The 70,950-nt window shown below is 37.0% G+C and overlaps 5 protein-coding genes, 1 long non-coding RNA gene and 1 other non-coding gene across 13 annotated transcripts in view; 3 read left to right on the forward strand and 4 right to left on the reverse strand.

The window, feature by feature from the left end:
* Positions 1-4,230: 4,230 nt before the first annotated feature.
* LOC130986870 (probable leucine-rich repeat receptor-like serine/threonine-protein kinase At3g14840) lies at positions 4,231-13,270 on the reverse strand. 2 transcript variants are annotated; one of them, XM_057910397.1, is made up of 24 exons: positions 13,033-13,270; positions 12,760-12,934; positions 9,885-9,956; positions 9,543-9,611; positions 9,378-9,449; positions 9,216-9,287; positions 9,052-9,123; positions 8,909-8,980; positions 8,753-8,824; positions 8,608-8,679; positions 8,458-8,529; positions 8,143-8,214; positions 7,863-7,928; positions 7,680-7,742; positions 7,565-7,597; positions 7,442-7,479; positions 6,959-7,338; positions 6,634-6,829; positions 6,189-6,335; positions 5,941-6,059; positions 5,629-5,839; positions 5,277-5,514; positions 4,929-5,079; positions 4,231-4,814 (listed from the first exon to the last, which is right to left on the reverse strand). In XM_057910397.1, exons 1-24 carry the CDS (start codon positions 13,166-13,168, stop codon positions 4,461-4,463), a joined length of 3,024 nt encoding a protein of 1,007 aa, XP_057766380.1. In that variant the 5' UTR covers positions 13,169-13,270; the 3' UTR covers positions 4,231-4,460. The 2 variants fall into 2 exon arrangements, with proteins under 2 accessions (XP_057766380.1, XP_057766381.1); XM_057910398.1 differs by lacking the exons at positions 12,760-12,934; positions 13,033-13,270 and adding an exon at positions 10,267-10,465.
* A 2,923-nt stretch (positions 13,271-16,193) lies between these two features.
* Positions 16,194-18,048, reverse strand: LOC130986871 (uncharacterized). The gene is made up of 3 exons (XR_009089463.1): positions 17,910-18,048; positions 16,778-16,906; positions 16,194-16,684 (listed from the first exon to the last, which is right to left on the reverse strand). It is a non-coding gene; the product is annotated as an uncharacterized LOC130986871 (long non-coding RNA).
* Positions 18,049-27,760: 9,712 nt separating this feature from the next.
* LOC130987317 (small nucleolar RNA R71) lies at positions 27,761-27,867 on the forward strand. The gene has a single exon (XR_009089705.1). It is a non-coding gene; the product is annotated as a small nucleolar RNA R71 (small nucleolar RNA).
* An 8,922-nt stretch (positions 27,868-36,789) lies between these two features.
* LOC131025813 (uncharacterized) lies at positions 36,790-38,055 on the reverse strand. The gene has a single exon (XM_057955601.1). The coding sequence runs from the start codon at positions 38,053-38,055 to the stop codon at positions 36,790-36,792; it is 1,266 nt and encodes a 421-aa protein (XP_057811584.1).
* Positions 38,056-40,099: 2,044 nt separating this feature from the next.
* LOC130986872 (probable LRR receptor-like serine/threonine-protein kinase At1g53440) lies at positions 40,100-49,116 on the forward strand. The gene is made up of 24 exons (XM_057910399.1): positions 40,100-40,303; positions 40,835-41,006; positions 41,414-41,485; positions 41,926-41,994; positions 42,114-42,185; positions 42,261-42,332; positions 43,431-43,502; positions 43,741-43,812; positions 43,914-43,985; positions 44,129-44,200; positions 44,291-44,362; positions 45,033-45,104; positions 45,565-45,630; positions 46,045-46,107; positions 46,177-46,215; positions 46,306-46,355; positions 46,432-46,796; positions 46,888-47,083; positions 47,161-47,298; positions 47,376-47,494; positions 47,614-47,824; positions 47,902-48,139; positions 48,367-48,517; positions 48,604-49,116. The coding sequence occupies exons 1-24, from the start codon at positions 40,213-40,215 to the stop codon at positions 48,985-48,987; spliced, it is 3,000 nt and encodes a 999-aa protein (XP_057766382.1). The 5' UTR covers positions 40,100-40,212; the 3' UTR covers positions 48,988-49,116.
* Positions 49,117-49,122: 6 nt separating this feature from the next.
* Positions 49,123-55,723, reverse strand: LOC130986873 (nuclear pore complex protein NUP98B-like). Of its 5 annotated transcripts, none has more exons than XM_057910400.1 (10): positions 55,505-55,723; positions 54,496-54,690; positions 53,964-54,404; positions 53,667-53,855; positions 52,794-53,564; positions 52,645-52,702; positions 51,805-51,928; positions 51,125-51,241; positions 50,911-51,028; positions 49,123-49,891 (listed from the first exon to the last, which is right to left on the reverse strand). In XM_057910400.1, exons 1-10 carry the CDS (start codon positions 55,524-55,526, stop codon positions 49,338-49,340), a joined length of 2,589 nt encoding a protein of 862 aa, XP_057766383.1. In that variant the 5' UTR covers positions 55,527-55,723; the 3' UTR covers positions 49,123-49,337. The 5 variants fall into 5 exon arrangements, with proteins under 5 accessions (XP_057766383.1, XP_057766386.1, XP_057766385.1 ...); XM_057910403.1 differs by having other exon boundaries at positions 54,018-54,404; positions 55,505-55,636; XM_057910402.1 differs by having other exon boundaries at positions 51,805-51,913; positions 55,505-55,636.
* Positions 55,724-68,597: 12,874 nt separating this feature from the next.
* Positions 68,598-70,950, forward strand: part of LOC130986875 (probable LRR receptor-like serine/threonine-protein kinase At1g53440) — a 10,174-nt gene continuing 7,821 nt past the window's right edge. The window contains exons 1-3 of one of the 2 annotated variants that reach the window (XM_057910405.1): positions 68,598-68,955; positions 69,966-70,137; positions 70,759-70,830. In XM_057910405.1, the coding sequence (XP_057766388.1) occupies positions 68,844-68,955; positions 69,966-70,137; positions 70,759-70,830 (356 nt within the window). In that variant the 5' untranslated portion in view covers positions 68,598-68,843. The remainder of the gene's footprint in view (positions 68,956-69,965; positions 70,138-70,758; positions 70,831-70,950) is intronic. The other variant, XM_057910406.1, reaches the window with a different exon arrangement.

A 70,950-nucleotide genomic window follows, 5' to 3' on the forward strand; every position in this document is an offset into this window, starting at 1 on the left:
TGTAACAAAAACCATAACAAGTCAGCAGAATTTGCTGTAACAAAAATCATAACAAAGCATTTCACTCGTTCATGTGTAGAATAAGGTACTATAAGTCAGCATAATTCACATTGTTGTAACAAAAACCATAACAAAACATTTCACTTGTTTATGTGTAGAAGAGGATAACTCAACAAGAACCATACATAATCATTTCATCTTCTCCACATTAAACATTGTCAACATGGGATACACCATTGTTAGCAGCAGCAGCAACATTCACTGGTTTTTCAACATGGGCTCCACCACTGTAGCAGAACAATTCACTAGTTTTTTGCTAAACAAAAGTTGGTATACCTTAACAAAGTCATTACTGATTAGCTGCACAAAAAATAATTTTCATAACATAAATAAAGCTCATAAATAACTAAGTATAAAAATCTAAAAAAAATTGTGCTTACCAAACTTTGCAATATAGTTGCGGTAGCTTTTGGAATATCTTTTACCCGAATATCTTTTACCCAATCCTTCAACACGGGCTCCACCAGTGTAGCAGAATCATTCACTAGTCCACTTGTTGAAGGATTGGGTAAAAGATCTTCCAAAAGCTACCGCAACTATATTGCAGAGTTTGGTAAACACAAATATTTTTAGATTTTTATACTTGGTTATTTATGAGCTTTATTTATATTATGAAAATTATTTTTTGTGCACCTAATCAGTAAAATGGCTTGGTTAAGGTTTACCAACTTTTGTTTAGCAAAAAACCAATGAATGATTCTGCTACACTGGTGGAGCCTATGTTGAAAAACCAGTGAATGTTGCTGCTAACAATGGTCTATTCCATGTTGACAATGTTTATGTGTATAATCCTATTATACACATAAACAATGTTTATGTCTATAATGTGGAGAAGATGAAATGATTATGTATGGTTCTTGTTGAGTTACCATATTCTACACATAAACAAGTGAAATGTTTTGTTATGGTTTTTGTTACAGCAATGTGAATTCTACTGACTTGTAGTACCTTATTCTACACATGAACGAGTGAAATACTTTGTTATGGTTTTTGTTACAACAATGTGAATTTTGCTGATTTGTTATGTGATTTTTGCTACAGCAATGTGAATTCTGCTGACTTGTTGAATTATTGGGTGAAATGATTTGCTTTCATATATCCATATGTTTAGTAAATTTTGTTTAATTTGCATATTTATGTTGAAATATGAATGATTTACTGTGATATCACATTCATCATATAAAATTATTAAAGCTAGTTGAACATATATACATGAAATAATTTCAGAGGAAATTATTTGCACATAAAGGATTAAGAACGTACCACGTCTATGACCAATCTTCATAATTGCTAGTGATAGTTGAGAATTTGACCCTCAATAATCATCATCACCTCCAACTGCACAATTTGGTAAGCAATTTGAGTATTATCAACCTGCTAATTAATTATCTGTCACACCCTAATTCTTAAAGGAATAAACTATAATCGAGGTGCGACTAAAATCATAGAAATGAACAAGGAAAGAACCTTATGAAATTCAAATAATAGGATAAAAAGTCGGGCAACGCCCCTTGAGTGAAGAAAGATAGAAATCAAATGATACTAATCAATCAACAACATTCTAAACCTTAGGATCACAAATTTGATTTCATGCTTCCGATAACCAACGTTAAATAACATAGAGCTAGAAGTTGAGAGTTTAAGCTCGATAAGAAACATAATTCAGAATTTAACATTAAAGTCTTAAGTTAGAGAAACATAAGACAAATAAGAGCTAGTGCAACAGCGGAAGACAAAACACGGAGTTGAACTAGGCTAGCATTTTCCTAAACATTTCATAATTCTTAAGAGCTAGCATTTTCCTAAACATTTCATAATTCATAAGAACAGTTTATCCAATTATACTTGACATTAGTTAAAAGGTTTTAAAGTGAAATAACTTCTAAGCATGTTAAAATATTTTATTATATTGCACGCAATTGTCACACGACCTTTTAGCCACCGACGAATCTATTACTTCTGCTTACTTGAATTGAGAGCGTAACCCAACCAAGTTCCCATTTGGGACCCAATGCTCCGGAACACATCCCGTCGAGCACCCTTATAACGCCTCATATATAATTAGTGCCCGAATGGAGATTAACACACCTAATCAGCTAATAGGTGTACACAATTTTCAAATAACTTAAATTTTAATTAAGTCAAAAGTTCCAATTGGAGAAACATATGCATTCATCCATTTATTTCAGACCAAGCATAACATTATCACACTGAGCCAATACAAGAAAAGAAAAGGATCTTTATAAAAGAAGAGTTTTGAAGCCTGTTGATAAAAATGGAGTCTTGATCTTGTTTTAGCTTGCCTTCGAGTCTGAGGTGTCGAGTTTGTTGGTCGTCTTGCTGATGAGTTGCGTCAGGGGAGAGTGGGTTGACGGCGGCGGCCACGGCTGTCCCCTGGTCGCCGGAATTCGAGAGAGAGAACAGGGGTTGGGGCGGTGGCTGGTCTGGGCTGGGTTTTGTCGGGGTCAGGACGGCGGCAGCCATGGGTTGCTGTCGCCGAGAGAGAGGCCGAGGGAGGCGGCGGCGTTTCGTCGTCGCCAAGGAGGAGAGAGAGCAGGGGGAGTGACAGGGGGGGTTCGAGGGAGAAGTGGCCGGAGCGGCGCTCGTTGCCGGGCACGATGGAGTAGCAGCGGCGGTGGTGTCTGGCGGAACCAAGAAGGGGAGAAAGTTCCGAGGGAGATAAGAGACGGCGGCGGCTGTCGTTGCAGTCGCCGAAAAAGGGAGAAAGGAGAAGGGAGGTGGAGCCTGTCGCCGCTTGCTCCGGCGAGCTCCGACGGCGGCGAAATTTCGAGAGGAGAGAGGGACGAGTAGATCTTGGTGAGGAGGGAGAGAGATCCGATTGAGAGAGGGAGGAAACTGAAGTGTGTGTGTGCGCGCGCGTGACTGATAGGGAGGGGGGAAGAAAAGGGGGGGATAGGGGGGGTGTTGGGCTAGGGTTGAAGTTGGGCTGTTGGGCCATTGTTTTAATTTTCAGTATGGGCCGATGTTATGTGTTGGGCCCTTATTTTATTCAAGGACTTTGGACTGCCTCTTATTTTTAATTAATTGAACTATTAATTAGTTTAATTAATTTATTTAAAGGATAATTTGTATAATAATATTATATTATTATTATGTGCATATTTTGAGTAATCACTTACTATATGTTAAGCATGACATGAAATTGCATTATGTTTTGCAATAAGAGTATTTATGATTTAATTGGTTTTATTTATAATTCCAATTATTAAAGAAAATCGAGTAAGGATATTGTTGGTGTCCTTAACTCAAGAATTTTAGTTTTCAATTATTTATTCATTAAATTTTGAAAACCCGGCTAAGTGAATCATAGAATGTTAAGCAGTTTACCGTGACTTGTGTTTAGATTTAAGAGACCTATTAAGAATAGATTTCTTGTAGGCCTTGAATATCAGGAGGATTAGCACTGCTATTCCGATTCAGAGATAAGGTTAAACGATAGGCTTTGCCTAAACAGGTGGGCTTATTTTTCAAATGTATGATTGAGCTATTGAGCTTAAATGTTTCATGAAATACAAACTGTTTATCCAATAAATATTTTTGTGCACTCTAAATGTAAATACTATGGCAAAAACTTGGGTGAGATTGAGTGTATGCGTGAGACGGATCGGGGCAGGGCTAGGGCGTGGATCGGGGCGGTTCGGGTCGAAAAACACAAATAATTAAAATAATTATTACTGTGATGAAAAATAATAATCAATATGAAGAAATGCATTTTCTTGTGAAACATTACTTTTTTTCACGACAATTGTTATTTTTACTCACGAGAACTTGTACTTTTCATTTATTTGATCAAGGAATTATTGTCGTAAAAAAAATCATTGATATGACGAAAGATAATGTTTTAATAGATATCATAATACTAAAAAAAGCAAAAAAATATTTCCTCTCGAAATTAAACCATTGCCTGAGAAATGATATATGGAGTGTACCACTGAGCTAGCACTATGTTTGTAGAGTTACGAATACTTCTTATTTATAGGTGAGAACCAGTCTCATACATGAGACCTGTCTCAGCAGTTTCATGGGAGACCAACTCAAATACTATTTGTTACAGTGTATATAACATTTTCTTCATCTTTCTCCAAACTGAAAAACGATATACCAAATAAAATGGAATTTATAATACAACATTTTTACTTGATCGTCAACTTCAACTTCAAATCACGTTTCTTTGCAAGATACCCTCAAGTTCACAAAAGAAAGTTAATAAATTAAATGTGTAACAACTTGCTGTATCATTTTTCTTTCACTGTATTGTGACGAGCATGCAAATGTGTGATTGCACATGAGCAACAAGTATATGCTTTCTCTTCTCTTTCATTGTAGCACTCACAATGGAGGGGGGAAATATACAAAGTTGAGAAGAAACAAACAAATAGTTAGAGATCTCTCTTCTCCCAGTACTCAGTGTCCACAGTGACTGGATAGAGATCAGCGGTGGCAGTTGAGGAGCCTGTCCATGGCACATCCATGGATATGCTCTGCCCCTCTGTCTCCTCACCCCTCATCTTCGCAACCGAGACATCTGCCACGTCTAAGGCCAAGTGTTGAATGCCAGCTCTCCCCTCCAGCATGCTCACCACTGCTGACATGCTTGGCCTCTCCGCGGCCACTGCATTCGTGCAGTGTAGCCCCACGTTGATGGCCGTCAAGGCTTCTTCTCTGTTGAACTCTGATCCTAATCTCGAGTCCACTAGCTCAATCAAATTCCCTCTCCCCTTCAAAGTATTAGCCTGAGGGAAAAGGAAACCAATCAACTCATTCAGCATTTATGCAGTATGTAGCGAGTGATTCAAATCAAAACTTATTAACAAGAAGAGATATGGCGAGGTAAATATGTATATTACCCAATCAAGAAGATAAAAGCAATCATCCTTAGTCTTCATGCTAGTGTTGCTCCTTCCACTGACGACTTCCAAGAGAACTACTCCGAAGCTGTATACATCTGCTTTGTCTGTCAGATAGCCTCGCATCGCATATTCAGGGGCCATGTATCCACTGCCATAACCAATTAATGTCTCTACTTAGTTTTTCTAGCTAACCATATTTAAGTTTATAGCACAAGTCAAAATTGCATCTTTGCTACTACAAACACTCCATGTTGGTATATGGGAAGTTGGAAGTCTTAACATAGAAGGTTTGATTATGGATATATGTATGAGTAGAAGCAGAGACAAGTGTGAATAGACACTCACAAAGTTCCAGCAACACGGGTGCTTATATGAGTATTATCCTCTTCATCGAGCTTGGCAAGTCCAAAATCAGATATCTTAGGTATTAGGTTCTTATCGAGGAGCACATTCGTGGCCTTGATGTCACGATGAACAATTTTCAGCCTCGATTCCTCATGGAGATAAGCCAAACCTCTTGCTATACCAATGCAGATCTTGTGCCTTGTAGGCCAGTCTAATTTCAATTGGTGCTCTTCTGGACCTGTAAACATATAGCTTTTATACATGTGTTTGAAGCTAGAAAAACACAGATTCTGTAGAAAACATGATGCTCATCTCCTTTAATCTTCTTGGTGTAAAAGCAATGAAAGCTTACCAAATAATGCACGAGCAAGGCTGTTATTTTCCAGATACTCGTACACGAGCAACAACTGGTTGCTTTCAATGCAGCATCCGTACAGCTTCACGAGATGAGGGTGTTGTAAAGCAGAAATCATGCCTATTTCATTTATGAATTCGCGGTTCCCTTGCTTTGATTTGGAAGAAAGCTGCTTTACAGCAATGACTGTGCCGTCTAATAAAACACCCTTTAAAAGAGACAGCACATTAAACCAAGATCAGAATTGAAGAGTAAGGCTAATGATAAAGGATATTTTTGTTCACTAGCAATATTTGTAGTTTATGTTACCTTGAATACAGGACCAAAGCCACCTTCACCGATCTTATTAGCAGGATCGAAGTTGTTTGTGGCAGCTTTGATTTGCCTTAGGGTGAATGATCCGGTGTGAAGGTCTAAACCCTTCAAATCTGAGAAAAGAATCAAATAAGTCAGGTACAAACTCTTTCTAATTTGCTGAGTTCACTCTTATGATCAGAATATATAAACTACATGAAGAACTCATTAATGCAAGATTTGCACACATGTAGAGTGATTACCGTTGTGCATTGAGTCTTTACGTCTAAAACAGCCCTTCCACCAGAGAACACCCAAAAGCAAAATGACTGCGAAAAGAACTCCTATCACTATACCAGCAACAACACCTCCAGAAATGCTGCTTCCACCTTCTGACGGGGGCGTAAAGTCTGAACAGATATGGGATATGGAGAGCTCAGATGAAGTGAAAACATATTCTGTATATAATACACAAGGCTAAAAGCTCAAAAACAGAATTTGTTCCACACCAGAATTCATGTTTGGAAACTTCTGTTTTAGAGTTGGAAGATTAGCATAAGAGCTGAAGTCATACTATGTAAAACTCCAAGTGACACTAAAAGGTTTTGAGATTAGCAAGAATGTTTGAATTTTTTGCCACACAATCTACTAGTATCAATGAAAGATGAAGCAACAATTTGTCGAGCGAATCCACTACTGGAGACTTACTAGGATCGACGGATATGGCTGAAATGAGAGGACCATAGACTCCCCTAAGAGGAATGCCATTTGTACCCTTTCCAGCCCACTGGAAGCGGATGTCCAACGTATTATCAGTAACAACCGCAGTGAAGTTTTTCGTGAGTGGCTTGTTCACTCCTCCTGCTTCTAGTTGAATGTTGAAATCCTTCAGCTCCAGCTTCCCCTGAAATAATTTGATTTCAGAAATATCAGATATTTGATAGTAACTTTTCGAAAACCAAATACTAGAATCAAAAAATCCACATTCTTTCTGGACATTTGCTCATAGAGAGAGCCTCTAGCATATAAGTACCTGAATGTAGACGTCAAATATACGCCTTCCGAGGCTACTGTATGTTCTGTCATCAGTAAACATGATCTCCGCAAAGTGAAGGTTTACTGTGTAGTTTCCATTTATCATACAATATCCATAATAAGTCAACGAGATGGGAGAAAGGCGTGCATCCGTGTAGAGCTTCTGGTTCTGTCCGGAAATGCTTGAGGCGTTTTGCCAGGTGAAGGAGTCTCGGGGACGATCATCATCCAAGAAGTGACCAGTGCTGCTAAATCCCCAATTAGTCCTACTCCTGAAGAAATTCGAAGCCCCACCAGAATTTGTATCATCATCGTAGCTAGATCCCCCATCATCCACTTCTTGTCTTCCTCCACAGTTTATGCGGAGAAAGGAATACTCTGAGAAAAGCAAGAGATGAATTCTCAACATTTGCTCTAACAAGAAAGTATTATACCAACTCTCTGCAGTGTCTTTTAAATACATGATATCATTATCACTTACTTCGATCACAATTGCTTCTTAAGCAGGAAACAGCACCACTGCCAAGATAATATTCATAAACAAGTTAGATTAATCATATGCAAAAAACAGAAGGCTGTTGAAGTAAAAAAGTATGTAACTAACTTGGTGTTTCCACTTGAGCTGGCAAACAAGTTTCTGGAAAGAATACATGATGTTGAAGTAAGATTAGCAATCCAATATACAGTTTCCACGTAAAGTTAAGTGGTAGAAATCTCACAGGCTACGCGGCTGACACTCCGATGGTAAACTTCCAGATGTGAGGTTGTTGTAAGATAAGTCACTGCAACATTCAAATTGAGACTTTTCAAACAACATTGTTTTGCAGTATTTAGTTACTATGAGTAGGTCCAACAAAAACCAATATCTGGGAACACTCGTTTGTTAAAAGAGAAGCACGTACATGCTGTCCCCGTCTTTCAGCATCCAAGCGGGCAGCGGCCCATTTAGGGAATTCCCAGTTAAATAGCTGCAACATGAGCATCTTGAATGAGCAATCGGTAGTATTTTTGTTGCCATGTCGTTATAGTTGAAGTGGCAGTATTTATATCAATCTTATGATATCACACTATTATCATGAAGATTCAAAGTCCATCCACTTCATCCCAACTGGTTAGCTAGGAAAAAGCTCAACGTTTATTTAGAGTAAACAGTAATGGCTGTAATTAAGTCAAAACTCTTACATGTAGTCCGTGTTTGATAGACCAATAAAGCTCTCGGGAATTGGTCCTGTTAATTTGTTGAAACTTAGATCTCTGCACAATGCAAAAACAGCAAATTAGCCTTACAGAAGAGTGCTAATGCTGCTGTAACTGATGCAAGATCTTAGGCAGTAAGAACTCAGAAATTTTAATGACATGAAAATCATTACATAATTACGAAAACAAAGACAGTATGGAAATTTGATAAGACCTAATTCAAAGAGTATGTATGGTTTGCAGATTAGAATAGGTAAGAAGAACAAAATTAAGCAGACTGAAAATGTTAATTGTACTAACAAGACTTTAAGTGTAGTCATTTCTCCGATATACTCTGGCAACGTCCCAACAATATTGCAACTTCTCAATATCCTGCAATACAATATCCATCGAGTCATATAGAAGCAATGGAATACTCTATGACATAACAATGACAAACATCACACTCACAGTGTCTTTAGCTTTTTCAATGTACTAAGAGATGGTAAACTTGAATCGTTTCCATTCAAGTCGCTGATTCTCCTGCACATTTAGAATCATATGAGTTCTTCTCAATGTCAGAATTTTATGTCAAAGAGCCAGATAGTATACTTACAGGTCAGTCAATTTGGTTAAGGAAGCAATACCAGAAGGGATTGGGCCAGCTAGACCACTAGCCTGAATCACGCTGAAACGGAAAACACAGTATATCAAGAGTTGATCAGTAAAGGGATTATCTAAAACATAAATGCAAATGTTGATCAAGCCTTACAGTTTTTCCATATTTGTCCAGTTCTGGACAAAATTTGGTATGCTTCCTCTGAAGCTGTTATCACTAACACGACTGCACCGAAATGACATTTAGATATGTGAAAGATTGAACAAGTGGTAGAATAAAAATGAGAAGAAACTTACAAGTCAGTCAGAGTGGTCAACTTTGCTAGATTTGCGGGCAACTCTCCAGTTAGATTGTTGGAGGTAAATAGTCTAGAAATTAGAGAAAAACAACAACCATAAATGGGTAAATGAATGATAAAGCATTTTAAGTGAGAAGTGAAAAGAAATTGCAGAGGGCTTACAATCTTTGTATTTGAGGAAGATTCCCTAACTCGGGAGGTATAGCTCCAGACAACTGATTGTACTCCAAAACCCTTCAAATAATGAAGAGCATCAGCCATCAGCAAACACTCTATATGTTAGTATCAAATAAATCACAAAATTGGCAGAGGATGAAATGTTACAGTTGTTCAAGTGTAGTGATGTTGGCGAGCTCTTTTGGTATTGAACCAGTTATACGGTTTCCAAGCAGGGAACTGCACAACACAACACAACACAACACAACACAACACTCGTTAATTAATCATTACCAAGAGAGAGAGAGAGAGAGAGAGAGAGAGAGGGCGTACATATTTACAAGTTTCATGGAAGCCCATTCTAGAGGGATGGTGCCGTTGAGGTAGTTCCGAGTAAGGTCACTGTGGAAGACCGTTAAATTAGTTAGTCTCAGGCAGACTATTTCTATTTTAAATATTACCGGTTTGGATCCAAATATACTCCTCACTACTTCCTTCATATGATAAGACGGCGTTCAATATTTTTTTTGTTAATTGAAATATGATTTTAAACAGATAGATGCTTGTTAGTGAAGGGGTAACGTTGAATTAGAATTAATAAAGCCTAATTAAAAATGAACAAATTTTAATCCCATACGTCATTACATAAGACAACCTCGACTTATCATTACTTACATCTCTTGAAGGAATGGGAGTCTGACGAGCTCGCGTGGGACTGATCCTTTAAGACTCTGAGCCTTCAGAATTCTGCATTTTGTTTGCCAACAAAATACAATTAATATACTACTTAAATAACAAAGTTTTAACATAATCGAAATGATAATAGTACATTTTATTCCATTCCTCAGAATTAAAAAAAAAAAAAAGTGCTCATCCTTTATAACAAAAAAAGTGATAATACCCAATCCACTCACAAAATAAAGACATTTTATCCTTAATGAATAAATGAAACAAAATAAAACTACACATCATCTTTCCCACTCTCTCATCTTCCTCACTCACACAGAAAAAAAATGCCATCTCCCACGCAAACTCAAAGAATGATTCAATGGCGAACCTTCACTTTAACCGCTTTTTCCTTAATCGGATCCAAATTCGGTTTTGACCCTTTCCCCAACATTTGCCTGCTCAGAAACGCCGACCGATCTCTCCAAAATCTCTACAAAGCAATGGAATCTCGCGTCTTCTGCGGCCGCCACCTTTTCTCTCATTCGAACTGCCGCAGCACTTTCTCTTCTCCGACACGCTACGGAAACACCGCGTTCGGTTTCAACATGGTGTTCACGATGGTTAATCTCCAAGCTTGCTCCAAGGATAGCAGGATCGACTTACCCTTCGTCAATTATGTTCGTGCAGATTGTATTTATCTTTACACACTTGATCGTGCGAGTGTGTAAACGTGTATTATATTACACGAAACACGATTAATACATGCTTAGGTCATGCGAGTGTTTAAGCATGTACTCCCTCCGTCCTTCAAAATTCATCTCTTTCTATTTTGGTTCGTCCCCAAAACATCTTCCTTACCTACTTTTGGAAATAATTCCACTCACTATTAGCCTTACAATCTTCACTTTTTGTGGAACTTATTCTCCACTCATCAAATACTTAACTAATTTTTATTAAAACTCGTGTCACCCTCCATTAGGAAGATGTTCGAGGGACGGAGGGAGTATTAACTAAAATTGATCTATAGCACGCTTACACGTAAAATCATGCGTCGCGTGAGTGTATAAACGTGCATTAACTAAAAAGCTTAATGCATGCCTAGACGCTGAAGGGTAAAATGGAAAGAGTGGATATTTTTACTACTATGTTTTTATAAATTATAAGTGTGGGTATTACTATTTGTTTTCGCTGTTCGAAAATGGGTATTGTTCATTTTGTATCTATATATATATATATATATATTAATGAAATATATTAGATGAAAAATATTATTTGTTCAATAGACAAGTTTCTATTTTCTCCTGTATCCGGTCCCTCGTTTTGCCAAACTGCCTTCTTTTGATAAATATGTTAGTAATATTTACAAGGGCTAATTCATAAAATCCTTTGCCCCATCAAATAGTTTTAAATGAGGAAATTCATAATATGTGACAATCTTAATTTAGAGAAAATAACATCCTTCTATATAATAGAAGCAAATAAAATATTACGAATAGTTAGATGAATTTCAAACTCAGAGCATCGTACTTAATACATTTGATGGGTTCTTTAACTGTTCCACAATTTATTGTGTCCTACTATTTAATCTTAATATTTTATAACTATTTATTATAACAATAAAAAAATCATATTAATTAAACCTAATTAATATTTATCACTAAAATTAAAATTTTAAAAAATTATTTACCCTTAATTTGAATTAATATAATAACCCTAATACTATTAATTTAAAAATAGAAAATAAATATAAAAAATAATTACTAATTATATTAATAAAATTGAGTTAATTATCTTAAATGATACCAAAATATAATTCATTCACATTAAAAAAATAAAAATAAAAATAAGAAACTAAAAATAGTACCCATGTGCCAAATGAAGTGTACTCTAGCATGATAACAGGCAGTCATTGGGCCACCGAAGGATATTTTAATCAATTATTATGATAAGGAAATGAATTCGATATATGGTGTTGACATCTAAAATTCTTGAATTTTATTAGAAGGGTAAAGTAGAAATGATGGTATGCATTTATTGACCTAATAAGAAAAGGGAAGTAATCATATTTTAGGTCAAATGGGCCGGTATGACAGCAGAGAAATGATCTTTCACATAACTAGAAAAGGGAAGTAATCATATTTTAGGCCAAATGGGCACAGCAGATACAACTTCTGTTTTTCAAGGAGCACATAAAGTTTTTATTCTTTTTCTTATGTAATACGACTTCAAGAATTACCTCCTACAAGCTAAAATTTCTAATATATATAGAAAAACAAATTTTCACCAGCTAATCACCACATCTGGATTTAGGAAATATTATTTTATCAATTAATTCTCAGTCCAATAATTGCAAAAAAAAAAAAATCAGACAACTAAAAATAAAATACAGCTGTAAATATTAAAAAAGGCAGAAAGAAATAAGCTGTGGCAAAGCTTGTGATATTATTTCTACAATAACAATTCATTCTGGGTAAGTCTATTTATGAAAAGAATGAATAACACTAAGGAATTTTTCCCCATTAATTCCACATTGGCCGACAAATTATTAGGTGTATTTACTCTCTTTTTTCTGCATTCACCTGCCCCCAAATCTTTAATGCGGCACAATTTACCCACGCTTCGGCATTACCTTATGATGCTTGAGCTCTTTTTTTTTTTTTGTGGAAAAAGTACATTTGGAAATATATTGAAGACATTACAACAGAGTCCAAAAAAATTTAGGAATTTTTCACCAAAGGAAAGCATGGGAATAAGTTGAGAAGCTAGGTCATCACTAAAATTATGGTTATGCATGCATAATTGATCCGAATGTAATTTAGTAGTATATGAAAAAGCTAAGATTATTTAGAAAAATAAGCAGAGGTGAAAGAAAATAACTGACATGCTGGTGACGTGGCAGGTGGAATTATTGTCAAATGTGCAGTTGCAAGTTAGTGCATTTTCGTTGCCTTTAACCGGATTCTGGATCGCCCAACCCGACGACCCGCTGCATGGATCCACGCTGAAATCCCAATCCTCCTTCCCTAACCTCCTCGCTATTACCCTCAGTGATTCCACTACCAAACACACAATAATCAACAAATTTAACCATAAACATTTATTCAGACTTCTATAATAGTATTCAAATACAATGCTATCTATGATATATATGAACCTTCATCAGGAGGCAAAACAGCTGCACCACAAACCAACCCCACAACCCAAATCAACGCAATAAACCTCCAAAATAGCATTGTGAAGAAGAAACTAGAATGAAGATTGATTAATTCATTTCTAAGAAATGATATCATCTTTTTTGCATATTTCTCAAGAGTCAAGACCCAGACTTAGATTTGAGAGAGAGAGAGAGATGGGTGTGAAGAAGATAAGCGAGTGAGGATAAAAGTGTAGTTGGCCAGTTGCAATATTTATGATAAGAAAATATATAAATACGCGTTTACTATCTGAAAATTCAATAAATTAAGCAGAAAAGGATGGGAAATAAGAAGAAGTAGTAAGTTTGTCAATCAAGTTGGTAGGTACCACGTAGTTGTTTTGTTTGAGCTCAAACATCTAGACAAAATATTCAATGAAGACAAAAAAAATTAAAATTATTTTTAATTATAAATCTCAAGTATGACCGAGGCGATATACGATGGGAAAGAGTAAGGTTTGACTGTACGGTGAAGTAGGGAAAACTCTGGCTCGACAACTTGTTCGCACTCACATGCTCTCATAAATTTCCAGCTTAAATATTCGAACACAAACGTTGACTCAAATGAAAAAGACAAAACATTGACTCATCTCTGCTCTATTTGTTTGCCGGTAAATTCTATGCTCATCGGGGATTTACTGCATTTCCGCCTTTGGATCGTGCTGCGTACGTGTCACCAAGCTTTTTCAAAATTATTTTTTATTTTTTGCAATAAGGAGTTAACGCTTTCGTCAATGTGTTTATTAGTTTTCGGGAACTGTTGTATTATGGCATATATTATATAGTGAAGTGTATTCACTGGCCCAACATCTAAACTAAAATGAAAGAATAAAAAGAGAGCTCCAAAGATAATGGAAAGAGGAAAATATGGAGAGTAGTATTTAAAAAGAAAAATTGCACCAAAATACACGAACTTTGTCGAAAATTCATATCTGACGCGAAGTTGGGATTTATATTTTAATACATCAATTTAATAAGTTGTTCAATTTTAACACAATTTTCATTTTCGGCGACCGGAAATTCTTACGTGGCGCTTACGTTCTCAACTTATCCAGCGTGGATTGGAAATGACACCGTTTTACTTGTGTGTAATTACACGGCATCGTTTTGTTTACTGAAATAAAAATAGGGTTTTCTGATTTTAATCAATCAATACGGTGTCGTTTCTTTTGCGAGTGGTTACTAATTCCAAAGAAATCCAGTCAATTGAGGAATATTGGAGTTCGGATGACTTGTCAAAACTGCTTACAAGTAGGGCATAATTCCAGGGGCTGCAAAAATGAGAAAGTTACTAAGCTAGAAAATGAGCAAGTACATTATTATGCTTATTCAATCATCATTTTAGTTTGCTATCAAATATAACCAATGTCATTGTTGTATAGAGCACGAGGGGGCCGGAGGCCTCGGAAAACATGAGCTGGAACAAGTGATGGGAATCAAGGTGTGCTACATGATGGTTCAAGGAAGAGAGCAAGAAGATGATCAAAAGGAGGAGGAAATGATGCAGGCCAACAACCAAGCTCACAAGTTGGACAGGATGCAAGCAAACAACCAAGCTCCCAAGGCAAAATTCTAACCCAACATAGTCAAGTGACTGGAAGCTTATGTTGGATAAGCTTATGTTGGATTGTAATTTTAGTGGAAGTACATAGGGGATTACTTCTGCTTTTTTTGAAACGAAATTGCTATCATGTTGGCAAACGTTTGAAAGCCAAGCACCTTTTTACTTCTGTTTTGAATATCATGACCAACTGATTCAGCTTTGATTAATCAATGAAATTTTCGAAGGCCATTTCAGGTTGCCATCATATAATACTTCTTCTTCATTGAACATGAACTAAAGTGTTGGATTCAGAAAGAGGTGCATCAAAATAGGTTATTCATTTCATATCATGATCAAAGTCATAAGGCTTACAAAATGTTGGCACCTAACACTAGACCTAACAAGATTACAATAGTAATATCATGATCAAAGTCATAAGGATTACAATCACCCAACGCATGCAAAATAACTTCTTCCCACAAGAAATCTTCATATCCTCCAACTCTTTGATCTTCTGTTCCAATTCACAAAATTTTCCTTCAAGCTCTGTCACTCTAGTTAAACAATTCTCAACAAATTCATCAAAATGGAAATTCGAAACTACATTAATCAATTGCTTTTGTGCCGTGTCCACCCAGAGGAAGAAATTACACTGACAATGAAGCAAAGTAAAGAATATCAGATGGAAAATTTTCAAATTAAAAGAGAGAAATTGAAAATTTCATGGTGAAATCGAATTGAAGGGGATTCTTACGTCTCCATACTGACAACAATAAAACTTTCGACCGGGATTTTTTGAAGTTCTAGAGGTCTCCACCTTCGCTGGTCTTTTGTACCGGCATGTAATCGCAGCATCCTTTGAACTACTTGAAAACGACGAAGAGGGTGACATGATGATCCCACTCCAGTTCTTCAATTCAAAGCCTCAAACAACCGTGCTTGAAGAGGGAGAAACGTAGGGTTCCTGTTTTGAAATTGGAAGAGAAATTAAAATTAGGTTTTAGTTGATTGAGATTAAATAATGAAGAGTGTAAAACGACACTGTTTTATTTAACAACAAACGACGTTGTTATGTGTTTAGTACGGCGAACGGAATGGCGTGTGTCAGTGAGTCACGTAGGAGCAACGTCATTTTTTAATTTGGGGGAAATGAAAAATTTTGTTAAAATTGAACAACTTATTAAATTGGTGTATTAAAATGTAAAATCCTAACTTCGCGTCAAATATGGATTTTCGACAAAGTTCGTGTATTTTGGTGTAATTTTCCCTGTTTAAAATTAAAAAATGGAGAGCTCTATTTTCTGATACACTTCTTGATAGCATACATAGAGGTATTTAAACTACCAATGGAAGGATTTAGACTACAATTTAAAAAGAATTCTAGACTACAAAGACAAATTAATGAAGGTTGGGAAAAACTAAGAGACTAGACAAAGGAACAACCGCATTAACTAAAAGTTGTTGGTTCAAAAAAGTAGCTTTAATCTCAACACCCTTAAAGCGATTCTTTGAATGTCAGTCCGAGTGTAGCTCTCAACTTCTCAAACGACCTTTTCAAAAGTGATTTCGTAAATATGTGCAAATATTACCCCATAAGAACCTTTTCACGTATGAAGTGATGCTCGAGTTCAATATGCTTTGTTCTTGCGTGAAAAACGGGATTCGATGCAAGCTTTATAGCACTCTGATTGTCTCCATATAGTGTCGTGGGTTTAAGAATCTGCGTGTGAACATCACTGAAGAGTCTTCACAACCAAACACATTTTTGAGCTGCTAGAGAAGATGCCTTATATTCAAGTTCTGTAGTTGAGAGTGAAATTGAATTTTGCTCTTGCTGCACCAGGAGATACATGTAGGACCACAAAAGAAAGCATAACCTGATGTAGACCTTCGATCATCCAAATCTCCTCCGAAATCAGCATCCGTATAACCAAATAATGACATATATATATATGCACCTTTTTCCATATAACAGACCAAGATCTGTGGTATTGCTAATATACTTCAGAATTCTCTTGGTCGCGTGAAGGTGTGGTTTCATTGGTGATTGCTTACACCTGCTCACAAGACCTACAACAAAAGATATATTCAACCTCGTAATAGTTAAATAAATAAGACTTCCAACTAAGGCACGATATGGCCGAGGATCTTCTAAGAAAGAACCTTCGCCAGTAGATCACCCCCAATCACTTTTAGTCGCTCCTCTACTCGAGTCAAGTACATGGTTTTGTAGTACGTACTGATCTGGGACTTTACATCGATTGTGTCGGGCCTCCTATAAGGGATAATCTCCTATTTCATAACAATAAATCACAACAAGAACAGTTAAAAATCTATTACTTACAATTAAATATTAAAAACAGTTAGCAATGAAATATAAAATCAAATGAAACATAATTAATAATTTAAAAAAGCTCAAAAAACTAACTAGTTGTCGAAAATTATTTTTAAAGAGCACTAGCCGTCTAGTTTCCATCTAAGGCGACTAGTGCCCTAAAAACATCAATGTTCGGCGGCTAGTGAGTTCGTTAGCGTAGTATAAACCTCGTTATTTTTAATACACACTTAACCATTTTTTTTGTAATTCAAACATGCTCACACATTGCACAACCCCTCTGTAATTACTATAAACTATTCAAACCACAATAAATTAAATATTAAATCACCCGAAACATAATTAAAAAATTAAACAAGCATAAATAACCAACTAGCCACCGAGAACTATTTTTTTTAGCACTAGCCGTCGGGTTTCCATCGTGGACAGCTAGTGCCCTAAAGGAATAATGTTCGGCGGCTAGTTGGTTAATTATGCTTGTATCACTCTTTTAATTCAAAATACACACTTAATGAATTTTTGAAACTTCAAACATGCTGATGAATAGTATTAGCAATCTTCAATCTCAATAAAATATTGGTAACTCAAGCAATTAAATACCAACCAAAATCAAGCATAATAAAATAATTATTTAAGCCTAAAAAATAATTAGCCTAGTGATGTTTTTCGATTTCTATAGATGCTTAAAACTAACAACCTACGAATTCGTATAGCATAACTATAAAAATATGCATAAAATCAACCAACCTATAAATTCATAAATTCTTTTCCAACTCAATGTATTCGAATTTAACTTGCATAAAATACAAAAAAAAATATGCTCAAATACAAATCCATAAGATACTAATGAAGAAGCCGTGAATTGGTCTCTCTTAAATTCATAACATACAAGTTCAACCAAGCTAGAAATTCATAAGATACTAATGAAGAATTCAAGATGTTAAAGGGTTGGATTCTTACTTGGTTTGAAGAAAAAGCCATGGAGTGCAATTATCGGTCAGCTACTCTTGCAAGAATGAGCCGTGGATTGTTCTCTCTCTCTCTCAACAAACAATAGCCGTGAATTGTTCTATCTCTCTCAACAAACAATAGCCGTGAAATGTTTTTGACTGTGTGGGACGGTTGAAGTCAAACTTCATCCTTATTTAACCTAAAATCTAATTAATACCCCATTTACCTCTTATCTATGTCCGTGAGTTTTGGTAAAAAAAAGCATAGGATTGAGATTCCCCCAAGTATTAATATTAGGCGTGACTTTTGCTGCAAAGGCGTGAGATTCCCACCCTTGAAAATTGTGAATAGTCGTTGCCTTTGTCCAAGTATTAATATTAGGCATGATTTTTTATGCCAAGACTACCCGTGAATACACTCTTGTAAGTCGCATGAGATTCTTCATCAAAAGGCGTGATATTGACTCATGCATTAGTGTGATATAATTAAAGCAAAATCCAAAAAAAATATAGAAAGAAAAATGCGGAAAAAAAAGGAACAACAAAAAAGAACAACAAAAATGCCGACATCTTAATTAAATCAAAAAGTAATAATTAAATTCAAAATGTAATACATTCCAATGTTTTCTGTCCTCAAATGATTGGAAGTACATTTTTTAAGTCAAATGTAAGATGTGCAAGAAAGATGCTGGAAAAGTGCAAACATGATAGTGACATTAAGGGTATCTGTTGGGTCCATGAGGGTTACGAAACTGGTGTATGAGGGGGGGAGGATACACTAGAAGGCTAATTTTGATTTTTAAAACATTTAAAGCTTCTTTGAAAATCTCACTCTCATAAACTGAAAGTAGTCTTGACTGATAATATGGATAAGACGACACTAAATTTCAGTCAAGGTATTTCAAGTTCGAGAGCAAGCACTAGACTGGGATTGAAGAAGGTTCAGTTCAAGACACAGATCAACACACATTTGATCTTGTTTTAGACTTCAGTCTAGTATGAGTTAAAGCAGAAAAGTGTTACGGATCTCACAAACAAATCAAAGATTCGTTTGTTCAATCAATAACACGCTCAACGAAAAAACGGTCTTTTACAAAATAACCTTTTTGAAGGTTGGGTTGTCATTTTACAGAATTCTCTCTTTTACTTAAACCAGTTTCAGTTGAAATAACAATTGAGCACAAAAGTAAATGTGACAACTGAAAGCAATAAAGAACACAGAGAATTTTACGTTGTTCGGATAAACATCCTACATCCATGGTCAGTTGGTTAGACTGACAATCACTAGGCTTGTGCTTACGGATGCATAGCAAACCTTACAACTGAAATAACCGTTTCAATGCCAACACATTGGGTTGGACTTCTCGTCTCTTTTCTCAATCTCACAAGTTTGCTAAGACTTCACTAGTCTTGCTTGCAGGGACTGAGACCTGTTGAGTTTAGATAACCGTCTAAAACTCCAACTCGCAAACACTATTTTCGCTTGATTGAAAATGGAGTTTGTACTACCAACTAGATTATAGAGAACATGCTCTCTGTAACATCTATATAGGCTTGGGATTTACAAAGAAAATGCCTAGAGGTTTTAAGAGAATATATGTAATCAGATAACTAATCTTTTGGCTTTGTGTATTCTCTTCTTCGATTCAAACTAGGAATATGCATGAGTGGGCTGACTTGAAAGTTTGGCAGAGGTTCAGCAAGGTATGTTGAATCAGTGAAGATTGAACTTGGACGTTGAACCTATTTATAGGCAGAGTCTTGAATAGATCTGTTGGTGGAGATTGTCTTTAGGATTTTGCCGTTGTGAGATAACATTTAATTTGGGCTCAAGTCTTCAATCTTCTGATCTCCTTGAGTCTGAAAGAAGTAAAGTCTTCTTTCTTGGAGATGGTGTTTGCAGGCCGATGTGACACAGAAGGTGAGGCTTCGTGTCAGGAAGGACGATCTCCTATCTTCGGCATTTAATGTTTTTGTCCATAGCATTAATTGCATCAAGTACAGTGGTTGACTCATTTAGCTTCTTGAGGAATGGACTGATGCTTGTCCAAAGTATCAGTCAGAGTATATGGGGCGACAGGCTGGGGACGATCGTGGGCGAGGGGAAGGGACGATCGTGGGCACGACGGCGAGGGAGGGAGGGCACGATCGAGCCCATGACGGCGCCCACGATCGGCCCATCGTGAGCTGCCATCGTGGGCTTGACGTGCCCTCGTCGTCGGCTCACGTCGTGCCTCCCATCGTGGGCTCGATGAAGTCGTCTTCCTCACCTCCATCGAGCCCTTAAGAACTCAAGCTACACATCCCAACCGACAATGTCCAAACCCAACCAACAACAATGTCGAAAATTTTGAAAAAAAAATAAACCTTCCATCTCCAAAAAATCTCAACAAACTCAAGCTATATATCAACTAAACATGATTCTCAAAGCATTATAACACATATACATGCATTTAACTAAGAATTTAAGCTTCAATTTTGTAAAAAAAATGAAAGGGGCAAAAATTAGGGCTCACCGGAGGAATAAGATGTGTGATACCCTCCTCGTCGGAGCTTGTCGCCGACACCGACGCCGAATCGTCGCCGTTCCTGATTTATGCTTAATTTACTCTATTTTTAAGGGTTTGAATGTGCGTGTTTTAAGATAATCTTCTGGAAATTGGTGCGTTTTATGGTGTATTTTATGCTTGGCAGGAGATTTAGGCTTTCGAGATGGAAGAATGCAGTTTTGGAGAATTTTGGATGAATTAGGCGTTTTCTAGGTGTTCTGGTCTCCAGAGCAGAGGAACCGACATCTCCAGAGCAGAGAAATCACCATTCCTCTGGCGTCAGAGAAATCAACTCACCAGAGGAATCGAAGCGCCAGAGAAATCACCATTCCTCTGGAGTCAGAGAAGTCAAAGTCCAGAGCAGAAAAGCGCCAACGTTAGAAAAGCGAAGTGCCAGTACAGCGAAATCAAGTCTCCAGTGCAGCGGAATCAATCGCCAGATAAATCACCATTTCTCTGGAGTCAGAGAAATCACCATTTCTCTGGAGTCAGCGAAATCTAGAAGCCAGTGTAGCAAAGTCATCACCAGAGGAGTCAATAGTCAGAGCAGTCAAGTGAGAGTCAGAGCAGCGGAATCGCAAAAGTCCATTACAGCGGAATCGAGAAGCCAGAGAAATCACCATTTCTCTGGCGATGGCAGAGAAATCATCATTCCGCTGGCGAGGCCAGAGAAATCACCCATTCCGCTGGCAACCCATTCCTCTGGCGATAGCAGAGAAATCGTCATTTCTCTGGCGCGACCCGTTTCACGGGTGACATCCGTTCCTCTGGCGAGAGCTGAGAATTCAGCAAGAGTGGGAGTATTTTCCGGAGCGCGCATCGAGCTGGAGAGTTGCCTTATTTCACACGATTCTATTACCTTTAGAATTCTACTTTGCATGGCAACCTCCATAGTGATCCGAAGGAAATCTGAAAACTATAAATAGGTCATCTTTTGACCTATTCAGCAATCCCCCGAACCCTAGCATTCATATTTTCAGTTTTTTAGCTTTAGAATTTTATTGCTTTTCAGTTTTTAAGGCTTGGATCAAGATTGAAGATTCAAGTCGCTACAATCGTTTTCATTCAGTTTTTATTTAATTCAGTTTTTACAATTGCGTTCAATTTAATTATGTTTATGTTTGATTTTATTATGTCTGGCTAGTTTCTTTTAGCTGATTCTAGGGTTTGTAAATAGTTGATTGAATTTATGTGATTTATTTGTTAATACTTTTGTGCCTTCCAGTTTATGATTCATAATTCCTGGTGCTTAATTTCTTGTGAATTATCTGATCAATAGTTTGCATGTGTAGCTATTCGGTTTGAGACCTAGCGGAGATAACTGTTTAGCGGATTCAGGAATGTATGATATGATCTTAACCTTGAGACCTAGCGGAGATAGGTGGATCATAGGGAGCTATTCTTAGGAGCCATTGGGAGTTAGTAGATTTTCTTTAGACCTAGCGGAGATAGAGAATTTACTAATCTACGATCGTTGCTGCTCTAGCGAGAGTAATTGATTAATTAAGTGATCTCTCATCATAACTGGATTAAACTGGTACATAGGATTAATAGATTAATTGCGTAGATTTAGTTAATGAATTTACTACCCTAGGATCAGTTGTCTTTTATTATTTGATTTTTGTCTACGTGATTTTAATTATTGTTATATTTGCGTTTTAGTTTTAAGTAAATCAATCTCTGCTTTCGTTTGCCTGTCTACTGTTTTAGTCTGTTTAGGAGATAGCTAAAGTAGTTTCGTTGTGTCAGTCCCTGTGGATACGATACTCGGTTACTGATTAATTGCTACAATTGCACCGTGTTAGTTGCGGTATTTGTTGCTAATAATTTAGTAATCAACTTTTTGGCGCCGTTGCCGGGGATTGATTAGAAATTACTTTAATATTTCCGATAGGACTTAGTAGTACTTCAGGCGTTTACTGTTTCTTTTTATTTTTATTTTTCTAATTCTCGTTTTTTTTTCAGGCACTGCTTACAATGGCTACTGAGGAACAAATTCGTGCTCTACAGGAGAAGCTGCAACAGCTGTTGGACGCTCAAGCTGCTAAAGAAACTCAGAATCAGCCTCCGATTGCAGAGATGTTCGTTCCTCAGTATGAGTATCAAGAACCTCCCCGTATTAATGCCAATAATTTTGAGCTGAAGACTGGTTTGATCACGATGGTCCAGCAGAATCAGTATGGAGGACACGCTATAGAGGATCCTGACTCAACCTAGAACACCTCTAGTTTGACTTGCAACAGGACAAGGACATTCTAGTGATGGTAAGCTGACCCAGTGTCATCTCTCAATGAAAGTCTTTAAGGGCTTTTAGTAGTATCGTAGGAAAAAGCAATAAAAGAAAGCAATAAAGAAATTGATTATTAAACTAAAACTTGGAATTAAAAACTTAATTAAAAACCGAATTGTAAAACTAAGCTGGGCGAATTGAACTATTAAACCCTAGACAAGATTTTAAAGAACTTAAATTAAACCTACTTATGAAAGTAAATACTTGTAAAAGTAAAGACTTCTAATCTAGGTATAAACTAAAGTGCATAATTTAAATTGCATAATTAAAAAGAAAGCATAAACATGAATGAAAAACGTAAACATGATTAAACAGAAATAAATTAAATTGAAATACGAAATACCGTAATTGTCTTGAACGTGTAATTGTGTCACGCAATCACAATCCAAGAAACTAAACTAAAAACGAAATTGAAATCTAACTTAGAACACTAAAAACCTCGAACTAAGAAAGCAATGAAATTCCTAAGCTTTGGATGCCAACAAATTGCAAGGTGGCGTCTAAAGCTAGGGCAAAAGATTGATTATTACAATGAAAAGTATGGCCCTATTTATAGACTTCAATTCCCTATGGATCACCATGGAAGTTGCCATGCAAAGAAGAATTCTAAAGGCAATAGAATCGTGCAAAATAAGGCAACTTCCAGCTGCAATGTGCGCTCTGGAACACTCCTACTCCGGCCGAATTCGGGGCTCTCGCTAGCGGAATGGCTTCCGCTCTGGCATTCGTCAGAGGAATGGGTCTCCAGCGGAATCGCTTCCTCTCTGGCATTCGCCAGAGGAATGGGTCTCCAGCGAAATCGCTTCCTCTCTGGCATTCGCCAGAGGAACGGTGAATTCTCTGCTATCGCCAGAGGAACGGCGATTTCTCTGGCTTCTCTGACTAGCGACTCTTCTGACTAGCGACTTCTCTGACTAGTGACTCCGCTGGCGCTTATGATTCCTCTGGCTCTTCGATTCCTCTGGCGCTTCGATTCCTCTGGCGCTTTTCTCTGGCTTCCCATTTCGCTGCTCTGGCAAGCGGGGCTTCGCTTCTCTGACATGCCCGAGTATGCACAAAAACACTATTCTTAGCCCAAAACTCTCCACAATTTGCACTATTCATCTTGAAAACCTAAATCTTCTGCAAAGCATAAAATAGACCATAAAACGCACCAATTTCCAGAAGATTTAACTTAAAATAAGCACATGCAAATCCCTAAAATTAGAACAATTAGGCATAAATGATAAATCAACCCCCCCCCCACACTTAGCCTTTTGCTTGTCCTCAAGCAAAATCCATATGAATCCTAGGAAGATATTGATTTCAACAATGCTAATTTCCATCCAAACATTCTCAAAGTGAATTCAAAATTTTACAATCAACACATATCTCTCGATCATGCAAGTAACTCAAAGTTTAAGAAACAACAAAAGAGTAATGTAAATAATTCGATCAGACCCAATTCTCCGCTAGAAGTGAATTCCCTAATGTGATCGCCTTTATAATCAATATCACCATTTTTCACACTTTGTGTGCTTAAGATTTTCGACAGTTGAGCCATAATTCATGAAATAAAAATCATTTGGATGTAATCCAAAGTCTTTTCACGTGGTTTCCCATGCTCATAGTTAGACTAGAGGAGCAGAGACTCAGAGATATCACATTTCAGAATAGGCCAGATGTTTCAGAGCTGGCAATTATAAAGTTGGCAATTCGTCCAACATTTTTCACATTTCACAGATAAGATACGATCGTAGGCAATCACAATGACAACACTCCTTCTAGCATCTACCGGACAAATCACGTTTTACTAACTTACAATCGTGTTGTAACAAAACTCTTAATTCTTTGCACAATCAAGAAACATATATCAAGAGTAAAACAAGTAACCACCATTCATTCACAAACCCGAAATTCGCATCGAAAACCATCTATTCTTCCACAAATTCATAAAAATTAGCAAGATTCAAGACCAAAAACTAAGCATAGAAAAATCAATTTCGCCCAATTGAAAGCATAATCACAATAAAACACCCCCCACACTTAAAGCATGCCATGTCCTCAGGGCAAAAGAAAAGGAGTTAGAAAACATCCCTGATTATCAGCATTGAGAAACTGAAGCATCGTGCGAGGTGGTGAAGTTGGGAATTTACGGTCTATGGGAGAATGGAGAGTTGCAGCGCGGAGAAGGGCAGCGGTGGCGAAGTGTAGAGGTGGTGGTAGCAACGCTGGTGGTAGTACGAGAATTGCAGCGCTGAAAATAAGATATGCTCACCAAGCATCATAGTATCCGCAAAGCATCCAAAACTTAGGAAAGACACGAAACACACAACTAAAAACAAAGAAAAACAGAAAGTAAAAACAAACCAACGGTGGGTTGCCTCCCACCAAGCGCTAGAGTTAAAGTCTCCAGCCCGACTTCAGTTTGATCTTTAGTGAGGATCGTGCAGAGTGTGAGACTCCACCACCATCTGAGTACTCCGCCCATAGTAGGATTTCATGCGATGTCTGTCTCCTCTGAAATTCTCCTTAGAATGGGCTGCGCCAGGGTCAAACACGTCCTTTGGCAACACACCTTCTTTATTCAGGGACAACGCTACCGATCTGAACCTCGGCTTCTCCTTTTTCTCTTCTAAGAACATGTACTTGAGATTGGCTGGGAGTGCCTTCAGTTCCAGCACTGGCCTCGTGGTTCTCATCTGTTCATCAATGGGCAGCTCCGTATGGCAGGGCAGCACTGAGCTCGGTAGAACTGGACTGGACATGGCTGAGCTCGGCAGAACTGGCTGGGCAGAGCTGGGCAGCACAGAGCTCGGCATAGCTGAGCTGAAGGGTGCAACGCTGGGCAGTGGAGAGCTGAAGGTTGCAGAGCTGGGCAGTGGAGAGCTGAACTCTTCAGCTTCCCGAGCTAGCTCTTCCATTTCTGTCGATCCAGCACAGACTTCCACACACTCCTGCTCCTGTAAAAATACCTTCTCAACCAAGCCATCAATAGGATCTATAAAGGAGCATTCGTTGATAAAATTTGCAGAAGGCATAGCACGACTATCATGCACAGAGAAAGACACTGACTCCCCTAACACGGTCATTTTAATATTTCCATCCTTAACATCAATTAAGGTGTTAGTGGTTGCCATAAACGGTCTTCCTAACAGTAGTGTGTGCTCGACACCATTTTCATGCACCTCCCCAATCTCGAGAACCACAAAATCTACGGGAATAATCAAGCCCCCTACATTCACCAAAACATCCTCTACGATCCCACGGGGGTATCTAACGGACCTATCGGCGAGTTGTAGACACATGCGAGTGGGTTTCAAATCACCTAACTCTAATTGTTTAAAAATAGAGTAAGGCATAAGGTTAATTCCAGCACCCAAATCTAACATTCCCGTAGCTTCCTTACCATTTCCTAAAGTAATTTTAATCACGAAGCTACCTGGATCGCGTTGCTTTGGTGGTAGAGGCTGCTGTATGATCGAGTTCGCAATTTCTGAGACCAAAACCTTCTCATTGTCCTCGAACTTCCGCTTGTTGGAGACTAACTCCTTGAAAAACTTCACATACGCCGGGACTTTTCTGATCACCTCAAGGAGGGGTAGATTCACGTTCACCTTGGCAAGCATGTTGTAGAAGTCGGCAAACTGTTTATCCATCTTTTCATTCCGCAATCTGCCCGGAAAAGGAATTGGTGGCCGATAAGGTGTAGTGGATTTGTGTAGTTTGTCCTCTTTTCCTTCCTCCATCACTTCGTCTTTTGGCTTATCTTCCTTCTCTCCTTCCTTTTTCTTCTGCTCTGGTCCTTTTTCTTCATAAGGGCTCGTCAGAGTGGAACTTGGCAGAACTGAACTTTGTGCGGTGGAATTCTGCAGAGCTGACTTCTCCAGAGGTAACTTCGGCATCTCTGGACTCGGCAGAGCTGGCTTCGCCAGAGGTGATTTCGGAAGCTCTGACTTTGGCGTGGCTAAACTCGTCAGAGCTGGTGATCGTGACAGAGTGAACGGCTTTGTTAGAACTGGCGGTCGGATCAGCTCTGGCCTGCGAGTCGGCTCTGGTACCTCCACTTGATTGTCCACCAATTTACCACTACGGAGAACAGTGATAGCTTGAGCCTGATGAGTTTGCAAGGGTTGACCATGGAATTTTCCGGGCTGCTGTTGCTGCTGCAATTGGTTCAAGGTGCCCGACAGTTGCCCTACGGTGGTCTCAAGTCTTTTTATGGTGGATGCTTGAGACTCCATATTCTGTTTAGTCATTTCCATATTTTGCTTGCTAATCTCCATAAAAGCTTGCAACGTATCTTCAAGTGATGACTTCTGGGGCTGAGCATGTTGCTGCGAAGGCTGAAAATTCCCTTGCTGTTGATACCTCGGTGGATATTGTTGGGGAAAATTTTATTGCGGTGGGCAGGGCTGCTGACCTCTCCATCCATTATTGACGTTCTGCCCTTGATTATAATTCTGCGGTCTGCTCTGCCCTTGGTTATAGCTCTGTCCTTGATTATAGCCTTGCCCTTGATTGTAGTGTTGCACGAATCCAGGTCTGCTCTGCATTTGATTATAACTCTGAAATCCTTGTGCCGCATAGACTTCAGCTTGTCCTTCCGGAGTAAATTCTCCCATTCGATGACACTCATGGGCTCCATGGCTGACATCTCCACAAATACCACAAGGTTCAGTGTACTGCAGGGCAGGGTTCGGCGAGGCTGACATTGGCAGAGCAGGATTTGACTGAGTTGGCATCGGCGGTGCTGAATTCTGAACTGGAGAATTTTCCATCTTTTCCATCTTGAGCTGTTGGACTTCTCGCATGATCGAGGCTAACTGCTGCTGCATCTCGAATTGATTTGTAACCGCGCTGGCTTCAACTCTTCTTCCACGGATGGACTTCTGTTGGGAGCTTTCGGCCAATGTCTTGAAAATTTCTTTCAGGTCGGCAGCTGTCTTCCGAGCTATGTTTCCTCCTGCCGTGCTATCCACCATAAATTGGGCAGTTTGCACTAACCCATCATAGAAGAACTGCATCAACATAACATTGGTAAATTGATGTTGAGGGCATTGACGGAGGAGTTCTTCATATCTCTCCCAAGCTTCATGCAGGGGCTCATCCGCTCCTTGGGTGAACTCCATTATTTTCGTTCTCAACTCCTGTGTCTTGTGACTTGGGTAGTGTTTCAGCATGAATTTTTCACAAGCTTCTCCCCACGTAGTGATAGAGTTGGGTGGTAGAGATAGCATCCACGTCCTCGCCCAGTCTTTAAGTGCGTAGGGGAAGCACTTGAGCTTGAGTTGATCCTCCGTAAGAGTAAGTAGAGGGATTGTTTGCACTTGTGTGCAAAAATCCCGGATGAATTGCAGCGCATCCTCGCTTGGCATCCCGTGGAACACCGGCAGCAGATTCGAATCATTAGGTTTGAGATTGTAGTTTCTCACAGCAGTGGGAAGCACAATTGCCGACGTGTTGGTATCTCCAATTACCGGCCTGGTGAAGTCTCCCATGTATTCCATATGCTGGGCTATCTCCTTCTTTTCCTTGTTTAATTTCTGCCTAGGGCTGAAATTGGTGGAGCTGGCCTTTTCCTCCTTAGCTTGTTTTGCCGTTTCTGTTGCGTGCTCTGTATCGGCAGAGCTGGCGTCCTCTTTTGTTGGCTGCTCTGAAGGTTCAGAGTCAGAGCTGGCTGGCGAATCTATTTCCCCCTCTCTTGCGCTCTGCTCGGGTAGTTCAGAATTAGAGTAGGACTTGGCAGAGCTGGCTTCTTCAGTCTGCTCTGGAACTTCAGGTTCAGAGTCAGAGAAGAAATCTTCAGTTCTGTCACGTGTTTCTCCGTCAGAGCTGGAGTTTGAACCGTCTGCTCTGTCGTCACCGAAAACTCCCTTGCAGCTATTCTTCCTGAAAATCCCTTCGCTAATACTATGCAAAGGAGACACCAATTTGCCTTTAAGACTACGGCGTCCCTGCATGCACAACACTGAACAAACGGATTAAACGCACCGAGTGGGAGAAACGTAAAAACAAAAATTAAATAAAGCAAGTAAAAACGACACAACTAAAACGCCTAAAACTTTCCCCGGCAACGGCGCCAAAATTTGACTCAACCTAGAACACCTCTAGTTTGACTTGCAATAGGACAAGGACATTCTAGTGATGATAAGCTGACCCAGTGTTATCTCTCAAGGAAAGTCTTTAAGGGCTTTTAGTAGTATCGTAGGAAAAAGCAATAAAAGAAAGCAATAAAGAAATTGATTATTAAACTAAAACTTGGAATTAAAAACTTAATTAAAAACCGAATTGTAAAACTAAGCTGGGCGAATTGAACTATTAAACCCTAGACAAGATTTTAAAGAACTTAAATTAAACCTACTTATGAAAGTAAATACTTGTAAAAGTAAAGACTTCTAATCTAGGTATAAACTAAAGTGCATAATTTAAATTGCATAATTAAAAAGAAAGCATAAACATGAATGAAAAACGTAAACATGATTAAACAGAAATAAATTAAATTGAAATACGAAATACCGTAATTGTCTTGAACGTGTAATTGTGTCACGCAATCACAATCCAAGAAACTAAACTAAAAACGAAATTGAAATCTAACTTAGAACACTAAAAACCTCGAACTAAGAAAGCAATGAAATTCCTAAGCTTTGGATGCCAACAAATTGCAAGGTGGCGTCTAAAGCTAGGGCAAAAGATTGATTATTACAATGAAAAGTATGGCCCTATTTATAAACTTCAATTCCCTATGGATCACCATGGAAGTTGCCATGCAAAGAAGAATTCTAAAGGCAATAGAATCGTGCAAAATAAGGCAACTTCCAGCTGCAATGCGCGCTCTGGAACACTCCTACTCCGGCCGAATTCGGGGCTCTCGCCAGCGGAATGGCTTCCGCTCTGGCATTCGTCAGAGGAATGGGTCTCCAGCGGAATCGCTTCCTCTCTGGCATTCGCCAGAGGAATGGGTCTCCAGCGGAATCGCTTCCTCTCTGGCATTCGCCAGAGGAACGGTGAATTCTCTGCTATCGCCAAAGGAACGGCGATTTCTCTGGCTTCTCTGACTAGCGACTCTTCTGACTAGCGACTTCTCTGACTAGTGACTCCGCTGGCGCTTATGATTCCTCTGGCTCTTCGATTCCTCTGGCGCTTCGATTCCTCTGGCGCTTTTCTCTGGCTTCCCATTTCGCTGCTCTGGCAAGCGGGGCTTCGCTTCTCTGACATGCCCGAGTATGCACAAAAATACTATTCTTAGCCCAAAACTCTCCACAATTTGCACTATTCATCTTGAAAACCTAAATCTTCTGCAAAACATAAAATAGACCATAAAACGCACCAATTTCCAGAAGATTTAACTTAAAATAAGCACATGCAAACCCCTAAAATTAGAACAATTAGGCATAAATCAGATCCTAATGCGCATCTGGCGCAATTTCTGGAACTTTGCAACACTGTAAAGATGAATGGAGTATCTGATGATATTATCCGTGTTCGTCTTTTCCCTTTCTCACTGCGGGATAAAGCGAAGTCGTGGTATCATATATTGAATTTGAGTGCAACTACTACGTGGGGAGATGTAGCTCAAGCTTTCCTACGCAAGTTCCATCCTCCTGGCCTGACCCTGAAATTAAAGATGGACATTGTGCAGTTCCAGCAGTTTGAGGGAGAAAAGCTGGCAGATATATGGGAGAGGTATCAAGAGAAGTTGAGAAAGTGTCCGAGCCACGGATTTGATGAAGGCACGCTCATTATCATGTTCTACAATGCTTGTGGAGAGCGTACAAGAATGCATTTGGACACAGCTGCAGGAGGTTCTCTGCTTCAGAAAGGCAGTTCAGAGGCTTGGAACATCATAGAGAGTATGGCTGCTACAAGCTATCAATGGCCAGTAGAAAGAGTACAATTGAAAAGGGTAGCAGCTGCTTCCAGCTCTGATCCTATGGCAGCGATGGTTACACAGCTGGCAGAGCTAACTACTAAGATTAATGCTTTGACCATTGGAAATCAGGAGCAAGCTGTGAGAGATCCCATATGCATAGAAGACGTAAATTTTGTCAATGGCCAAAACTATGGAAATTTTCAGAAGGTACAGCCAGGAATGTACAACAGAGGGCAGCCGTTCCAGCAGCAATATCAGCCAGGAGGGCGCCCACACCCAAATCTAGCCTATAGCAATCCCAACAATGCTGTGCAACCTCCACCAGGATTTTCTGTTTCTAGTGGGGGAGTAATCAATGAGCCAAAGAAAGATTCAATGGAGGAGATGATGAAGCAAGTGTTGGTGAAGGTCACTGGGATGGAGGCAAACTCGGCAAATTTGGGGACCTAAATCTCCAACATGAAGCAAAATTTTTCAGCATTGTCTAAGCAAGTGCAGATGTTGGAGACTCAAATTGGTCAGATGGCCAACCAAGCAGCTGCGCAACACACACCAGGAAAATTTCCTAGCAACACTCAGTTCAATCCGAAGAGCCAATATCAACAACCTCAGCAAAATCAGCAATGTCATTCCATCCGGGTGGTTGATAATTCAGTTGAGGATGAAGAGCAGCGGAATCATCCAGAGCAGAGGAATCACCATTCCTCTGCAGAGCAGCGGGATCATACAGAGCAGAGGAATCACTATTCCTCTGCAGAGCAGCGAGATCATACAGAGTGGCAGTACGGCAAGGATGGCAAGGAAAAAAATGTAGAGATTATGGAGGATGATGACCTGGAGACGATTGTGTGCGATTCGCCGCCTACTTCTAAGGAATCGTCGAATACCTCTGCTGTTAAGAAGCCTATTCCTACTCCTATGTTTCCCAGACCAGAGTACAAGCCTGTAGCACCTTTCCCTCTTCCATTCCCGAGGCCAAGATTAGATGAGCAAAATTCCAAATTTTTGGAGACATTTGAGAAGTTGGCTGTGAATATTCCTTCCGTGGAGATCTTGAGAAATAAGCCAAATGAGGTGCAAATCGTGAAGGCTGTGATGGAAAAGAAGAGTGCATTCAATGAATTTGAGGAGGTGCTCGCAGTGAAGGAGTATCAGTTGGCTACAAAGAGGGAAGATCCGGGCAGCTTCAATATTCCTGTGAAGATTGGAAAGTCATTGTTTGAGAAAGTGATGTGTGACACCGGAGCAAGCATAAATGTCATGCCTCTCAAAGTGTATAGGAAGTTGCAGCTGGGGGATTTGAAGCCAACTAACAAGACAATTCAGCTTATTGATAAGTCTTGCTCTAAACCTCTAGGAGTTGCGGAAGATGTGCTTGTGAAGGTGAGTGATTTTTTCTTCCCAATCGACTTTGTAGTGTTGGATATTCCGGAGGATCCAAAGATGCATTTGCTGTTGGGGAGACCTTTCCTTGCCATATGTGGAGCAAAGCTAGATATACAAAGGGGGACGATGACATTGGGAGCCTATGGGGAAACTGTGATTTTCAAGAAACCTCCACCAAAGGAAGTTCCCCAGAATGAAGTGATTAATTTGGCTGACAGTTTTCTAGCGAATTCGGAGGATGAAGAGGTTGAGAAAAATGAGCTGCCCAAGTATGAAGGCAAGAAAAAAACTCCAAAGCCAAAAGAAGCTCTGAATTTTGAGATGTGTTTGTTTTTGGAGCATGATGGGGGGTCTTTGAAAACCCATACCCCCAAGAAGAAGAAAGTAAAATTCCGGATTTTTCGGAACAAGAATGAGAATGGGGCAATGCTTGTGGAAGATGTTCGAGCCAAGAGAAGTGTTTTGGTGGAGAGAGCACCCAAGAGTAGAAAAGCTTTCCAATGGTTAGAGTGTTGTTTCCGACCTCCATGAGTTTTTGAGGTATCGTCGAGCTCTAGACGTTAAATTAAGCACTTGTTGGGAGGTAACCCAACCGTTTTTGTTTTGTTTTTCTTTATTTCAGTTTCGTTTTGTTTCTTTTTGTTTTGTTGTTTTGTTTATTTTTTTTTTGCGGTGTTGAGCTTGGAAGTTGCCAAAGCTCGCGCTCTGTTCATGCCACCGCCAGAGGAACAAGTGTTTCTCTGCCAGAGTTCTGGAGGTCTTCATGTTTCAGCGCAGCCGCTCTCCTCGCTGCCCTATCCAGCGCAGCCACTCACTTCGCTGCCCTACCCAGCGCCGTCACTCTTTACTCTGCCCAAGGTCACAAACCTCTTTTCACTGCCTCTCACGATGGTTCAGTTTTTCAATGCCGATAATCAGGGACGTTTTCTACACTCTTCGTATTTCTTTTATGCCCTGAGGACATGGCATACTTTAAGTGTGGGGGAGTGGTGTTTTGTTGCTTATATTTTTCTAAATTGGGCGAAATTTATTTTTCTATGCTTAGTTTTTGGTCTCGAATCTGGCTAATTTTTATGAATTTGTGGAAGAGAAGATGGTTTTCGATGTGCATTTCGGGTTTGTGTTTTTGTGGTGGTTATTCTTATTTTACTTTTAATATATGTTTCTTGATTATGCAAAGAATTATGAGTTTTGTTGCAACACTTTTGTAAGTTAGTAAAACGTGATTTGTCCGGTAGATGCTAGAAGGAGTGTTGTCATTGTGATTGCCTACGATCGTATCTTATCTGTGAAACGTGAAAAATGTTGGACGAATTGCCAACTTCAAAGTTGCCAGCTCTGATACATCTGGCCTGTTCTGAAATGTGATAGCTCTGAGTCTCTGCTCCTCTAGTCTAACTATGAGCATGGGAAACCACGTGAAAAGACTTTGGATTACATCCAAATGGTTTTATTTCATGAATTATGGCTCAACTGTCGAAATCTCAAGCACACAAAGTGTGAAAATTGGTGATATTGATTATAAAGGCGATCACATTAGGAAATTCACTTCTAGCGGAGAATTGGGTCTGATCGAATTACTTGCATTACTCTTTTGTTGCTTCTTAAACTTTGAGTTACTTGCATGATCGAGAGATGTGTGTTGATGGTAAAGTTTTGAATTGACTTTGTGAATGTTTGAATGGAAATGAACATTGTTGAAATCAATCTCTTCCTAGGATTCATATAGATTTTGCTTGAGGACAAGCAAAAGGCTAAGTGTGGGGGAGTTGATTTATGCTTAATTTACTCTATTTTTAAGGGTTTGAATGTGCGTGTTTTAAGATAATCTTCTGGAAATTGGTGCGTTTTATGGTGTATTTTATGCTTGGCAGGAGATTTAGGCTTTCGAGATGGAAGAATGCAGTTTTGGAGAATTTTGGATGAATTAGGCGTTTTCTAGGTGTTCTGGTCTCCAGAGCAGAGGAACCGACATCTCCAGAGCAGAGAAATCACCATTCCTCTGGCGTCAGAGAAATCAACTCACCAGAGGAATCGAAGCGCCAGAGAAATCACCATTCCTCTGGAGTCAGAGAAGTCAAAGTCCAGAGCAGAAAAGCGCCAGCGTTAGAAAAACGAAGTGCCAGTACAGCGAAATCAAGTCTCCAGTGCAGCGGAATCAATCGCCAGAGAAATCACCATTTCTCTGGAGTCAGAGAAATCACCATTTCTCTGGAGTCAGCGAAATCTAGAAGCCAGTGTAGCAAAGTCATCACCAGAGGAGTCAATAGTCAGAGCAGTCAAGTGAGAGTCAGAGCAGCGGAATCACAAAAGTCCATTACAGCGGAATCGAGAAGCCAGAGAAATCACCGTTTCTCTGGCGATGGCAGAGAAATCATCATTCCGCTGGCGACCCATTCCGCTGGCGAGGCCAAAGAAATCACCCATTCCGCTGGCAACCCATTCCTCTGGCGATAGCAGAGAAATCGTCATTTCTCTGGCGCGACCCGTTTCCTGGGTGACATCCGTTCCTTTGGCGAGAGCTGAGAATTCAGCAAGAGTGGGAGTATTTTCCGGAGCGCGCATCCAGCTGGAGAGTTGCCTTATTTCACACGATTCTATTACCTTTAGAATTCTACTTTGCATGGCAACTTCCATAGTGATCCGAAGGAAATCTGAAAACTATAAATAGGTCCTCTTTTGACCTATTCAGCAATCCCCCGAACCCTAGCATTCATATTTTCAGTTTTTTAGCTTTAGAATTTTATTGCTTTTCAGTTTTCAAGGCTTGGATCAAGATTGAAGATTCAAGTCGCTACAATCGTTTTCATTCAGTTTTTATTTAATTCAGTTTTTACAATTGCGTTCAATTTAATTATGTTTATGACTATAAATAGGTCCTCTTTTGACCTATTCAGCAATCCCCCGAACCCTAGCATTCATATTTTCAGTTTTTTAGCTTTAGAATTTTATTGCTTTTCAGTTTTCAAGGCTTGGATCAAGATTGAAGATTCAAGTCGCTACAATCGTTTTCATTCAGTTTTTATTTAATTCAGTTTTTACAATTGCGTTCAATTTAATTATGTTTATGTTTGATTTTATTATGTCTGGCTAGTTTCTTTTAGCTGATTCTAGGGTTTGTAAATAGTTGATTGAATTTATGTGATTTATTTGTTAATACTTTTGTGCCTTCCAGTTTATGATTCATAATTCCTGGTGCTTAATTTCTTGTGAATTATCTGATCAATAGTTTGCATGTGTAGCTATTCGGTTTGAGACCTAGCGGAGATAACTGTTTAGCGAATTCAGGAATGTATGATATGATCTTAACCTTGAGACCTAGCGGAGATAGGTGGATCATAGGGAGCTATTCTTAGGAGCCATTGGGAGTTAGTAGATTTTCTTGAGACCTAGCGGAGATAGAGAATTTACTAATCTACGATCGTTGCTGCTCTAGCGAGAGTAATTGATTAATTAAGTGATCTCTCATCATAACTGGATTAAACTGGTATATAGGATTAATAGATTAATTGCGTAGATTTAGTTAATGAATTTACTACCCTAGGATCAGTTGTCTTTTATTATTTGATTTTTGTCTACGTGATTTTAATTATTGTTATATTTGCGTTTTAGTTTTAAGTAAATCAATCTCTACTTTCGTTTGCATGTCTACTGTTTTAGTCTGTTTAGGAGATAGCTAAAGTAGTTTCGTTGTGTCAGTCCATGTGGATACGACACTCGGTTACTGATTAATTGCTACAATTGCACCGTGTTAGTTGCGGTATTTGTTGCTAATAATTTAGTGATCAGTTCCAGTCGCCCATCTCGCCGGACACGATGAGTTCGATCGTGAGGTATGGTGGTCGTGAGGAAGAAATGTGTCTTTGTTCTTGCTTGTGGGTGAAGAGGGGACCAAAAATTCTAGAGATAGAGAGAGTGATTTTCGAAAGTTTGAATTGGGGGTGGAGGGTGGACCATGACTCTCCCTTTTCCTTTTTTTTTTTTAAGATATAATATGAGGGTGTTTTAGTCATTTAAATCATTTTGGTATACAAAAGAGTTGTTTTTAAGTTGAGGCAATAAAACATATAACTTGTAAAATGTGGTATTTAAAAACTTGGACCCATTTTCTTAATCTCCCTGCCGAAAAACTATGTGCCATAATAATGGGATGGAAGGAGTACATCTTAAATTTAAGTTCGTGAAAAGATCTTTAATATGGTATAAAAAAATCATCAAAAATGAATTTAAAATGAATAAATTATGAAAAATTAAAATTAAAAATATTTTTTCTCTCTTCATAAATATTTTACAACTTTTTATTTATATTTTTGTATTAAAATATTAATTTATTTATTATGACGCTTAATACTCTATTATTAAATTGAGCTTTATTATAAAAGAAAAGATCCCCTGAAAGCACAAAGACGCAGACTAAGGGCACGAAACTCCAAAGGAGATCGTAAAACAAAACATCTCAGTAACGAAAATCAGGATCGTCATCCATTACATCCGACCAACGCCCATGTACTACATTATTCATTGCCTGCATGCTGGGACTATTGCTAAGGTCAACTACAAACTCTCTCGGCTTATAACCCATTTCTTCTGCATTCCTAAGGCGACTTTTAATGCAACCTTCTGGAATTGCGAGCACCGGCTCCCTACCCTTTCCCGAGCCCTTTGGGCGGCCACGTCCACGCTTCGGCTCTGAGAGCAACTGCATTCCCTGATTAACCTGCTCTTCTAACCGACTTAGGCGACTAGCCATATCTTCCGTAGAAGGATTGGACTGCTTATCACCAGCAACCTCCTTTTGAGTCGGAGAATTAACCTACTCTAAACTTTCTGCCCCAACTCCCGACTGTTGCTCTGCCACTTCTTTCTCAATCACCAAAGTTTCCTTCTGTAAACCCTCACCACCCTCTAAATCAAGACCGGCCAACACATCAAACTGATTTCCTTTGCCCGAGGGGAGATCACGCACATGAGCACCCATGCCGGTTCTCGTCCCCGTAGAGCTTCTCCGCAAATTAATGTTGGCCACAATCGAATCCACCGGAACTTCCTGTAAAGCAGCAACAGCAGAGTCGCTCTTGGGAGAAATCTCCCGAGGATTTTCTAGCATCAAACCCAGCCCAGCCTCAACAACAACACCAGAATCTTCTCGAACTTGAGAAGGTCTGTTGCTGTTCTCATTCTTTCTACCCAAAGAATTTTGCGCAACTCTCGCCCGCGGTGAGAGGGGCCTGCTTCCAAGAGAAACTGACTGCCTCGACGAATTCTGAGAATTAAAATAGGCCGAATCAACATGATTCTGCCTTCCTGAGCATCCTCCCGACCTCGGAGAAATAGAACCGCTTTTATGCGCCGGCGGAGAATTCGCGAAATCCAGACCTGGAATATCCCCATTCATCGCAAACTTCTCATTATCAGCCAGAGAAGCAAAAGCATTACTAGCAGCCGTATAATCACTCTCTTTAGGCTTCCAAAGGGAAAACTTTTTGTCCTTTGCAAAACCGGCCCCTGGATCAGTTTGGTTATCTCCCTTTGTCATCACCTGTTCCTTTTCCGAAATCACCTTAACCTGATCCGAGTTCTCCACGCGAGGTTGTTTCTTTTTGCATTTATCAACACTATGCCCAGTGATCCTGCAATGTGTACAGTAAAGAGGTAACTTCTCATAATAGAATTCAACGTGATAAGCCATATCATCTCCTTGAACTTGCATCGACTCTTGCAGCGGAAGAGAGAAATCAACTTCGACAAGCAGCCGAACATAATGCCCAACATCGGCATAAGCAGACGCCCCATCAATTTTAATAGAAGTGCCAACGACGTTGCCAATAGCTGTGATAACTTCAGGATGCCAGAACTCCACAGGAAGATTATATATTCTTACCCAAACTTGGCTCAACGAAGAAACTTCCTTATAGGGATTAAACCCTTTCACCCACTCCCTCATACGAAGGGATCCCTTCGACAAATCCCATAACTTTCGAGCCTTAACAATGTTTTTGTCCTCCATTGTATCAAACTTCAAGATATAAAAGCCCTTACACATTGGGATCAACTTCCACTCCGAGGAAATCTTCCACATCGATTGTAGTTCCTGCTTAAGTTCAGCGGTAGGACGAGGCGTATCACCTTTTTCCAATAACAATTTTCCAATAATCGCGTATCAATATTCCTCAAACCGTTTCTTGCAAAATTCAGAAGGCAAAGAAAGAGTAAAGCCATGACCTGATTCTTGTGCCTGAAGCGCCGTGAACTTATGAGTAAAGACATCTGGGCGTCGCAAAAGGCGGGGAGCAACCGCACCCGCGTAAGAACCACGTTGATTATCCGGGAGAAAATCCCCCTTCGCGCCGGAGCCACCAGGACAGCTACTCTTTGTCGCTGCAGCATGAGAAGCGTGCTTTCCCGGAGAGAGATGAGTGTCTAGTGTCGTCGGTTGCACCCCCGTAGAGGATCTGGCATCGACAGTGGCTAGAATACGCTGTTCGTGGGAAGAAATCATATTCTTTTCCCGAGCAGCAAGCGGAGGCAAGGAATCAGCCGGCAGGTTTGTGACTCTGCCGGCGGCGACACCCGACGAGACCCCCGGAGAGGACCTGGCGTCATCAGCAAGGAGACGTTGTTCGTGAGTTGAAGGTTCTGTGTCTCGGAAGGCATGCCGGTTTCCCGAATCACAGCGGACGAAGTTGTTAGAGATAGGGGGGAGGTTAAGACCTGACCGGTCCGGCGAAGCGCCAGGGGACCTGACCGGAGGGCTCATGGAAGGTGGCGGCTAGGGTTCCATTTTCAATCGTCTGTTCCCTATATTTAATAATAATAATAATAATATTAATAATAATGATGATGATAATAATAATGTGTAATTTCAATTTTTATTATCAAATAATTTAAATTTATTTAATAACTATAATTATCATTATACTTTATACAAAGTTGAAATATACTACGTTTTAAATTCAAGATTTTATTGAGTAATTAATGTGGATTACTTTATTTTATTTTATTGTTAAAACATTTTATTTATTTATATTTTAATTTTATTTAATATTTATTTATTATTTCAACATATCATTTAATTTCAATATTCATTGTGCATCGCACGGATGGACGTTCTATGCTTAAGAAAGAAACAACAAAAATAAAAGGAAAGAAAGAAATAATTGAAAGAAAAAGAATGAAATGAAACGTTTTATTTTTTGGCATGACAAAGGAACAAATATAATTGGCTTCACTATGACAAATTGTAGTGAAGCCATTAATTATTTAGTAAAAGTTGTAGTGATTTAATAGTGCATAATTAATAGTGATTTAATTATTAAGATCCAAATCCATGATTTATTTCCTAATTTAATAGTGCATAAAAGGTACAAATCAAATATAAATATTTGGGTATGATAGGGTAGACTGGATTGATCTGCATCCAAATTTTAACTCGTATTCTAATTCAAATCGTGTAAATGATATTATTCGGTTATACAATTGACACTGTCTATAATTGATACTATTCGATTATATAAATGACACTGTAACATTTCAAAATGTTATAGTGTCATTTAAAATATTAGTGTCATTTACAATCTTATAGTGTCAATTACAGAAAATATCATATATATTTTTGAATAGTGTCAATTATACACAGTATCATTTATAATGTTATAGTGTCATTTGTATAACATAATAGTGTCAATTACAGACAGTGTCATTTGTATAACCAAATAATGTCATTTACACGATTTAAATCGAATTGCGAGTTTAAATCAAGATGCGAGTCAGAATTTGGGTGTGGATTAATTCGATTGTACGGTACACCTGAATATACCCAAGAGGCCAAGGCCCAAGACCACCTCCAAATCAAAAAAAAATTGCCACACCCATTAATTTAGCCGATAATACATTATAGGGGCAAATCAGTCATGATCTTAATTAATTAATAACAGAGTCGATTTAAAATAATATTCATCTAATTTGATTCAAATTTTAAGGGCATCATCATGTATGTATATATTATATAAATTTATCTTTTCCCATATCAAAATATCCAATTATATATTTCACCAATTTAATCTATTACTAGATATATTAAAGTAAACGGTCTCTAAAGTAATTATGCAAATCCAAAATTTGCTTGAGTTATAGCTTTAAAGTTTAAACTGATTTGCGCAAATCTAAAGTTGGCTTGACTTTTCGATTTGATGCATGTTTTGTCTTTTGCTTTTCTTTGTCACCTTGTTTTTGGACAATGGAAAATTGTGTCGCCAAAATCCTTCTTGCAACTGCGTTTGCAACCTTACTTCTGATATCCGACGCGCAACTTCTGCCCGAAAATGAAGGTACATTTGTCTTAAGCATATACAAAATTGTGTGATGACAAAGAAAAGCTTGAAAGAGTTGCCTTGATCTTGCACCACAATCTAAGTGTTTATTAGTTATTGGAATTGTTCAAAATTATCGTTTTTTATTCACCACGTATGAATTAAATTCTTTTCTTCTTGGAAGATCATATTTGTCCTCCATTTTACTGATTTCCACATGTCATTGTGGCTATTTGTGTAGCACACTAGCACCAATGAAGAAGACAAATATTCTATGATTGAATTGGAAAAATGAAAAAAAATAAAGCATTTATTCTGAGAGATTGATATATATAATGCTGCCTATCAAGTTATCAACTTTCCTGGGAAAATGTTACTATTGTGTAAAGAAAATATTATGTGGTATAAGCCATTAGTATTTAACTGCTTCATTTTGTCATCTTCCTCTCCCGGGCATTGTTTGCTACTCTCAAAAGAAACTAGGTAATACTTAGAAATTGTTAACAAGTTTTCCCTACTTTGGGTTCTAATCTATGCTTTTGGTTACAGTTGAAGCTCTTCAAATAATATCCTCAAAGCTACACAACACTTATTGGGACTATATTAATGGAAGCTCTTGCTATGGTGGATTTAACTTCAATGAAGGGGTTAAGAATGTATACAGCAGTTTAGTGTGCGACTGTACCTTTAATAGTAGCACCGTATGCCATGTAACTCACATGTATGCTCTTGTTATCGTTTAAGCTTTTAAATACTCACTTACACGAGAGAAAGCATAGAGAAGATAATAATACTCATTACTTGTATGTTGTAAGAAGCTAATGCAAGCAAATACTGAATCAAATTTCCAGCTGTTATATTTAATGGTTCTGCCTCATTTGATATGCTTTCGGACTTAGTCATACATATGCTGCATGACGCAAGTGGCGCTGTTGTTGTATACTTGTATGTTCTTCAACAATAATAGCAATTTGTGCCTTTGAAGGTTGTGAAAGAGAAAAAAGGATGTCTTTAAAATTGCAAGATAACAAATTGCAATCTCAATAACTTCACTTGATTGACTTGGTTTTCCAGACAATTTTACGATCTTGTTACGGAGGCAAATAATTTTCTTCTTCTCTCATGCAGGCAGTTGAGGGGTCTCAACTTGACTGGAACTTTGCCTGAGGAGTTTGTGAATCTCACTTATCTGCAAGAGTTGTAAGGGACATCTCTTAATAACATTGCCCATTCATTTATACCGATGAACTTTAAACTCTGCCATTTTACATTTTACCTTTAATCGTTATTTGCTCTGACTGTAGAATCTGAATTTCAACATTTGATGCTGTACCATTCTTCTTTTTCTCTCTTTCTCCCATGAAATTTGTTCTTTACAGTTCTTTTAATGGATATTCTCCAAGCATTAACTGAGTTTTGAAATGCATCCTATTTGACGATGATGATGAAGAATTACACAATTTCAAAGAAAAAACTTTTGAGTTGTAGGATACATAAAGTTTTGATTTTTAACTGAGTTCAGTGTCAATAGATTATTATGTTATACAGATTGGAGTAAGCTAAATATCTCCTACTCTCCTAGTACTGTGATTGCAATTTTTTACTAAACAAGGAAGACTGATTATACTCCTCTATTCCAGAGATCTCACTCTAAATTACCTCAGTGGATCAATTCCTACGATATTTGGCCAACTTCGACTTATCAAGTTGTAAGTTATTATTCCTCTTTTAATACCTTCAGAAATTGCACGAGAAGTTGTGCCAGCCACAACCATAGCCTGGTTTCCGTTTAGGAATTTGACACAATACTATGGTTTGTTTATTACAGGTCCCTTCTTGGAAACCACATTAGTGGTAAAATCCCAGCTGAAATTGGAAACATAACCACTCTAGAAGATCTGTAAGTGCAATGCAAATTATTTAATCTCTGGAAGAATGTTTCGGTGCCAATTATTTGTCGTTGTCTGAACTCTAGGGTCTTGGACGATAATCTGCTAGAAGGAAATCTACCTGAGAACCTTGGAAGTTTGAGCAATTTGAAGAGGCTGTAAGATTACTGATCATGATTTCTGTTTGCTATGCGATAGTTATGAAGCATCCAAATACATTCTGGTGACAAAGATTTCAAATTTATTAATATGATAGTCAATGTTTCATGTTTTTTGCTCGTTGCATATTACTAGCTAGGTGGAACAAGAGAATTCTGTTTTTAACTGTCAAAATGAACACTTTTGTAACTGATATAAGCAGGAAACCTCTGAATAAAAGCATTTATTACATGACATTTGAATTATTACAATGGAAAATAAAATTAACAACTTGAAAAGTAAATAAATAAAAAATCTAATTATAAGGTCTAATAGTTCAGATGTAATTGACAGTGTTCTTTATTTTGCTGTCATTAGATTGCAGAATGCAGAAACTTTCATTTCCAGCTCCATAATCCAAAACATTTATAGTGTGTTTATTTTTTGTTGAGGTGGCCAAACCATCTCATCTTACCCTCATAAAAGCATCAAGAAGTTTAAAGCTGACTTGCTAATATGGTAGTTACAATCTATGTACCTATGTATGTATGTGCTGGTTCAATATGTCATCCGAGTAGTATTGTACAATGAGCGTCTCAGATCTTCTTTTATCCCTTTAAAACCAGTTAGTTTGCATTTTTTATACTAACCTGTTGCAGTATCTCTCGTTCGATGTCCCTAGTTCACATTGTAAGTGAATAATTGAAACAACAAATCTATCATCAATATTAAGTTGGATGGCTTGAAAACTCAAAAACTCAATTAGTGGAACTTTAAATTCCTTTCCTCTGAATTTAATGACATTAGATTGTCATTTTGCTTTATAGGAGAAAAAAACTCTTCTATCCCTCATGAAATTCCTAACCCTTTGCTTATGCAATCATAGTTGATAAGGGGCATGTCTAAGCATGGATGTTTTCATATTCTATATTTTTGCTCAACCAAACTCTGGCTATATTCATCTATCTCCATTTCAATAGCAATTCTTTGTAGCCATGCATATATGTCTAATTCTTTTCAGAAGGTCCTATTACATGATTTGTACCTGGTACAGAATCTCAGTAGAAAAAACATCACGACTTTCATTGGTTTGATGATATCTGACATATTTCCTGCAGCCTGCTTTCTGCGAACAATTTCAGTGGAAACATACCAGCAACATTTGGCAATCTAAGGAACTTGAGAGATTTGTAAGTTATATTTGAGTACAAAGTCTTAGAAATTTCTAAAATTGGGTATTGGTTAGTTCAAGGATAAGGCCAAGAGAGTCCAATGGGTTAAAAGTAAAACATGAGCATGGCCACTTTTGCGTGTCAAGATGATGTCTAGATTTCGTATGTTAGGTTTCTTTACATACTGAACTTGGATTGCATCATAGTTGGTCAGGAAATTGTACTAAGATTAGACTATATGATGTTGTTTTTGCAGTAGGATAGATGGGAGCAGAATGTCAGGGAAAATACCTGATTTTATTGGAAACTGGGCCCAACTTACAAGACTGTGAGTCTGGTTTATACTGCTCTTTCAATCACTCTTCACTTGGATCTTTTTGGTATCTAGACATGATAAAAACCATCATACCTTTACTGAACTTTTTGTAGAGATATGCAAGGGACATCAATGGAGGGTCCTATTCCTGCAGCAATATCCCGGTTGAAACACTTGACAGATCTGTAAGCCAAGATATCCTCTTATCTGAGTTTTCCAACTAGATAAAGGGAAATAAAGAAAATAGCCAAATTTTGTTTGATGTGTGATTTCATTATGGAGTATAATAAATGTGTTCATTTTCAATCAGTTTTATTTTTGTTGCCAGGAGGATATCCGATGTCGAAGGAACAGCCATGAGTTTCCCAAATTTGCGAAGGATGAGAGGCATGCAGTATTTGTGAGTGTAGGGGTTATTTAGAATAATCATGAATATATTTTCTATTTATAAGTTCTTCGGCAGCGTAATGTTCAAGTCAATGTGATGCAGGATTTTGAGAAATTGCTCAATTACTGATACAATTCCTGCATACATAGGAGACATGACTCAACTAGACACTCTGTAAGTTTTTTTTTTTTTTTTTTTTCCCACATAACAATTACTTATTGGATCAGAATACAACCATCTATTAGTTGTTTGACTTGGTCATGCATAGTTTACTGTTCATGTGTAATGTTCAAGTGAATGTGATGCGGGATTTTGAGAAAAAGCATATCTACTGTTCATATGTGTCTCTCATATCAATTTATATTTGTCTCAAAATAATTGATTCTGCATAATCCGTTTTTTTTTCCATTCCAGCATACTTGGTTCCGAATTTTAATAAACTTTGTACTCTGAGGGACTTTTTATTAGTCCTAAATTTGAGATCATGCAATTCTAGAACAAAATATATATATATATATACTTCCTCCGTCTACAAAAGAACTTCCTAGGAAAGAGTGATACGGGTTTTAAGAAAAAGGTTGTTGAGTGTATTAAAAGTGGATAAAAGGTTGTTGAGTGTATTGGGAATGATGAAAAGGTGTTATAATTAGTATTGTGAGTAGTGAAAAGGTGAAAAGTAAGGGTAAATAAGATATTTATAAGTGGTGAGGTATAGTTCAAAAATAGGTAGGAAGTTCTCTTGTGGACGCCTTGAAAAGGAAAAATAGGAAATTCTTTCGTGGACGGAGGTAGTATTAATATATTGCTCTTTAACTTTATTTTGTCTTTGATAACTTTTATGCAGTGACCTCAGTTTCAATATGCTGAATGGCGAAATCCCCGGCAAGCTTGAAGTGCTAGAAAAACTGAGATTCATGTACTTATCTTGCACGAATTTTTTAAAATTTCGTATCTTTTTTGTTCTCTCTTAATGATATTAGTGTTTCCTAGCGTCCACACAAAAGTTATAGTTTTTCCTCTTGGGGTGCGTTTACTTTGATGGATAAATTTATCATTGAAAAATGAGGGATAACAAAAATTTATGCCTTTAAATATCTCATTTCTTTTCCAAATTTGACACAAAAGAGAAGTTCACCATTTTCCCTTCCTTATTTTCACTTCAAGGATGGATAATGTTATCCCTCCATTTGAAGTGAAAATAAGGAAGGAAAAATGGTAAATTTCTCTTTTGTGTAAAATGTTGGAAAAGAAATGAGACATTTAAAAACATAAATTTTTGTTATCCTTCATTTTCCAATGATAAATTTATCCATCAAAGTAAACGCAGCCTTATTGTTATTTTTTTTGAGGAGTTGATATTTTATGTTTCCTTATAGGTTTTTGTCTCACAACTTGCTGACTGGAGAGATACCTGGTTGGATCTTGAATAGCAGACAGAATATGTGAGACTTATTTTCCAGCTTGCGGAACTACAATAATCTAAACTCTGATTGGTATTATTGACTTATTCTCTGCATTGATAGCAATTTTAACAAATTAATAAAACCAGAAATGTCTTGATAACATCACAATTTCATATTCTTCTGCTGGAAACGTTTGCCTTCATCATCATCACTAGCTAAAATAAGTCTAATTGGCTACTCTCTGACCATATACCAAATAAAATAGTGATTCCAAAATAGGACAAAGCCAGTGGTATGAAATTAAAGGAGCAGTTGTAGCTAGCTCTCATGAGATGGATTGGATCATTCTTCATGCAAATTGCCAAGTCCAGAAAAGCTCTCTGTGCTTACTTCTTGGCTGCTGTCTCTTACAATTTTTAAGAGTCGTAGGAATTTATGACTAACTAACTGCAGGGATCTATCTTACAACAACTTCACAGTGTCCTCTGCAAGTAGCTGCCGGCAGTTTTCCACTGTGTACGTTTTCCTTTATATAATTGATTTGAAGCTTGACAGTAGCAACTAACCTACCTTGTATGTTTGCAGAAATTTAGTTGCAAGTGATTCAAATGCATCTAACAATTCGTAAGTTCCTCTTGATTCCCAATTGGATGCCGTAGTTCTTTTGTTCAGAAATATTTTCCCCCCTTAATGCGGAAGTATGAACATTCGTAGAACCTTATGGTGTTTGCAACGAGACCTTCCTTGTGCCAGTAACCCCAAGTGTAAGGGTTTCGACTACTATAATTACTTAACAGTTAGCTTCCATCGTTTGCCTACTCATGGTCATTGTATTTGCAGATTACTCACTTTTCATAAATTGTGGAGGAGGAAGGGTTAGCTTTGAAGGAAATGAATATGAAGATAATGCAATTGATGCAGGTCCATCACACTTTGAATCCACTGATAGATGGGGATATAGCAGCACAGGGATTTACATGGGAAATGACAGAGGCAGATTCGTCGCACAAAATGATACTCCAATGTCATCAGTGAATGCAACAATATATGAAACAGCTCGTCTTTCCCCGTCTTCACTTAAGTATTATGGACTTTGCTTGCGCAGAGGTAGCTATAAAGTGCGTCTCCATTTTGCTGAAATAATGTTTTCTGATGACTCCAAATTTAGCAGCAATGGAAGAAGGATATTTGATGTGGCGATACAAGTAAGTCGGATCCTTGATTCTCGTGCTTTTGTTGAATCCTTGGCCTCCATGTAGTTTCTATGACATCTCATGTATCAATTTTCCTTCGCAGGGGCACGTGGTGTTGACAGACTTTAACATAGCGGAAGAAGCTAAGGGTGTTAGGAAAGGTATCTTTAGAGATTTTGACGTTCTTGTGGATGGTAGCACCTTGGAGATCCACTTGTACTGGACAGGAAAGGGGACGACGGCCATTCCTGACAGAGGTGTATATGGACCATTGATATCTGCAATTGCTGTGATGCCTAGTACGTGTATTCAGATCCTTTCTGATCCACATTCCTTTTGACTACATAATCATCAGACTGGCTTTCTTTCTCTGCAGATTTTGATGTTAGTACGGGGGAGCTGTCTGTCGGAACCATTAGTGGAATTGTCATCTCTTCAGTTGTGGTCGTGCTGTTGATTTTATATATTCTCCGGTGCGGAGGGTATCTTGGAAGAGAAGAAGTCGAAGATAAAGGTAAGTAACTTCAGATAAGATTATTTCTCTTTCACAGTTCATCATCGCTTAAATGTTTTAGTATCTTCTTGATACAGAACTTCGAGGGCTTGATCTGCAAACTGGATACTTTACTTTAAGACAGATTAAAGCTGCTACAAATAACTTTGATAATGCTAACAAGATTGGTGAGGGAGGATTTGGGCCTGTCTACAAGGTAAGTAAACACATTGCTTTGTTCCTTCCGACTTTTGAATACATATTTTTAATAATGAAGAAAAAACAAGTGCTTTTCACTTGAGATGATTCTCACAGACATAACTTTTCCTGTTTCAGGGTATCCTGTCCGATGGAACAGCAATTGCAGTTAAGCAGCTCTCGTCTAAGTCAAGACAAGGAAATCGTGAATTTGTGAATGAAATCGGCATGATATCTGCCCTAAAACATCCCAACCTTGTCAGGCTCTTTGGCTGTTGCATAGAAGCAAACCAATTGCTACTGATCTATGAATATCTAGAGAACAACTGTCTTGCTCGAGCACTCTTTGGTAAATATGTTTCCTATTGCTTATTCTTCGTATACTTGTGCTGTTCTTTATATATAACTGTTCAATTCTTCATTTAGGTCGTCAGGGACAAAGATTGAACCTCGACTGGTCAACAAGAAAAAGGATATGTTTAGGAATTGCAAGGGGGCTTGCATATCTCCACGAAGAATCGAGGCTGAAAATCATCCATAGAGACATAAAGGCAACTAATGTTCTTCTGGATAAGGATTTAAATGCTAAGATATCCGATTTTGGGTTGGCAAAGCTTGATGAAGAGGGGAAAACTCATATTAGCACACGCGTCGCTGGAACTGTGTAAGCTTATTTCAGTGATATCACTAATTCCATTCATGCACATACAGGTCTGTGAAAGAAAAGCGAGGCTTCTTGGATTACTGTGCCATGATTAATGTTTGCCTAAATTAAAGAAGACGATATGAAGTGTTAATTATGTGCATGATAGTTGTGGAATAATGTTTGACATATCTGCTAGTTATAGGGAGTCTGGAGTTTACTAAATTCGACTTTCTTTGAATTTCCAGAGGATATATGGCACCTGAGTATGCGATGAGGGGCTATCTGACGGACAAAGCAGACGTTTACAGCTTTGGAATCGTGGCGCTGGAAATTGTCAGTGGCAAAAGCAACACTAGTTACAGGCCAAAAGAGGAGTTTGTGTACCTTCTTGATTGGGTAAACTTGTTTCATGCAGTCCATATTTGCTCAAGAAAAAACATTCTAGTCTCCTAATCTTGTTTAAATTAAATTGAAACGTAAAGGCGTACGTGCTACAAGAGCAAGGAAGTCTTGTGGAGCTTGTGGATCCAAGTCTTGGGTTGGAGTACTCGGAAGAAGAGGCATTGCGGATGCTAAACTTGGCTCTGCTGTGCGCCAACCCCTCCCCGACTCTGAGACCTTCCATGAGCTCAGTGGTGAGCATGCTCCAAGGCAAAATCCCAGTTCAAGCGCCACTTGTGAAGTGCGGTGGAATGCACGAGGGTGTGAGATTGAAAGCGTTCAGGGAGGATAGCCAGAATGGTGTGTCTGATGATAGCAGGGAACAAAGAGGTGTGTCAATGGATGGACCATGGATTCATACCTCCTCCACCAACAAGGATCAAACTCAGGATTATTTGGCTTCTCTGTTTGTTCATACTTGTTGATGTCTTCTCTCTTTCTCATAAGTTTCTATGATGCCATTTTAATACTATGGGGAACAGAAATACAAAATGCCTTCAAACTAAACTTCCCCTTAAAAGTATTAGTTTATACATTCAAAAAGTAATAGTTGGATCTTCTGTCTCATAAATCATGTCAAGCAAATTTATTTGAAAGGAGTATTTATGAATAACGTTATCCTAATAACAGGATGATGATTGATTATATACTTTTCTAGCCTCATAGATGAATAAGAATTAAGAATATTTACAAAACAAAGTTATAATGGAATATGAACAAGTCTTACTAGTAGAAAAAAGCAAGGACAGTTGGAAAACCCCTTAACCAAATATAGCTAAAAGTGTTGAACCCTAAATTTCCATTCCCCTTCAACTGGATCATAGGAAACAAACTCAGCTCCTTGCTCTTGAGTCCTTTTGATCAAAATCTCTTTGTACTTCTCAACTTGATGGCCTTCAACATACAGCTCCCCCGTGTTTTTGTTGCTGCATTTAACATTGAGTAGAGTGAGCTCAGCTGCCTTGTTAAGCTGTTGCCCGACTCGCGGCTTCTTTGTCTCGTCCGGATAAACAACTACTTGGCGATTCTTGAATTGCACGGTGGACTCGATATCAAGATGGCAGATATCTGTTTCCCCAAGAAACTTGATGTTTCCATAACCTTGCCTTCCCACAACAAAGTCCTTCACATGCTTGCAGAATCCTGCTTCTGCCATTTCCTTTGCTGCCAGCTTGCACAGTGAAGGTTCAGTGTAATATTCCTCCCCATCAGGAAGCTTAGGCAGTAGTGTTGCAACATCAGCCTCAGTTATTTCGGCGACTTCATGTTCATGTTGGTTCAATAGGGTAGACATATCTCCACTCAACCTTTCAGCACCTTTGCCTGCAACTTACGCATTTCGGAATCTTTGATACTTGGAAGTAGAAGATAACAAGACATAAACAATAGGCATTGCTAATGAGAATCACTCTACCACTATACATAATGGGAAATGAAGAATTGTCTTGGACATAGAGTAGACACAATTCCTATAACCAATGTATATAGCTCACACAATAATCACATTATGGGAAATGCCTTTCTTTGTAAATATTAGCATATAAACTTAATTGAAACACTTTTTGTCCTTATTAGAAAAAGAAATGGGACAAAAAATTCATCAGGGATCCCATAGATATGTATTTCCAATGGTTTTAACATGACTCCCAAAAACATGCAATAATGGCCATATAATTTCATAAACTACAAATTTTGAGATTTTATGTTATAAATTGAAAACCAATTCTATCCCCTCTCCAGTTGATTAGTCATCTTTAAGATTTTCAATACGATCTTCGTGGCGGAGAACAAAATCCTTTACAGATAATTTTTTCCTAAGAGAACTATCAGAACATCAGGAAGCTTGACGGGGTACGTTCTGACTCCCTACAAGAATAAGATATATACAGATGAAATTTGCACTATCCATCCCAATGGTGTTGTGAAGAAATGAAGGCAGAAAATCTATCATGTCAAACCAATAACTACAATATACTCTAAAACGAAAAGATAACAAATTAAAAGAGAGAGAGAGAGAGAGAGAGAAAATAATAAAAATATAAGAGAGTAATTCTATTCTAACTACTAGGCCAGTGCATGCTTCAATGCAGATGGCTGATGATCAAAAGTCTGACTTTTGAGTTCTTGTAAATATTTCGATGAGCAACCTAAGCACTTATGTTATGATTTCTTGCACAAACGTCACAGTTCTAGTAACTGATAGAGAGCACCAACAAAGAGCAAAAACTCACCACATTACCTATCTCAGTAACTGAAAAAATACTATCTCCACCTAGCAGGTCAAGTTCCTTTCAAGCAAGACAAAGTAGTGAACATCATGAACTAAGATAGTAAGGTTGAAGGCTTACTGTGGCAAGGTGAACGGAGAGATAACGAGGAGATATTGACCCAAGCCCTGGGGTTCTCCCGTGGCAGGAAAGGGTCCACTGGACCAAGTTTATCAACATCATCAACGAAAAATGGAACCTGCAATTGTCAAGAATCATGATATATAATTAAGTCTTTTTGTTCTTGACAGAGTACAATAGTTTGAGCATCTAAAATGAGAAAATTGGGACTCACCTTAGTCTCACTGCTCCTACCATTAGTCTTCTGAGTAGGCAATCCAGGGTATTTGGAGGACACATGCCGGATTCTCAATAAGGATGTTCTTCTATTTGATGAAAGATTGTTTGAGACCTGCATTCATGAAATAAAAAGGTGAAAATTGGTAACAGTCCAAATTTCAATATGAAAAAGACAACACATGAAAAGTTAGAAAAAAAAAACTAAAACATTATCTGATCAAGTGACTAACAAAAAAATTTAAATACTCTGATCCAGTTCTTAATGGCTGAAGAATCCTTTCAGTGCTGAGTGTGACAGCATTTTTCTTTTAAAGCAATATCAGGTTTCTTATGGTGAATAAAAGTTCTAATTTCTGTTTGACTCTTGCAACGTTATTGAAATGCAAATATATATTACCATCATAAATAACAATTATTTTAACTACTGAAGCTACACTAATATAAATGACCGGACAAAGTGTATCCCAAAATTGTATGGGTCTCATGCGTGTGTTGCATACAAGCCATCTTTAAGAGATTCAAATTGCATTTGATGAATAACTAAGATTTGTGTGCCATACATAGTCCATTCCCTTTTGCTGAATTCATGATCAAATATGTTTCCTTTCTTCTTTCCATTTTTGGGTTGGCGGTTGACAAACTGTTACTTTAGGAGTCTGAAAAGATATGACTTACTGGTAAGCTACGTATTCCATGAAGTCCTGACGTATCTGCATTGGGTTGATTAATTGGAAATCTTGTTGCAAAAGGATTCACCACAAGTGATGACTGCATGCTTGAATTGCTTGATGCAATGTACCTATCAACACCAAAGAATAAAATTATGATAGATAAAAACCAATCAGGAACATCAAGCGAAAATTAAAGACACCTCTTCAAAAGGCATATTGAGTATTAACAGAAATTTTAGTAGTTTGCATAGGTAACTGGTACATTACTTGCCATCTTCTCACCATTCACATGGAATATCTACCATCTTTAAAATTCTTTTTCTTTCTAAACTAACAAATAAAGAACATCAACATACTGCTTCCATGCTACAGGGAAGAATAATTATCATCATGTATAGTTTCTTCAGTTAGTGCAAAATTTTACAAGTCCAAAGCTAGGAGATCCGGGAAACGAAATATCATATTATCTTCAGACTAAAACTGGATTTACATGTTTCATTTTCTAGTTAGAAGAACTAGACTGAGTGAGTATGACTATTTCTTTTCTGTCTTTCTTAAGAGATAGATAGGGACTAGAACAGATATATTGGATTAAGTAACATATCCTTGGTGTTTCTTACAGACTATGACAATGAAATGATATAATTCTAAAAGGGCATATGAGCATTAGCTTACATTTTCTAGTGTAATATTTGATTAATATCAAACCCAATCAGATAAATTTCTTCTCGCTGGTACTTCTTTTATTTCCTGTCTTTCTCTTAATGTCATGCTTTGCTCCTTACAAGATTATAAGAATAAATAAAAAACTGAAAGCTAGAGTGAATAAGTCAATCAAGCTTACTGTTGTCCATTGATGTTTTGACTGGTAAATTGTGTCACTGTTGTCAGGCCACTTGAAGCTTCGAAATGGAAAGAAAAATAAATAAATTATGTTTTGCACGGCTGAAGTTTATGTCATTACAGATGAAGAAAATGATGAAGTTCACTTACCTTGAGATGGTGTATTCAGGTCATTAGTTGAAAGGGGTCCCAGTTTTTCAGCAGTTTGTTGAGGCTGTGATGCATTCTTGATAGGAGACCAAGGATCTGATGATGTTGTTGGGGTAAACTGTATGAATGGTGAGACGAAAACAGAAGGTTTTGTGAAGGAAAATGTTCCAACAGATGAACTAGTGAATGTCGTTGCTACTTTGGTGCATTCACAATTATTCTTAAGCATTGGCTCAGTAAAAGGGATTAAGGAAGGTGGATTCAGGTTTGAGGTCAATGTAGCCCCCAAAGAAGCTGTAGCAGGTTCAGAGAAATAGGATTTTAACGGTTGAAACAGAGAATGGTCAGGGAACTGCTTGGACAATGGTGCATATACATTAGTGAATGTTGTTGACACATTGGGGAATTGATAACTACTTTTAACCATTGGCTCCGTAGAAGGGAGTAACGAAGGTGGATTCAGAGTTGGGGTAAATGAAGGCACAAAAGGAGCTGCAGCAGGGGTAAAGGCTTGTGGTTGTGAGTGATACACATTAGTGTAACTAAAGGGATTCACAGATGGAGAAAGTGTTGGAGCTGTGGAGATTGTGGTGCTCGGAAGTATACTGTTTTCTCTCTCAAGTTTGGATAAAGTGGATTTGAACATTTGAAAGGGAGAAGGGACCGAAGACTGGTTGGATAATGGTGCAAAACTGAAGATATTTGATGGAGTATCAGATGTCTTTAAGCAAGATGATCTAGAAAATGGAGCACCCCAAAGTGTTTGTCCTCCTAGTCAAAAAGGGAGGGAGAAACAAATAGATCAGTATCTATTAGGAAATATAAAGAAGAGAGATACTACATATGCAGCACAAGTCAAACTTAAATGATTACCTTTATAACATGCATTACATAGTCCATAATCCTCTGACCTCAACTCTTCATGACTTTTATCTTTGTGAAATGGCATTGCAGATATGGACTGCATATTCCCAACAACATCTCTATTATTTTCTCTTTCAACTGTTGCAGAAAATCCTGGTCTACTTCCTTGATACTTAGTTGAAGTTGTGCTCTGGGATCCTGCAGCAAGAAATAAATCAAGTATAATGCCTGTCTTGTCTAATTGGAACACTAAAATTTGAATAGATATGACATCCTTTTGATAAGATACAATGTTGATATACTCACCGGGAGAAGTCTGAATTCCAAATATGCTATTGCTTCTAGAAGCAGAAGTTGAACCAGAGCTAAACACGGAAGTGGTTGACACAGGTTTGTTTGAAGTCCCAGACAAGAAACCAGGTGTTGATGTAATTCCGAAACTACTGCTGGCACTGGATACACCGAATGCTGAGCTTGTAGGTCTCGAGTTGTTTGTGGGACTAAACATCTTGGTGCTAGATGTTCCAAAAGCAGAATTTGTTAGATCTCGACCAACAAATCCATCACCAGTTGAACCACCAAATGGAAAATAACCAAAACCTGTGCCAATTGTTGGTTTGACAGATGCATCTGATACAAGAGTAGCAGTTGCTCGAAAAGAGGGTTCACTTGACGGCACTAGCGATGTAAGAGGACCAAAAAGAGGGCTTGATTGTTGAAATGCACTCTGGCTAGGAAAACTATATCCTGCAAGAGAAATAAAGTATTTCAAGTCAACATGGATTTTCCAAATAAATATGCACTTCACTGAAAATATAAGCATAGAAAGACATCTTACCCTTGAGTAGTCTAGATTCCTCTAACCTCAACTCTTCATGACTTCTGTCTTTGTAATGAGGCATTGCTGATATCGATTTGATCATTCCAGCGGAGATCCCACTATTGACTTCTGGTGTCTCAGAATACGGTGCTTCTCTACGTCCTTGACATTCTGTTCCAGTAATGCTCCAAGGTTTTGTTGAGACAGAGAAGCCTGCATTCCAGAAAAAGGCAGATTCAAAATCACTACTTGTACAAAAAGAGAATTGAAGAACGTTTCATCAATATTTGATATTTATTTCTTGATAGCCATGCTCCATCAGACTGCAAGAGGTTTCTCTTATTTTCTTTTCTTTTTTTCTAAGGCCGAAAATATTCCTTAGTATGAGCTTTCTTTTCAGGACATGCTGACCACCAGAAGGAGTTGCAGTTGTATTTAATGAACAGACAAGAACTAGGAATTGAGTTGATGTTTCGCCCATAAGGTTGACATTGCTTCTATCCGTATGCGCAGGAGCTGGTAATACAACAATGAATTCTAAACAGCAAAAATTATGACAGTATGTGGTGGAGGAAGGTTGATTTTTGACGCATTACTATGGATATCTCTAACTTGTGATGTTCTGAAAAACATGATATGATTCATGTTTGATTTACTGATAAACGTAGTGCAAAATGAATAAGGCTTAATCGATCACATACAATACAACCATACAAAATTGCACGATTTCAACACTAAACCACAAAATGCAGAATGAGTTCTATTTTTCTAAATAAAATATAGAAAAAAAAACGTAGGTTACCGAGGTGGATTACTAAGAAAAGAAGTACATGATGAAGGCGGCTTAATAACCGTGCACAATCTACCGATCACATGCAACCATACAAAAATGCACGATTCCAACCATAACTCACGACCGCATCCAATTTGCTTAGAACATAATTAACAGAAAACAAAACGCAGAAGGAATTCTATTTCTCAAAATAAATTTCAGAAAAAAAGACAGAGAAAAAAGAAGATAGGTTACCGTGATGATGTTGCGCAACCATTTTCCGCGAAAGTGAGGGTTTGAGGGGAAGGTTTTGCGGTTGCTTAGAGAGAGAGAGAGATATATATATGGTGAGTACTGCGGCGCGATGACGAGTAGCTTATAAAGTAAGCCGTTGGAGTAGGTGTAGCGTGTAGCTTTTTCTCAAAGCTAAGCGTCTGACGGTTATGGAGAATTCTCAACTGCCGACCCCGAGGTTTTCTGAATTTCCACTTGAGGACATTAACTTTTTCTAATTTTTATTTCACTCTCTATCTTTGGTGCAAGATTTCATTCCACTCATAAATTTTCATTTAAAAATAGTAACTACAGACCATAAAATTATAGTAATAAATTATGTAAATAACATTATTAATTCATTGTAAAAAGTGACGAATTCGAAAGAGTAAAAACTTTGCTCTAAATGGAAAAACCCCACCCAAGTAATGCGTATATTATTGATCTTCATGATTTAAGAGTTGAAAATAATTTAAAAATATATATAGGGAAGCGCTCCAATGAGATTCTCTATTTTTAGTGAGATCTTAATTAGACACGATCTTATGCATTTATTTTATTTTAGTGAAAATAATTCATATTATATCTCTGGGCGAATTTTTTTTCTCAAGGTTCGAATCCTGTAGGGAGTGAAATATTTTAAATTTTATTATTCATCGGTATATACTACCTAGCTTGTTCATCAGTAAATATGTCTTATTCATTACCAATTTTTTAAATTTCGTTATTCATCAGTATATACTGCCTTGTTCATCAGTGTATATGTCTTATTCGTTGAAAAATAAGGGTCTCAGTGTCTCACGAAAAATAATGGTCTTATTGGAGTGCACCTCTATATATATATTAAAATTTATTTATGAGTTATAACTTATAATTTATTTTTATCTCATAGATAATTCGTCATACAAGTTAGTAATAACTTAGTATTTTTTAATTATGAGTATTATTTTTATTATTTAACAAATGAAATAAGCAAAATTATTATGTAATGAAATTCACAAACCTATTCACAAACATATTTGCGAGCCGAACATGTTTGAGAGCTTTCCAGCTGAACATATGCACATATGTAGGCTGGAGTTCAATTCCAGAATTTTATCGAGCTCGATTTATTTAAGAAACGGACGAATTTTGAACGGATTTTTTTTGAGCGGAGTCTCATATAATTTGCGAAAAAAAAAAGAGCGAGAGACTTGGTCAAGACTCGATGACTCTCGCTTCGAAAGAAAAAAACTCTAAGTAATGGTGGTGATATCATGTAGTGAAGATGAAATAAATCACGTTAACATCACATGTATGAATCAGTTCATCTTTGGAGTAGGCACAACCAAGAGAATGAGTCATTATTTAACAACAAAAGAGAGAGAGAGATTCATTTATGCAGCAGGGATACATGATGAGTATGTGTCAGATTCAAAATTACTTGAATTAGATGAAGTTGTAGAGTCTACGGCCCAAGTGAAGAAGCCCTCTCAGCCTCCTTCTCCTGCTACGCAAAAACATTAAATAAGTTTCAGACCTTCTCCTGTTAGTATTGATGATACAGCCAAGAATATTCATCCAAAAAAAAGGACTCGCCAATTGAAAAAGAAAAAGGCTCTAAGTCGTCAAACTAGATTAGCTTCAAGAGGAAAATTGAATTTACGACTTCGAATCAAATTAGCTTCGTTGTTGCTGCCAAATTTGTTTTGATCCAAGCATTACTGGGAAAAAAAAAAGTAAAAAAAAAATAGGGGGAAATAAATGGGCCCTATTTTTTAAACTGGGCTGATGGAACAATTTCAAACTATATGGGCCAAAAGTTTTTTTTTTTTTCTTCTTTTATCTTAAATCGAAAATCTCGTCAAACAGTATCAAGCCATTAGATTTGATTAAAATATTGTTTTTTATTTTTATTTTATTTTGGGGAGTTGGGGAGGGGGAGCAGTGGGGTTTGAATCCGAGACCTCACTGTTCACACACTGGAAGTCGCACCGTTTGGTGTCCCCAGATTAAAATATTGTTAATTAGTGCTATTTGAGCCACCGTAAATGCCGGCTAGAGGATGATGAAATTTGGATTGCTAAGTCAATTATTTTAGTAATGTTAGGTTTTGTCCATGCATGCAACTGATCAGGGCCGGCCCTTGCATAGGGCCAATGGGGCAAGGTCCACTAATATTAATCCTATTAAAAATTTTAGATTATTTTTTTAACATTTTTATTGCATATAGAATATTGTTCATTATAATGTGGTTATTGTCCCCTAAAAAAAGACTATACTGGTTATTGTAACTTTAGTAGAAAGAAGTTTTTTAAAATTAAAATCAATAAAATTATAGTAGTATATATTGCATTCTACTATATCTCAAAAAAGGTTAAATGTATTAGCAATTTTATACTTTAAACATGGGGTATTCTTGAAGAGGTTATTGATAATTTTGTTCCCAAAATATTAAAAATCTACTTTATTTCTATAATTATTTGATCATTAATTTATGATTTATTGCACTTTATAATAATGTTAGTTATATATGCAGCTATCTCAAATTTGCTATAAAATTATGAAGCTTTATTTTCTAGGGGGCCTTTTTTTCCCTTTTGCCTAGGGCCCCCAGAATGTCAGGGCCCTGCAACCGATCGAGGGAGTATTTTGCAAATATAGAAACTGGAGGGATTAAAATACAAGATTCATATAAAATCTGTTATTTTGCTTTTGAAGAAACACTCTGCTGCAACGGTTTTTGCAGCTAAATAGCTTAGTCTTCAAGTTAGCTTTTGGAACAGTTTTTTATCGGTTTTCTTAGCTTGATCTACCGTCTTTATATAGGTGTATTTTCTTCTTTGATCACTGTTGTTAGTTGTCGAGCAAGAAGAGAGAAACAGTAGCTAGTCGAGAGTTTTGAGAGAGAGTTCTTGCTGTGTTTTGAGAGTTGTTTCATTTCTTGTTTGAGTGTGATTGTAAAGTGTATTGTTTCCTCATTTGTTCACATTAATAAAGAGAACATGTTGACCTACCCGTGGATGTAGATCGAGAAATCGAACCACGTAAAATCAAGTGTGCATTTGTTCTTGAATTTCTCTACAAACTTTGTTGTTCAAATTTGTGTTTTCAAAGAATTTCTTCGGTTCACAAGGAACAAAGTGAAATATCCAAAATTTAAATAGAAGAACTCTTAAATATGAATAGAAATTATTTAAAAATTTAAATTCAAAGAATTTTAAATATAAGGATAAATACCAATTTCCCCCCTTCCGATAGCGTCTCTATCGCGTACAGGACCCTATAGTCAGGGTTAGAGCTGTTTACTACCTCAACGTGGCAAAATCGCACCAAATACCCCCCCCCCCCGCGTTTTAACAACGTTAAATCACCGTTATTATTATTTTTTATTAAGACGGGCCTCTCTCTCTCTCTCTCGCATCCTTGCCGGCGGACAAGGCGGTGCAGATCCAGGCGTGCCACATGGATGCCGAGGTGCACTAGGGCGTGTGCACGGTCCCCTTCGAACTCAGATTTGAGGCCAGAGAGAACAGAATAGGGTTGGGTGTTGCAGGGACAGCGGCGTCGCCTGAAATATAGGCGGCGACAGCTAAAACAGAGGGAGGCGACGGCATTTTCGCCGTTGCCAAGAAGAGAGAAGCGGTGTCAGGGCAGCACCGTCGATCTGTGAGCAGGGCACCAAAGCTCAGCGGCGGCGGTTCTGCCGTCATTCTGTTCGAAGCAGGGAAGGAGTCAATTTGTGAGAAAGGCCGAGGGAGTCAGAGGCGAAGCCCATCGCTGGCGAGAGAGCAGTTAGGGAGAGGCAGATGGATGGTCGGCCGGAGGCTTCTCTCTAGGTGGGAAGCCGTGGTGGCAGAGATCGAGTGATAGAGATTTGTTGAGTTCGTGGTGGGGAGGTTCGTTGGGGGAGGGGAGGGGGAGATGCCAGCGGTGTATTCGGAAGTGGAAGGGGAGTCTCAGCCTCACCGGCGGTGGGCCGAGGGGCGGGAAAGGATGCTCGAGGAGAGAGAGAGCCCATCTTAATAAAAAAAAATTAAAAAAATAATTTTTTTTTAACGGTGATTTAACTGTGTTAAAACGAGGGGGGGTATTTGGTGTGATTTTGCCACATTGAGGTAGTAAACAGTTGATTATATGGTCTTGTATGCGATAGGGACGCCATCGATAGACGAAAATTGGTACTTAACCCTAAATATAAATATAAATATAAATATAAATATAAATATAAATATAAATATAAATATAAATATAAATATAAATTATTTACAAATTAAAGTTCAAGAACTCTTTAATATGATTAAATTATTTCGAGACCCATCATTTTTAAACACGGAATGTCTATGAACAATTTCGATGGGGTAATCTGTAGGCAATTAATTAAAATTTACAGTCTATTAAATCCTGCCATGTGAAAATTACAAATTAAATTATAGTATATTTTATTTTATATTTTGAAATTAAATTAAATATAATTTTAAGATTAAATAGATATATAATTAATATTTAATTATGTAGATTTATTGGCCGATCAAAAAGTGATGTGTGTCAAATCTACATAAAATATTAAACGTTTTATGTAGATAATACAAATTATGAGGAGTCAAACAAATCGCCACCTCAGCCCTTAGAGTCCAATATGATAGGCCGAAATTGAAGAAGAAGTTCATTAGTATGATATTCTCTTCGACAATCAAAGAGTTCTATAAAAGAAAGCTACGCATTAACAATCAAGGAGTTCTATAAAGAAACCTACGCGTTCTTTGTTAAAGTCATTCAAATCAACGTTTGATTCAGAAATAAAGTGAAAACCCTTTATATTAATGTTATTAAGTCCAAATCGAAGATCAAGATATACTTCCGTCTAATGATTTAAAGATCAATCAAATAATCAAGTAGAGAATCGCAACCGGCACACAAATTCATTTAAATTCAAAAATTTTGAATTTGTACATATTTTTATATTTTATTTATCTAATACAACAAAATTTGTGTATATAATATCATAGAGCCGAATTGGCCGGTCTCGGCCAACATATTAACATAGTTCCTGTAGAAGATAGAAGTTTCAACTCTTCATAACTTTCTCCATTTCTGATCATGCGTAATTAGTTCTAATTTAAATCAACGAGGTAATAGGGTGTGAACATGCGTGCATGGATTCATGCATTTACGTGGAATTCAATTCCCAGTGGATAAAGTTGTGATAGAAAAAAGTGAAAAAAAGTTGAGTCCAGTGCGTATTCAAATGTTTTAATGATCATTTGATGAAAAGTCTTGTTAGGGCCTTGGAGGTAGTTAGAATTATTTATTATACGATAATAATTACTGTATTCCAAATCTAGAATGCAATCATCAAGGTTTCATAATCGTACATTGTTTTTTTTTTAAAACCACTTCAAAAAAAGAACATTGCTTTTAATCGGTCAATGGAAGATCAAAATCCGTCTCTCATTTTTAAAGATTTAATTCGACAAATTTGACCAAATCCAACTATATAATATTTAATTCGTCCACTTGCTCAATTATTTGATTATGATGTTTGGGCTTTTTAATTTTCAATTTGCTATTCACGCATCCGATTCATTTTAATTGGATAAAGGAAAGCGAAATGTTCAATAGTTGCCTGTTTTGTTCGATTGTAATAAAACAAATGAAACATATTGTTACCTAACAACCTTTTTTTAGAGGAAACTAATTAACAACTATTTGATCGTACCGAGTTCGGATTGATTGTAGTTTCATTTTAAATTATATTTACGCAGTGCCAATTGACTAAAATGACATACAAAATCATAACTACTATATTTAATCAATTTGTGTTTGCTTTGCTTCCATCAAAACTATCTCTATATAATTTCACCATACATTCTCAGTCCCAAATGATGACTATGACCGTTGATGTATCAGCGTGGATGTATATTAACTTGTAGTATTAAACTTTGTATCATTGTATGATTTACTATTGTAAGTACAAATAAGTATTATTGTAATATTAAAAAAGTATTATCATCTATTCTAAAAGAAAGTATTATGAGAGTATATATATATATATAGGATGTGGTTATAGAGAAAACTACATTTGTGAAAACGTTTAGTCATCGCCAGCATAATTTAAAAATGTATTGTATAATTTTGATATTTTTTTGAATTTCTTAATGCATTAAAAAAAATTAGACAATAAATAAAATGCCAAATTTTAATAAGAACCCCACCCGAGACGACTAAAGCCTTCAAACAAAAACGTGAAGCTCTTTTTTCTTTTCTTTTTTAAGAATCAAATAAGCAACTCGCATGCATGCAGACGAGACATCTACACCACATAAAGGCAGAAAAATAATCGCACGTAAGTAGGGGTGAGCAAAAACCGAACCGAAATACAAAACCGAACCGAACCGAACCGTTTTGGTGCGGTTCGGTTTCGAATCTATTGGTTCGGTTTTCGGTTCGGTTCCGAAAATTAAAAACCGATAAGTTTCGGTTCGGTTTCGGTTTTCAGCTTTTGGTTCGGTTTTAAACCGAACCGAACCGATAAATATTAATATTTTATTATATATTTATATTTTATAATATATATTCAATTTTCTAATTTTTAATTGGTTTATATATTTATATTTTATAATATTTTATTATATATTTATATTTTATATATTTTATAATATAGTAATTGGTTTTTTCATAAATTATATATTTATATTTTTACATTATTTTACAGGTTTTTAATTGTTTATTTTCGAAAAAAAAGATTTTTTTTTTTTGCATTGGTTCGGTAAACCGAACCGAAACCGACGGTTTTACCGGTTCGGTTTCGGTTCGGTTTGGCACCCCCAATTGGTGCGGTTCGGTTCCAATTTTAACCATCGGTTCGGTTTTCGGTTTTGGATTTTTGGTTCGGTTTTGCACCGAACCGAACCGATGCTCACCCCTACACGTAAGTGGAACCACTACCCACACAAAAGTGGAAAAACTACTCACACAAACATGAGAAAATTACACCGCACGCAGTCGAGTCATTGGGTATCTCGGCTTTGTCACCTCAGTTAGGCCTCATTGGCCTGAAGCTCTTTTCTTAACTCTTGTAAAATTTTTGTTTAAAAAACACCACTATTTTTTTGCTTATATTTTGTTTCTTCAATTAATTTTGTTAAAAGTCATTTATTTATAATTTTGTAGTGATTGTCTTAGTTTTTGTATTTTTATTTTTTAATTTTGTAATTTAATGAAAATAAACTATACTTTATTAAATATAATTAATTCATAATTTTTTATATTTATTAGCTATATATAAAGAGTGATCAAACTTTGAACTTGTAGACTGCTCATGTTATAGCAGAATGTCCTTACGTATATATACATTCTTTTTTTAATTTCACAACACATGCACACATGCATGAGTCAATCTATCCACCGACTTTAAGGTTTGATGAAAAGCGTCTTATCAATTCAACTATTTTTCATTATCATTTATATGCGATTTTTTAAAAGAACAAATATATATATATATATATATGTGTGTGTGTGTGTGTGTGTGTGTGATTGTCTTAGTTTTGTATTTTTTTTTAATCATATAATTTGTCGAAAATAAACTATACTTTATTAAAAAAATAATCAATATATATATATTTTTATATTTTTTAACTTCTAATAAAGGGTCAAAAATTTAGAAGTTTCACAAAATGTCCTTGCATATATATACAATTTTTTTTATTTCACAACACAAGCATACATTACTCGATTCATAGATTTAAAGTTGGACATGAACCATTTTACTAATTGAATTGTGCTTTATTACTCCCTCCGTCCCATGAATCAAGATCAAGTTCTTTTCGGCACGAGAATTAAGAAGTTGATATATTGTGTGTTAAGTGTGGTAGGTGAATAAAGAGTAACTTTTTTGCTACTTTTAGAAACTGGTCTTGCTTCGTGAGATAAACCAAAAAGGAAACTTTGTCTTGTTTCATGGGACGGAGGGAGTATTATATATAAACGATTTTTTTACAAGAATATATATGTATATATATATACATATCCATATATATGATGTATACTTAATTTTTTTTCGGTAGACAAATTTATAAATTGTACTCCCTTCGTTCATAAAAGAACTTTTTAGGAAGAATTGACACGGATTTTAAGAACAAATTATTGTTGAATGTATTAAGAGTGGAATGTTATTGAATGTATTGAGAGTGAAAGGTTATTGAGTGTATTGAGAATGATGAAAATGTGTTTTAATTAATATTGAAAATAGTGAAAATTGTGAAAAATTAAAAATAATTAAAATATTTGTAAGTGGTGAGTAATCTATAAATATGGAAGTTCTTTTGCGGTGGGTATAGTCGATCGCATAGGTATTATGATGTTGTTGAATTATTAAACTGGAATTTTATTAAAGGAGGAAAAAAAGGAAAAAGAAAAGAAGAAGAGAAAACCTAGGAAAAATCCTTGAAAGCACAAGAGAGCAGACTAAGGGCCGAGCCTCATTAAAACCTGTTTAAGTAAAACCCAACAAGGGAAACCTTAAAGAGGAAAAAGAGTGCTCGTCTAGAGGACCTAGCGTTCATAAGCGGAGTTGGGATTATTTCAGAAGTTCCGGCCTCACCATCACCCCTAAATAATCCCGGCTAGGTCAACGTAAAATAAAATTTAATGTAATACTATAATACTATGAATTAATTAAATGTTACACCGATCCAGCATTAGATTCCCAGCGGCCGGCTGGCTGGTCAATCTGACGAACTACTTTAAATCTTTAATGTTCTTTTCGCATAACGTGTCTTCATAAATGCCTACACATTGTTTGGACAATGATACTTATTCTCTAATTTTACGACTTCCGCAATGCTATACTTCTTTTTACTTATTTATAAGACTTAATTAGTTTAATTTTTAGTTAGGGGAAGGGAATGGGAATTAAATTCCGATCTCAACGGAGCTAGGATTTTAGAAAATGAATGAGAAAAGTTATACTTTGGTATTTAAAAATAAGAGGGCTCATCCGCTGGCTCGAGTCAGCCATGGCGATGAGTCTCCCGATGCAGACCACGGTGAGTCGAGACGCGACTTATTTGAACGAGTTTGGCTAGTTCGACGAAAATAACATATGTGTGTTTATATGTGCCAAAAAAAAAACATACCTAAACTGAAGCAGCCGTCATTGATAGCGAGAAGATGGTGAAGTGGCATTGAAGACAAAGAAATAATAATTTTAGGGCTTTTGTTGATTTTGACTAAAAAAAAGACTTTTGTTGGTTTCGGCTTTTGTTAAACTTTAAAAATGACGAATTAGTTGCTAAAATTTAAAATGGTCCATCTTATTCATTATGATTATTATTTTTAATTATTTTAATTTTCAATTTTCTTAATTACTTTAATTTTAATAATTTAAATTAATATAATTTTAATTTAAGGAATTGTGTTATTTAAATTGGTATCATTTAAATTAAATTAAAAACCAAAAAAATCAAAACTAATTCTATAGAGTCAGCATGATGAGTCAAGCTAATGCAAGCCTTGACTCATAAGTTATCTCAGAGAATAGATGAGTCAAGGACTGACTCAACTAATATGGATGTTCTAAGTAGGATAAAATTCAATTTATATTTGGGTAAATAATAATAATAATAACTAAATATAATTATTGGAAAAAAATTGCCCGAACGATAGGTTTGAGCTCGGCCTTGGCTCTATCGAACGGTCTCTCACTCTTTGAAGATGATGAATACTACTCCCTCCGTCCACAAAAAATAGGGCACTTTTCTTTTTAGTACATGGACCCACTTCTTTTCTTTATCTTTTATCCACACAGCCCCTTATTTACAAATAAACCAACTTTAATTCAATCTCAACCACTCATTTCAAATAATGGTGAGACTTTTCTCCATTAGCCATCTTTTTTATTACTCCGTAAAACTTATGCCCAATTAATTTGCCCCATTTTTGACGGACAGATGGAGTATTAAACTATTTGTAGTGTGTGTGTGTGTGTATATATATATATATATATATAGGGGCACGCTCCAGTGAGACCCCCTATTTTTCGTGTAACATGAGTACAATGAATAAGACATATAATACTAATGAACAAAACGTATATCTAATGAACAAGATGTATATACTGATGAAAAATAAAATTTACAAAATTCGTAATGAATAAGACATATATACTGATGAACATGGCCGTATATACTGATGAACAATGCAGTATATACTGATGAATAACAAAATTTAAAATATTCTGCTCCCTCCAGGATTCGAACCCTGCGAAAAAAATCACTCTCCAGATACAATATCAGCCATATGATTGATAAAATAAACGCACAAGATCGTGCCCTAGATCTCACTAAAATTAGGGGGTCTCATTGGAGCGGCCCCCTATATATATATATATATATATATATATATATATATATATATATATATATATATAGAGAGAGAGAGAGAGAGAGAGAGATGTTCAAGAAAGAACCACTAAATAAAAAAAGAACGGAGAACCATTTTCAACCATTCAATCACCAAGATTCACGGTGGATGCATCATCTTGTTGGATGAATGCAGAACCTGGGTTCGAATCCTAAAGGGAGCAATTTTTTTTTAGTGCATTAATTTTAACAGATAATTGATTAATTTTTACAGTGGATGCATTAGATTTGATGGTTCTCACGTTTTCACCAATAATGTAGTTCTCTCTCTTATAATAGTATATAGGTCCTAGCGGTCTTCCACAAATGAGGGTCACGTGGCGCATTAGGAGCGCGCCACGTGGCAGCAGCCTCCCAAGGTCTTCCAAAGTCTTCAAATGCCAAAAAATACGGAGGGGTAAAATAGTCATTTCAAAAATTATATATATATATATATATAACCGAAAATTTATTTTTTTCCGCGGCCGTCATCAAAATTATGCATATAATTGTGTGAAATAAGGAGACAACTGAGATAATAACATGTGTACTGAGATGACGAGAACACTGAACAGGAGAGACGGAATGCTAGCAGACCTAAGCGAAAGTCAAAGTCAAATCTAGGGCTTGAACAGAGTCAAGTTTCAGAAGAGAAGAATAATTAGAAGGCCTCATAAGATATGTCATTCCTCCTATACTACGATACAGAGCAGAAAAGAAGGAAGCTCCAAATACGGTTACAGTTCTGCCTCAATTTGGCGATATAATATAATCCGAATCTAAAGTTAACAGAATCTGACAGTTTGACACCTCGGTTCCAACTCTACCACGCGATACGCATGATTTGGTTATGAAATTACTATTTTACCCTGTCATCGTGTATCTTATAAATAAGTCCTTTATCCCAATTGTAAAATAGGCCTTTTCCAATAATATCAAATACTTTTTTTTTTCCTTACGAGCTCTTTGTGTACTTTTTCGTTCCATTTTCATCATCATTTTGATGAGGGGTGAAATATGTGTTCATCCAAGATCGTGATACATGGTCTACTCAGACAAGCCAGAATATCATAGGAGACAGATAGTACCAGAGAACACTCATACTCAGACAATTTTCAGAGAAGACCAAGCCAAATCAAGACTGGTTCAAAGACAATTCTGCTCTAGGAATAGCGGAAAAGAAGATTTCAAATATTCCCACCAGAGAAGTGGCTATCAGAGAAGCAGCTCCAAACCAAGCCAGAGAAGCAGCTACCAGAAAAGCGGCTCCAGAGCTGTATTAAAGGCAACACTCCGACAAAGAATCTAACACCTTTTCAGGATATATCCGCTTAGGCTCAGATAGTTAATGCGCGGAGCGAGTGTATTAGTGTAAAATTACTGTAATACCCCTCTTGTAACAACTATAAATAGTTCATCCTCATAATAATATACACACGATATTCACCATACAAAACACTTTACGGTTTTTTCTCTTATGTTCATGGAAAACTAGGTGAACCAAAAGAAATCTCTCACCGTTGAAATATTTAGTTTAATCCTACACTCAGCAATATTGAAATCCCACGTTATAATTCAGCAAGTGTTAAGGATGGTATTGAGCCCACTAAAATGTAAAAATAAGAGTGAGTATTTTGTAAATATTGAGTGTGAATAAGGTTTAAAGTATAAAAGAGGTTTATAAAAAAAAGAAAACACACCATCTTTATGGACGAGATGAGTAAATGATAAGATGGGGAAAGAAAACTAAGATGCACACTTCTTATAATTATTAGAAGATTTTATATATCAACTGAATTGATAAGAGAGAAGAAAAATGGCGAGCTCTCAGATGCAACATGTGTTATAGTTATTGAATATGGTAAAATAGAGAAAATTAATTATTTTTGTTTATTTATAACTAATTAATATTTTATGTCTGTTCATATTTTTATGATCTTCTCTAAAAAATATTTGATCAAATTATGCACTATAATTTAATAAATTGAAAATATAATACACGTACATTGCATGTGAGAGAATCTAATTAATGTTAAACATCCATCAAGTAAGACTTACTGACTAAATTGATTTATAATTAATAAAAAGGTTAGTTGTAGTTTATAGCTTTAATTTTCAATAAATTTCAGTTTATAGTCTCAATTTTGATTTATTTTTTATATAGCTTGAACTTTGAAAAATTATTTAATTATAGCCACAAAAATTAAAATTATGATATTAGTTCTTATTTATCGAAATTACATATGAAGCGATGATCGATTGCCACGAAATTAGATACTAATGTATTCTATACTAAATGAATTTTTCAATGGTACCACCGGTGAAGTGGAAATCGCGTGTGAAAATTAGCATCGTTGCACTAATTGTTTGGAGCGATTTCAACTACATCGATGGTTCATTGACAATGTGCTACCTATTATTTTGATGCAATTATGAATAAGTTCAGGCTATATAAAAAATAAATCGAAGTTGTGAGTGTAAACTGAAAATTAAAGCTAATTAACCTTTAAAGAAAACGATTTTCATTTGAAACTACAGCATGCAATGGTTTAAGAAAGCAATAATTGTAATCTGTAAAGCATGCAGTAGGCATGTTTATTTACGATCCATGACATGACCTGTATTTTCTCGATACAGATATCTCAAAATAAATGTAAATAAATAAATATATAGTCTCCTTGTTTTGTAAATACACAAATCCGACCAAGTCAAATTCATGTCTGTCAAAACCAGTTTGCTTCTTTCTTTGTTTTCGCTTATTATATCCATATGCGATGAATCCTTCCTCTCAACTGCTTCTCTATTTTATCTCTTTTGTTTCTCTCCCGCCATTCATTCTCACTACTCTTTCTTTGTAGAATGTGTTTTGATTTCCTCTGCACGCTCCTTTTACTTTCATTTTTCTCAATCTAACTGAGGAGGAATTTCGTTGTGTTTTGGCAATGGATTTTTTCATCGCCGAAAGGGCGAATTTCGTGGAGAAGATCATTCTGGCTAGTCTGTTTGCAACTATACTTCTCATGTCTGACGCTCAACTTCTGCCTCAATCTGAAGGTACATTTTCGGAAGCATTTTGGGTTTTCTCCGAATTTAGGTTGCAGAATTGTGTGATCAAGTGAAATAATGAAAAGCATAAGCCTAACTGATGAATTTGGGATTGTTGAGAATTTGCTTGGTTTTTGCATTTTCATTGTTAACAATTGTTCTGCTTTTTCTGGGAACTGATGATGGTTTTATGATTGGTGTTTTAGCATTTCACCCACCTTTGTTGAACTGCTTTATTTATTCTAGGAAGATATTTTTTTGAATCCTCTATTTTGCTTACTTTTACATGTAAATATGGTGGTTTGTCGAGCATCGACGAAGAAGATGATTTTCTTATTGAATTTAAAAAAGAAAAGAAAAACAAAAAAAAACATTTAATTTTGGATGCGCTATGTAATTTTAGAACGGTACTTGACTCTTCAAGGGCAAAGGCGCCAATTCCGACTGCATTTTGACTCATTAATTTACGTCTATATTAAGTAATAAAAGAATACCAACTTTGAAATATTGTTAACATGAAAGTTGAAAATCTATACTCTCTACTTTTTGATGCATCACGTACTTTTCCATGGGTGTGTCTTTCGAAATGCATGATGCATCATAAATGAATTCTAATATTCATTTGCAATTTAATAATAATAAAAAAAGGATAAGGAAATGAAAGATTTGCGTATTTACTTGATAAGCGGAAAATTATTAGAATCGAAGTGACCCACCTTTTTTGATTAGTGATTGTTCTGAGAGATTGATATAATGCTATTAATTAAATTATCAACTTTTCAAGGAAAGTGTAATGATTGTGTAAAGAAGACATTATGTTACTCAACGTAGTGTGATATGGCATTAGTATTTATCTACTACTTCAATCTCATTGTTTTTGTAAAAATAAAGTTTCCCTTTTCGGGCATTTTACTGTCAATGAAACTAGGTGACACTTAGAAAATTTTAACTTCTTCAAAGACAATTTTTGTATGATCATTTTCCCTACTTTTGATTCTAATCTTTGCTTCTGCTTACAGTTGAAGTTCTTCAAACAATATCCTCAAAGCTACACAACACTTATTGGAACTATCTTAATCGAAGCTCTTGCAGTGGTGGATTTAACGTCACCATTTGGGGGAGCGATGTATACAGCGGCATAGCATGCAACTGTTCCTTTAACAGCAGTACCGAATGCCATGTAACTCACATGTATGTTCTTATTATCTTATTAATATTTTTAAGGCTCACATACTGTACTAAAAGTAAGAAAGCTTAGAGCAATTAATAATGTTTGTCACTTGTTAAGAAGTAAATGTAGATCCTAGCAGTGCATAGAAGTGAAGCTTTAGCCACATTGCAGTTATCTCATATGCAGTGGGGAACTAATATCCACATGTACTTTGATGTCACGAATCTAATTAAAACCTGCTCATATGCAGTGAAATATGCACCAGGCTTCAGCAAAATTGATTAAGTCATTTATTATAATGCAACTTGTTCAAATTACTGTTATATACAATGATTCTGCCTCATTTCGATATGCCATTATGATTAGTTATATAATGCTGCATGACTTAAGCGTCATGTTATAAAGGTGCTCTATGTTTTTCAACTGATAGGAATTTGGGTGTTCCTTGAGCTTTAAAAGTGTTAATAATACACGCCTTTCAAGATTGTAAAAGAACAATAGGATCTCAATAACATCCATTGACTGACCTAGTTTTCCAGAATATTTTTTCTGTTCATGAGAAGGAAGTAGATAATCTAGTCGGGCTTTGCAGATTCTCTGATAACATTCTTAAGCCTAACTCCTCTGTTTTGCACATACAGCCAAATGAAGGGTCTCAACATGACTGGAACTTTGCCTGAGGAGTTTGTAAATCTCACCCATCTGCAAGAAATGTAAGGGATATCTTTAATAATACTGGTCACTCCTTTATAACAATAGACTTTGAACACTGACATTTTACCATCAATTGGTATTTGTGGACTTGACTCAAATTAGTTATAAAGAGAATTCTT

This window comes from Salvia miltiorrhiza, chromosome 5, assembly GCF_028751815.1.
Source record: "Salvia miltiorrhiza cultivar Shanhuang (shh) chromosome 5, IMPLAD_Smil_shh, whole genome shotgun sequence".
Taxonomy (NCBI): Eukaryota; Viridiplantae; Streptophyta; class Magnoliopsida; order Lamiales; family Lamiaceae; genus Salvia; species Salvia miltiorrhiza.

Excerpts from the sequence above, each read along its gene's own strand:
- LOC130986870 (XM_057910397.1), bottom strand. The coding sequence starts at position 13,168 with ATGATATCATTTCTTAGAAATGAATTAATCAATCTTCATTCTAGTTTC. Across the intron at positions 12,935-13,032 it reads TGTTTTGCCTCCTGATGAAG|TGGAATCACTGAGGGTAATA; the intron begins GTTCATATATAT and ends TGTGTTTGGTAG. Across the intron at positions 6,336-6,633 it reads AGCCATATCCGTCGATCCTA|ACTTTACGCCCCCGTCAGAA; the intron begins GTAAGTCTCCAG and ends ATATCTGTTCAG.
- LOC131025813 (XM_057955601.1), bottom strand. The coding sequence starts at position 38,055 with ATGTGGAAGATTTCCTCGGAGTGGAAGTTGATCCCAATGTGTAAGGGC.
- LOC130986872 (XM_057910399.1), top strand. The coding sequence starts at position 40,213 with ATGGAAAATTGTGTCGCCAAAATCCTTCTTGCAACTGCGTTTGCAACC. Across the intron at positions 44,363-45,032 it reads ATGACTCAACTAGACACTCT|TGACCTCAGTTTCAATATGC; the intron begins GTAAGTTTTTTT and ends ACTTTTATGCAG. Across the intron at positions 48,518-48,603 it reads TTGTGTACCTTCTTGATTGG|GCGTACGTGCTACAAGAGCA; the intron begins GTAAACTTGTTT and ends TGAAACGTAAAG.
- LOC130986873 (XM_057910400.1), bottom strand. The coding sequence starts at position 55,526 with ATGGTTGCGCAACATCATCACG. Across the intron at positions 53,856-53,963 it reads TGGAATTCAGACTTCTCCCG|GATCCCAGAGCACAACTTCA; the intron begins GTGAGTATATCA and ends TTCTTGCTGCAG. Across the intron at positions 53,565-53,666 it reads ATGTAATGCATGTTATAAAG|GAGGACAAACACTTTGGGGT; the intron begins GTAATCATTTAA and ends CTTTTTGACTAG.